Source organism: Sciurus carolinensis, chromosome X (genome assembly GCF_902686445.1).
Source record: "Sciurus carolinensis chromosome X, mSciCar1.2, whole genome shotgun sequence".
NCBI classification, from domain to species: Eukaryota; Metazoa; Chordata; class Mammalia; order Rodentia; family Sciuridae; genus Sciurus; species Sciurus carolinensis.
The window spans coordinates 126,498,229-126,570,317 of record NC_062232.1 but is presented as its reverse complement, the minus strand read 5'-3'; the positions used below and the strand labels follow the sequence as shown (position 1 = coordinate 126,570,317).

Genomic DNA, 72,089 nt, shown 5'->3' with positions numbered 1-72,089 from the left:
GAATTCAGTAAAGTAGCGGGATATAAGATCAATGCACATAAATCTAAGGCATTTTTATACATAAGTGATGAATCTTCAGAAAGAGAAATTAGGAAAACTACCCCATTCACGATAGCATTGAAAAAAATAAAATACTTGGGAATCAATCTCACAAAAGAGGTGAAAGACCTCTACAATGAGAACTACAGAACACTAAAGAAAGAAATTAAAGAAAACCTTAGAAGATGGAAAGATCTCCCATGTTCTTGGATAGGAAGAATTAATATTGTCAAAATGGCCATACTACCAAAAGTGCTATACAGATTCAATGCAATTCCAATTAAAATCCCAATGATGTACCTTACAGAAATAGAGCAAGCAATTATGAAATTCATCTGGAAGAATAAAAAACCCAGAATAGCTAAAGCAATCCTTGGCAGAAAGAGTGAAGCAGGGGGTATCGCAATACCAGATCTTCAACTCTACTACAGAGCAATAGTAACAAAAACGGCATGGTATTGGTACCAAAATAGAAAGGTGGATCAATGGTACAGAATAGAGGACACCGACACGAACCCAAATAAATACAATTTTCTCATACTAGACAAAGGGGCCAAAAATATGCAATGGAGAAAAGATAGCCTCTTCAACAAATGGTGCTGGGAGAATTGGAAATCCATATGCAACAGAATGAAACTAAACCCATATCTCTCACCAAACACGAAACTAAACTCAAAATGGATTAAGGACCTTGGAACCAGACCAGAGACTTTGCATCTTATAGAAGAAAAAGTAGGTCCAGAGCTTCAACATGTCGGCTTAGGACCAGACTTCCTCAACAGGACTCCCATAGCACAAGAAATAAAAGCAAGAATCAATAACTGGGATAGATTCAAACTAAATAGCTTTCTCTCAGCAAAGGAAATTATCAGTAATGCAAAGAAAGAGCCTACAGAGTGGGAGAAAATCTTTGCCAATCATACTTCAGATAGAGCACTAATCTCCAGAATCTATAAAGAACTCAAAAAACTCAACACCAAGAATGCAAATAATCCAATCGACAAATGGGCTAAGGAAATGAATAGACACTTCACAGAAGAAGATCTACAAGCAATCAACAAACATATGGAAAAATGTTCAACATCTCTAGTAATAAGAGAAATGCAAATCAAAACCACCCTAAGATTCCATCTCACCCCAATTAGAATGGCGATTATCAAGAATACAAGCAACAACAGGTGTTGGCGAGGATGTGGGGAGAAAGGTACACTCATACATTGCTGGTGGGGCTGCAAACTAGTGCAGCCACTCTGGAAAGCAGTGTGGAGACTCCTTAGAAAACTTGGAATGGAACCACCATTTGACCCAGCCATCCCACTCCTTGGCCTATACCCAAAGGACTTAAAATCAGCATATTTCAAAGATACAGCCACATCAATGTTCATAGCTGCTCAGTTCACAATAGCCAGACTGTGGAACCAACCTAGATGTCCTTCAATTGATGTATGGATAAAGAAACTGTGGTATATATATACAATGGAATATTACTCAGCCATAAAGAATGATAAAATTATGGCATTTGCAGGCAGATGGACGAAATTGGAGAATATCATGCTAAGTGAGATAAGCCAATCTCGAAAAACCAAAGGACAAATGATATCGCTAATAAGTGGATGATGACACATAATGGGGGGTGGGAGGGGTTAGTGTTAGAGTTAGAGTTAGGGTTAGGGAGGGGGGCAAGAATGGAGGAAGGAAGGACTGTATAGAGGGAAAAGAGGGGTGGGAGGGGTGGGAGGGAAGGGAAAAAATAACAGAATGAATCAAACAACATTACCCTATGTAAATTTATGATTACACAAATGGTATGCCTTTACGCCATGTACAAACAGAGAAACAACATGTATCCCATTTGTTTACAATAAATAAAATGTACTGGAAAATAAAATAGTGAGTTTACAAGTGATTTATACATATGAAGAATAAATGTTATTTAATCAAGTAACTATAAATAGCCCACATGCATGAATATAGGTAACAAATTTTTAAAATACCCACTCACCATGCATATGAAATGCATGCATGTTTAAATTGTATGTATGTTTATGTAACTGCAAATAAACATAAGTGTACTCTACAAATACATTTTCTGTATATATATATATATATACCTATATGTAAAATTTACACACGCATATGGTAGAGATGAAAAATATATTTCACATGCTAAATGACAGTTTAAAAATGAAAATGCATGAACTATGAAATGTTAGATAACTTCAAAAAAAGCAAGATTTAGTCAAGCTCTGATACAACCCTATAATCTCTGCTACTCCAGGAAAGAAGATTGAAATTGAATTGTCAGTCTGGGCAATTTTGTGATATTCTATCTCTAAAACAAAAGTAAAAACCATAAAAGAACAGACTGGGACAAGTAGCTCAGTGTGAGATCCAGGATTCAGTCCCTAGCAACTCAGAAAAAACCAGCCTAGGCCAAAGCACTTGCTTCTGCTTACAATTATAATTATGGTATTAGTAAATCTCTGTGAAGTCAGGTTTGGGGAGTGCTTGGTGGCTGAAGGAGAGACCCCTAGGAAGGAGAGGCTCTCTAGGAATAGGCCATTGCAGACAGGGAACAGGGGCTCCGCTCCTACTCTCAGACCTGGGAAATCCAGGGCAGGCCGAGCTGTCAGTCTGACACTCCCCACTGTCACTGTCACTACGGGAGACTGTCAGTGGAACAAGGACATGCTCCACGCTCTGTCAAGAACCAAGTGAAAAGCCTGAGGAAGGAAGGTGGGCCCCAAAGAATCAGGTTGTGCCCCTGCTGTTCACCCTGGTAGGACCCAGGCAGGTGGTCCTAAGTGACATCCACTGAGTTCCATCATGGGGGGTCAGAAGGAGGCGAGGACATTTTTCTGTCACAGAGTCAGAAGAGGGGACATGGCCCCGACAGTAGGTGAGGGCTGAAGGTGGACTAAGGAGGCCTGATCAGAAAGGAGGATCCCCAAGTCATCCAGACTGACTCTATCACCAGGCCCACCCGGAAACTGGGGGGTAGAAGTCTAGGGTGAAACTGTCTGCCGCAAGGGACCCTGCAAGTTACACCTGATGCCAGAGTCATGCAATACATTTCACCTGAGTGCACAGGGCCTGGAGTCTCTTTGGGGTCAATGTGAGAGCTGGGGTGGAGTGAGGAGGCCCCACCATAGAGTGTCACCGAACTTCCTGGCGACTTCTTTTGTCAGTTTTGCACCCTGAGTGTGGGTGGGGGTGGATTTCCTGGTGATACTTTCCACTGCAGTGCACCCTGAGTGTTACAGCCTTGGCATGAAGTCAACAAGGAACAGAGACAGGGACTGGGGTCCGTTTGTGTCACGGTGATAGCTGAGGGTGAACGGAAGAAGTCCCATCCCGGAAGGAGGGTGGCCAAACAATCCACACTGCCTCTGTGCCCAACCTAGAGGTGGGGGGAAGTATTCCAGGGTGACTCCTTCCCCCACAGGAGACCTTCAGGGTTACACTGGCCTGAGGCCCATGGGGAGCCCCCTGGGAATAATCAGGATCAAGGTAAGACCTAAGGGTGGACTGAGGAAGCCCCACCCCAGGAGGAGAGTCCCCAAACCATCCTGAAAAGCCCTCTGGAAAGTCCTGCAAAGGAAGTGGCAGGGCAGAATTCCAGGGTGCCCCTTGTGCAGCAGAAGATGATGGGAGTTACAGCAATTGCCAGAGACCCACAGAGGGCTGACAGGGCCAGAGCACTGTGGGAGCCAAGGTGGGAGCTGAGTGTCGACTGAGGAGGCTGCTCCCTGGCGGAGAGGGCTCCCAAACCATGCAAGCTGTCTCTGTGGAGAGCACTGACCAGGGGGTGGTGATGGAAAAATGCCAGAGTAAACACCTTTTGCCTCAGGAGACCATGGGAGTTACCATCTTGATCTGGAGTTAGCAGGAAGTGGAAAGAGCCTGGGCTCTACTGGGGTCATGTTGAAAGCTGAGAGTGGACTGAACAGACCCTACCCAAGGAGATGGTGCCCAAACCATCCTGTCCTGCATGGGTGGGAGAGTGGGGAAAGAATTCCAGGGTGTCCCTTCTGCCACAGGGAACACTGGGAGTTATAGAGGTTGGCTGAGGTCAGCAGTGAGCTTACAGGACTAAGGCAGTGGGTGTCAAGGTGAGCGCTGGGGTGGACTGAGGATGGCCATCCTGGGAGGAGGGCCCTAAACCACGCCCACTACCTCTTGTGGCCAGGCATTCATGAGGTGGAGGTGCAGAATTCCAGGGCGCACCTTCCACCGCAGGGGATGCTGGGAGTTAGAGCAGTTGGTGAGTAAACAGACAGGGACAGGGCACTGTGGGTGTCAAGGTGAGCACCTGGGGTGGACGGAGGAGGGTCACCCTGGGGGAGGGTCCTACACCACCCCCACTACCTCTGTGGCCAGTCCTGCGCTGGGTGCAGGGACAGAATTCGTTGGTGCCCCCTTCTGTCACAGGGTTGGGGGACAGAATTGGAGGGTGCCCCCTTTTGCCGCAGGGGATGCTGGGAGTTAGAGCCATTGGCTGAGTGAGCAGGTAGAACCAGGGCACTGTGGGTGTCAAGGTGAGCACTGGGGTGGACTGAGGGGTGATCATCCTGGGGGAGGGTCTTAAACGACCCACTGTACGTGCATGGCCAGTATTTAAGGGGTAGGGAGTCAGAATTCCAGGGTGCACCTTCCGCCGCAGGGGATGCTGGGAGTTAGAGCCGTTGGTGAGTGAGCAGACAGGGACAGGGCACTGTGGGTGTCAAGGTGAGGACCTGGGGTGGACTGAGGAGGGTCACCCTGGGGGAGGGTCATAAACCACCCCCACTATCGCAGCCCTTCATGTGGTGGGGGGCAGAATTCCAGGGTGCCCCGTCTGCTGCAGGGCATGCTGGGAGTTAGAGCCATTGGCTGAGTGAGCACACAGGGACAGGGCACTGTGGGTGTCAAGGTGAGGACCTGGGGTGGGCTGAGGGGTGACCATCCTAAGGGAGGGTCCTAAACCACCCCCACTACCTCTGTGGTCAATCTTTAAGGAGTAGGGGTGCAGAACTCCAGGGTGCCTCGTCTGCTGCAGGGGATGCTGGGAGTTAGAGCCGTTGGCTGAGTGAGCAGACAGGGACAGGGCACTGTGGGTGTCAAGGTGAGAACCTGGGGTGGACGGGGGAGGGTCACCCTGGGGGAGGGTCCTAAACCACCCCCACTATCACAGCCCTTCATGTGGTGGGGGGCAGAATTCCAGGGTGCCTGGGCTGCCACAAGGGATGCTGGGAGTTAGAGCCATTGGCTGAGTGAGGAGGTAGGACCAGCAGTGTGGGTGTCAAGGTGAGGACCTGGGGTGGGCTGAGGGGTGACCATCCTGGGGGAGGATCCTAAACCACCCCCACTACCTCTGTGGCCAGCCGTTCACAGGGCGGGGGAGCAGAATTCCAGGGTGCACCTTCCACCGCAGGGCATGCTGGGAGTTAGAGCCGTTGGCTGAGTGAGCAGACAGGACCAGGGCACTGTGGGTGTCAACGTGAGCACTGGGGTGGACTGAGGGGTGACCATCCTACAGGAGGGTCCTAAACCACCCCCACTACCTCTGTGACCAATCTTTAAGGAGTAGGGGTGCAGAACTCCAGGGTACCCCATCTGCTGCAGGGGATGCTGGGAGTTAGAGCCGTTGGCTGAGTGAGCAGACAGGGCCAGGGCACTGTGGGTGTCAAGGTGAGCACTGGGGTGGACTGAGGAGGGTCATCCTGGGGAAGCGTCTAAAACCGCCCTCAGTACCTCTGGGGCCAGTACTGCAGGGGGTGGTGGGGACAGAATTCCAGGTTGCCGCTTACGCCACGGGGCGGGGGGGGGGGCGACTGGGATTTAGCATCCTTTGCTGAATGAAAACATGGGGCCAGGGCACTGTGGGTGTCAGAGTGAAAGGTGGGGTGCTCTGAGAAGACCCATCATGGGAGAGGGCCTAAACCACCTACAGTACCTCTGTTACCAGCTTTGATGGCATGGGGGACAGAATTCGAGGGTGCCACTTCCGTTGCAGGGGACGCTGGGAGTTAAAGCGGTTGGCTGAATGAGTGGAGAGGGCCGAGGCACTGTGGGTGTCAAGGTGAGCACTGGGGTGGACTGAGGGGTGACCATCCTGGGGGAGTGTCCTAAAGCACCCCCACTACCTCTGTGGTCAATCTTTAAGGAGTAGGGGTGCAGAACTCCAGGGTGCCCCGTCTGCCGCAGGGGATGCTGGGAGTTAGAGCCATTGGCTGAGTGAGCAGACAGGGACAGGGCGCTGTGGGTGTCAAGGTGAGGACCTGGGGTGGACTGAGGGGTGACCATCCTGGGAGAGTGTCCTAAACCACCCCCACTACCTCTGTGGTCAATCTTTAAGGAGTAGGAGGTGCAGAACTCCAGGGTGCCTCGTCTGCTGCAGGGGATGCTGGGAGTTAGAGCCGTTGGCTGAGTGAGCAGACAGGGACAGGGCTCTGTGGGTGTCAAGGTGAGCACTGGGGTGGACTGAGGGGTGACCATCCTGGGGGAGGGTCCTAAACCACCCCCACTACCTCTGTGGTCAATCTTTAAGGAGTAGGGGTGCAGAACTCCAGGGTGCCCCGTCTGCCGCAGGGGATGCTGGGAGTTAGAGCCGTTGGCTGAGTGAGCAGACAGGGCCAGGGCACTGTGGGTGTCAAGGTGAGGACCTGGGGTGGACTGAGAAGACCCAACGAGGAGGAGGATGCAAAACCACCCACACTACCTCTCAGGCCAGCCCTGTGTGGGGTTGGGGTGCAGAATTCCAGGGTGCCCCCATCTGCCGCAGGGAATGGTGGAAGTTAGAGCCGTTGGCTGAGTGAGCAGGTAGGACCAGCAGTGTGGGTGTCAAGGTGAGAACTGAGGTGGACTGAGGAGGCCCCAGCCGGCAGGAGGGGAGGGTCCTAAACTACCCCACTACCTCGGAGGCCAGCCCTGTGTGGAGTGGTGGGGGCAGAATTCCAGGGTGCCCCCTTTTCCCACAGGGGATGCTGGGAGTTAGAGCCATTGACTGTGTGAACAGGGACAGGGCACTGTGGGTGTGAGGGTGAGCACCTGGGGTGGACGGAGGAGGGTCACCCTGAGGGAGGGTCCTAAACCACCCCCACTACCTCTGTGGTCAGCCTTTAAGGGGTATAGAGGCAGAATTCCAGGGTGCACCTTCCGCCGCAGGGGATTCTGGGAGTTAGAGTCGTTGGCTGTGTGAGCAGACAGGGCCAGGGCACTGTGGGTGTCAAGGTGAGCACTGGGGTGAACTGAGGTGGGCCATCCTGGGGTAGGGTCCTAAACCACCCCCACTACCTCTGTGGTCAGCCCATCACATGATGGGCTGACCGAATTGCAGGTTTCCTCTCTGCCGCAGGGCATGCTGGGAGTTAGAGTCGTTGGCTTAGTGCACAGACAGGGCCAGGAAACTGTGGGTGTCCAGGTGAGTGGTGGGGTGGACTGAGGAGGCCCCATCCTGAGGGAGGGTCCTAAACCACCTACACTACCTCTGTGGCCAGCCCTGCATAGGGTGTTGGGGCCAGAATTCCAGGGTGCCCCTCTGCCACAGGGATTCTGGGTGTTAGAGCCATTGTTTAAATGAGCAGATGGTGCCAGGGCACTGTGGGTGTCAAGGTGAGTGCTGATGGTTGATTGAGGAGGCTCCTACTGCGTTAGAATCCTGAACTACCCACTACCTCTGTGACCAGCCCTCCTGGGATGGGGACACAGAATTCCAGGGTGCTTTTTCTCTGTAGGTGACGCTGGGTGTTCGAGCGGTTTTCTGAGTAAGCAGACAGAGCCATGACATTGTGGGTTTCAAAGTGAGAGCTGAGGGTGGACTGAGACAGCCCCGCCCTGGGGGCAGGGTCCTATTGGACCCACACTACCTGGTGACCAGCCCTTCATGTGGTGTGGAAGGAGAATTCCAGGGTACCCCTACTACAGTGGAGGAAGCTGGGTGTTAAAGCCATTATCTGAGGCCCACAGGAAGCAAACAGGGCCAAGGCACTCTGGGTGTCAGGATGAGTGGTTCGAATGGGTGGGGATGCCCCACCCCAGGAGGAGGGTTCCCAAACTACCCAGGCTACTTCTGTGGCCAGCCCTGCCCAGGGTGCTGGGGGTGTTGCAGAATGCTGGTGTGATTCTCTTCCACCACAGGAGACCATGGAGGTTACAGGATGGTCCTAAGGACAGCAGGGAGTGGACAGGGGTCAAGGTGAGAACTAAGAGTTGGCTGAATCCCCACCTGAGTAAGTGGGTCCCCAAACCACCCAGGCTTCTTTGATGACCAACCCTGTACACCAGGAAGCAGAATTCCATGGCCACCTGTTCTGCCTCAGTTATGGCTTTTGCCTGAGGTCCTCACTCCAGTTCTGCAGAATGAATAGGGTCCAGGCTTTGTTGGTGTTAATGTGAGAGGTGAGGGTGAACTGAAGCCATATCTCAGGAAAAGAGACCCTCACAATATCCAGGCTCATTTTGTGTGCCCTGAACCCCAGAGAACAGAATTCCTTGACAAAATCCTGTATTATAAGGGTTCCTGGGAATTTATAAATGTTGTCTGAGGTCCACAAAGAGTGGACAGGGCCCAGGTCTCTCCTGGATGAGGTGAGAACTGAAGGTGGAATGAGGAGGCTCCATCCCATAAGGAGGGTTTCCAGATATCTTGATGCCTTTGTGGTTAGAGTTCCCAGACTAACCCCACTCATCCCTGGCTGGTATATAGGCTCCATCAAGGGGCAGTCCCAGGTAAATAGAGCACAGAGTTCCAGGTTTTGCTAGGAAACAGGGCCAGGAACCCAAGGGAAGACACTGGAACCCCCAGAGAATTTCCTTCCATTCCTATTTTCCATCCTGTGAAATCTTGGGTAGGTGGCTAGATGTGACATCTATTGAGTTCTGAATTGGAAGGACAGAGAGAGGACCCTTGTTCTGACGCAGGTGCTTCTCAGCACACCCACAGGGCCCAGGCTCTGTTGGGGTTTAAGGGTCAAGGTTTGGGTTAGAGGTCTCAAGCAGTGGTACAGTACTTACCTGGCCTACTAGAGGCTGAGGATTTGATCCCCAGCATGTGTGTGTGTGCATGTGTGTGCACGGGTGAACATGCACACACACACACACACACACACACACACACACACACATAAAATAAATAAATCAACAAATAAAAGAAAATGAAAAGACAATGTGAAATGTTAGGGATGAAGTGAAGAAGCTCCATCCATTTAGAAGGTGCCCACATTATCCAGGTCAAGGTAAGTGCAGTGGCACCCACCTTTAATCCCAATTATTTGGGTGGCTCAGGCAGTAGGGTTGCTCAGGCAGTAGGGTGGCAAATTCCAGGCCATCTAGGGCAAAACAATACAAAGGGCTGACAATGTAGCTCCATAGCAGAGGGCCTATGTGTTCAATCCCAAGTACTGCAAAAGAAAGAAAAAAACAGTAATAATACAGGTCATCCTCTTTGGACAGATTTGAAGCACAGAGGGTCATATTTTGTGGATGACACTCTCCCCCAAATCTCAGAGGATACTGAGTGCAAGAGCCTTTGTCCAAAGGGCACACTCAGGCTAACAGAGGATGGGGTCCAGACTATAGCAGAAACCAAGTACCTAGAGTGAAGAATGAGGGGACACACAGAATCCAACTCTGCACCTGCTGTTAGACATTAGAAACTATAGGCATGAAAGGTACATGTGTAGTCCCTTAATGGCTAAGATAGGTGAGGTCCTTGGTCAGGGTAGAAAGACCTTAGACTCCAGAACATCCAGGACTCCCTAGAAATCTGCCCTTATGGTCAGCCTGGTGAGGCTCCATGCTGGGTGAAGAGAAAGGTGGTTCCTAAATTTTACCTGTGGGTCTCTGAGAGGTAGGATGTGTTAGAAGAAGCATAGCCTCAGGTGAGCAGAGGGAGGTACCCAGGCCTACTGGGAGTCAAAGTGAGGACTGAGTAAGGACTGAAGTGACCTTGAATCAGGCCCAGCCTGCTCTCAACCAGTGGAGGCCTGTGCACGTTTACATGCACTATGATTTCTGACTTTGGTATCTGGGACCAAGGGAGCTTAGTGGCTTGGTACAAGGAGGAGGGCCTGTTGGCAGTCAGGGTTAGAAATGAGGGAGGACTGATTGGCCTAGGACACAGGATAGGTCACACCCAGCCCTACCCCTGATTCAGAGTGAGCCTATCCTTCATTCTGACTCTGGAATCTGAGGGAGGAGGACTCATCTTAGGAGAGGAGTGGGCTACTGCCAGGAGTCAAGGAGAGGACTCAGGGAGGAATGAGGGGAGCCTGTACTCCAGATCAGAGGGGGACCTCCACCCTGACATCAACCCTGGGAGACCCTGAGTGGGGTCGCCAGAGGCAATGCATTTCACTTCTGCCTCCAGACTGCCAGGAATGAGTGAGCATGGTTGAGATGTGTGTTTTCGGGTCAGCAGATGGAGGAATCTCAGGTTCTTCTGGAAAGAGTAAATTAAGAGCCCAGATTAAAGACATGGGAATGTTTCTTTTACTGAAAGCCCAGGATAAATCCATGCAGGGCTGTTGGGAATGGGTGACACCCCCCCAACACACTTCCTTCTCTGGGCCCTCAGGGAGATAATGGCCTTGACCTCCAAAATGTACCTACAGGTCAGCAGAGGGGAAAGGGCCCAGACCCTGTCAGGAGTGAGTGTGAATACATTGAGAACACTCCAAGGAGGCCCCTGGAACCTGCTCCTTCTGCCAATCTAGGGAAAACCCATGCAGCCTTGTCCAAATGTGCTGTCCTCATTTCTATCCCCTCTAAATTAGGGAAGTGAGACCTTGATGTGAAAGGGTTCATCAGGACAGCAGAGGAGTCACACCTGGCCATCAGAGTGAGGATTCCAGCACCTTCTGGGAACAAGGTGAGGGACTTTGGTGACAAGGACTGAATGTCATACCTCCCAACGAAGGGTTTTCACAGAGCCTGGCTTCCCCTGTAACATACCCTGTGGGGCCCCATGCAGGGTCACTGAAAGAAACTTCCTCTCATTTCTGCCTGATGGTTTGGCTAAAAGGTTTTATGTAGGTAAGGACCTTGGTCCAACAGGTGATGACAGGTCAGCGCAGAGAGTGTCATGTGGTTAGCAGAAGAATCAATCCCAGGATTCAAAATGTGGACCCTATTTGAGAGCTGAATCAGTCATTCCCAACTCTGAAACAAAGAATCCCACATAGTAAGCCTGTCCTATGTGGTCAACCATGTGAGGCCCCAGGTGGCACAGTCACTTCTACCATGGGCAAAAAGGTGGGGAATATTCAGGGAAATGGGCTCTTTGTCTAAAGAGGAGGTGTCAGTTTATCTCAGATGGTGTGGATATAAGGAAGGTCAGGTGTGTAGGCAACAGTAAGAAGAATAAACTACAGGATGTAGGGAACTCCCCAGACAAGAATACATGGGGCCTATGTCCAGCCATTAGCACTGGAGAGCCCAAATAAGGTGATCGAATGTGGCATCTTCTCACTTCTCAGAGTTCTGGGAGTTTCACGGTGCTGTGTGACTTGATGTGACAGAGTAATGTCAGGTCAGCAAGGAAAACCCCACCTGGTCATCAGACACAAAGGTCCTAGGTTATCCCGAGAGTCAAGGTGAGAACCATAATTGGAGTATCAAAGGCAACTCCAGCCTAGAACATGGAAAGGTGTCCCTCAGAAATATGTTCTGTGCCTGTTGTCAGTCCAGGAAGGACCCCTCTCTAATATGTATGTCTTTGGCCCCTGGGAGGTGAGCGCCTTTATAAGGGGAGGCTGGACTCAGTTCAGCAGAGATGGGATCACAGACCCAGCCAGGAGTCAAGTGAGGACATGGGGAACCCCTCACCTGAACACATGGAAACGCAGTCCCCAACTGCTGCTTCTTTCAGCCCAGAAATCCCAGGGAACATGGTTAGCTTCCCCTCACTTTGTCCTCTGGTGTCTCGGAGATGGGTCCTTTGTTTAAAGATGGCCTCAGGTCATCAGAGAGAGGATCTTAGAACTTGCCTTTCATCTATGTGAGGACACATTCAACCCCAGTGAATTTGGCCACCTTTTACAAACCCTGGGCAGTTGTGACTATATGTAAGGCCATCTCACTGCCTTTTGTTCCATTTCTGGGAGATAAGCACTCATTGACGAGTTCACCTCAGGACAGCTGAGGTGTGGTTTTCGGATCTTCCAGGGGTAAGTTGAGGGCCAAGAGTGAGCACAGAGGTGCGCCTCCACCCCAGAACAAAGGGGAATCTCAGAGTTTAGCCCACTCCACCTGTCAGATCTGGGAGTTACAGGGTTTTGCTTGCAGTCTGCAGTCTGAGGGCCCCTCAGATCCTCTTACAAGAGCTGTGGGAACCAGGAGATCAAGGTCTTGTTTTGAAGCAGCATCCTCAGATCACAGAGAAAAGGAGGCTCCAGGTGATATGGAAAGTCTTGTGAGGTGCACACCATGAAAGTGTACCAAGGGCCCTTACAAACCCAATACTAAGAGAACCCAGTAGTCTACAACCCCACATGTCTGACCATCAACCCCACTTCCTCATACTCTGCAGTCTGGTAGGCCCTTGAAGAGCAGTCTCACTTCAGTTTCTCAAGATACAGTCCTGCTAGGAGAGTAGGAGCATCCCTGATCCTAGAGCATTGCCCACTCAGTAGACCTACGATTGGGCTTTATGTGAACCACCAAGGGTGCTGTTTTCAGCTGAGACCACTGACATGCTTCTTTCTCTCCAGGCCTGTGAGTCCCCCTCACCAAAATTCTGCCCATCCTCCTGCCTGCTGTCCCCAGAGAAAGTCATGATGTCTCATTTTCAGTGGAATCAGTGCTCCAAGTCAGGAGACCATCAGGCCAAAAGAGAGTCACTAGACCTGATGGGTTTGCAGGTTCCTGCAGATGAGGAGAAGGAGGCTACTGTCACTGCCTCCTTCTCTACTCTGATCCCCACCACACCAAGAGAGGTGCCTGCTGCTGGACCACTAATTTGTCCACAGAGTCCTCAGAGAGCCTCCTCTCCCCCTATTGCCATGGCTCCCAATTCATGGAGCCAACCCATTGAAGGCTCCAGCAGCCAAAGAGAGGAGGATCCATTCCCCTGGCATCACCTGGAAGAGCGTGAGTCCTTGCTGCGAAATGCACTGGATGAGAAGATGGCTGATTTGGTGCAGTTCCTGCTCCTCAAGTATCGAATGAGGGAGCTGACCACCAAGGCAGAAATGCTAAATAGTGTCATCAAAAATTATGGGGAGCACTTCTCTGTGATCTTTGGTGTAGCCACTGAGTGTATGCAGCTGGTATTTGGCATTGATGTAAAGGAAGTGGACCCCTCTGGCCACACCTATGCCATTGTCAATGCTTTGGACCTCACCTATGATGGGATGCTGGGTGATGACCAGAGCATGCCCAAGACGGGCCTTCTGATAATCATTTTGTTTGTAATCTTCATGGAGGGCAACAGTGCCAATGAGGAGATTGTCTGGGAAGCACTAAGTGTGATGGGGGTGTATGCTGGGAGGGAACATTTCATCTATGGGAATCCTAGGAAGCTTGTCCTTGAAGATTTGGTGCAGGAACAGTACCTGGAGTATCGCCAGGTGCCTGGCAGTGATCCTGCTTGCTATGAGTTCTTGTGGGGTCCAAGGGCCCATGCTGAAACAAGCAAGATGAAAGTCCTGGAGTATTTGGCCAGAATCAGTGGGAGTGAGCCCAGGTCCTATCCATCCCTGTATGAAGAGGCTTTGAGAGATGAGGAAAATGGTGTCCATGTGTGATTTGTAGTTTGGGCCACTAAGTGGGGGGAGCACATGTCAGGGTACATTCTAATCTACATCCATAAGCTTCTCTCACCCGGTGCAGTGAGGTCCACTATTCACACTGTGTTTGAATAGAGAAGTCCCCCTCCTTCGTATATACCATCTTGGTTTTTCTGTTCTTTTTGGGTTGCTTAGAATTTGATCTTTGTTTTCCATTTGAAATTTTTGAAATATTATTCCTTCAAATGGAATATTTAATTAGTTTCAGTATCTGCTTTGATGAATGATATTGATCACACATATATACATTTTTCTTTTCCATTACAACTATAAGAGTTTTCTGTTTTGTAAATGAACTGGGGAATCTTCTATTTTATTTCATGATGTGGAAGAAGATACCATGGCATCAAATGAAATTTCCATGGAAATGTGTCATAATTTGCATTAAAATAGATGGTCAATAAATAAAAAAATAATGAAAGACAATTCTTGATTTCTTTTCTTTTTTCTCATGTTCTGTAAAATTATAACATATATGTAAGCCTGAATTTGCTTTGGTTCTTCAAGCATGTTGGAGAAATTTATTTTAATAAATAATATCCATTGCTCACGGTTGCATTTGAGCCCTAAACTTTCACTGAGCATCTGCTCTTTGGAAGAGCCTATTAGTGATAGAGATATTACTAGATTAGGATAAGCTAGATCCACCCTTTCTAGTAGGATGGTCAGGTCTAGGAATAGCAACCATATCAAGAACGTGGTGAAACTTAAAAAAAAAATGTGAAGGAGGGCGAGGAGTTAGGGCTCCAGGGTACAGAAGTTGAATGTCAATGCCCAAATGCCAAGACAAGTCAGTTTGGGAGTTGGTAGACTTGACTTTAATGAAACTGCATGGAGACTGATGTCAGATCTCAGATGGTGTGCCTTAGCAATGAGAGAATGGAAGACTGCTCTGAGCAGTTCCTTTTGGATGGTGGATGAAGCAGAAAAGAATCTCCACCTGGGGCACTTAGGAAAGGCATGGTGTGGTTAAACTAGATAATGAGTATGCATCACCTACAAGGATTTCCTGATAAGGTTGAATCTCATGTAGTGAGGCCGTGAAGCCCTTGGCAAGGTATTATTCTGTTTTTCTTGAAGAGTGTCACCTTTGGGAGAGTCTTGGTATTGTCCTATTTGACGATCTTCCCTGGGTGATTTCTCCCTGTCAGTTCAACGGGCATCAAAGATGAGTCATACATCCCTCATGTGCAGGCAGTTGATTCTGTCAGTATTCTTATAAGATGGATACCAGGATCAGGCCAGTGGCATGGGCCAGGTTCACCTGGAAGTCATAGGAATGCCTAATCAAGAAGTCTTTGTCCAAAGACCATTCTCAGAATTTTGGGGAGTCTTCCCCCTGTTTAATACTATACTCAGACTGGGTCAATTACCAATTGTTTCTTTCATAAAGGGGAATGTAAGCTATTCTTGTAAGAATAATCTTTTTTTAAAGTTTATGAATTTACATCTCTGCTGAGGTGGTATTTCTGGGAAACGGTTTTTAGTTCCTGTTTTCAAAGAAATCAGATAATTCCCCTGGCTAGACTTTTGGTGGAGAGTGTGTGAATGATATGAATGAAAATAGTGGTTTGAATGGAAGAGAAGCTGCATGGAGGAAAAGAATTGTTCTTGACCCAAATTCTAGGAGCTTTGTGTTAGTTGCACCTATTGAGAAGACTCCCTAATAACCTAATCAAATAATACATCCTCTTGGAAGAAACATTTACTGAGCAGCATTATTGGCTAATTTCCTATGAAACTTCTTATTTAGCTTTGACATCCTTAAGATGTCCTGGGAAACAAATTCCCAGAGGAGAACATGGTAGCATCTGGGATCAAAATAACTGAAAATAGTGACCAATCACTAAATATCAAATATATGCCAGGCACCCTTCCAAGTGTTTTAATACATTTCCTATTTTCTACCAGTCATACAAGAATTTTTTTCTATGAAATTCACTTTACAGATGAAGCTTTTGCATATAGGGCTTGGGAATTTCCCCAACTCTCTGACTAGTAAATGACAAGGCCAGGACTATACTCCCTGGTGTGAGTTGATTTAGAGGCCACACTGTTTCTAATCCTTTCAGTCAGAGGCAGACCTCTCTCTCTTAATTTATTTCTCTACTCAGTACTGTATAATGTCTCATGGATGACGGACCCTGAGTCCAAGGTACTAAAAGTTGACTTGAAGTTATAAGGTGAAAATGATAATCTAATGGTTGCCCCCTACTCCCAATAAAACAACTCAGAATCACCCACCTTCCTCCTGACATAGAACATGGCTACTTCATGGAGAAGTCACTTGGCTGTGATATTGCTCTCCCTGTAACCCCTCTAATAGCACAAGAACTTTTTATATAAATTAACTTTGAATGGTGCTGTTTAAACATTTGGTTATATACCTGAGAGTCAATGCATGCTCATACTTTAACAAATGTGTGACAAGCAGTCTGATTTGGCCCATAATATACTGCTTGTTCTTGAGATGTAAACTAGGATAGTTTTTGAAACCATCCTGACATTTTGGTAGGATTTTAATGGAGTGTGTTACTAGAAACTGTCCACTTTGCACATACACAGATGACTGAGCTTATGTATGTGGTCAAAAACCAAAGGGTCTTCATAAGCTATAGAAGGACCATGAAAATCACTATAGAGAAAACATCTAGCAGAGTTGAGTTTCTAAAAAATACGTGGAGTCCTCCAAGGAGGCGAAAAATGCTTCCTTTTTGGACATGCTAACACTGATTTTAAGAAGAAAAAATCATCCTTCCATTGTCACCTGTCTGTATATTTCTCTATAGGAAAATCCCAGTTTGTATATTCCTCTTAGTCCTTGTACTTGCTTAGGCAAGTTCAGTCATATGGACTGTAAAATAACTCACAGATTAAGATACTAACCCTTAAACAAATTAGGGGTAAAATTCTCAGTCTATCAAAATTAGATGTTATTGCAAAGAGAAATAGACAAATATGTTACTAAGTAAAGAAAATGAATCCTGCTATTTTTAGAATAATTTAAAAATTAGATGTGTTCTTGTGTTTGAAGCATAGTAGTCACTGTCACATAGTAGATTGTCTCTTTGAAATTACCTCAGAAAATCCTGTAAGAAAGGAAGGTGTTGTTATCTTAACAAAAAGCCTATTAGTTGCTTATGAGAGACATTACAAGTCCTTATCCACAACTTGCCTTTCCATCCTACATGGACACATGGGAGCACTAAAGTCCTCTTGTAATTAGAAAAGATCATGAGATGACCTTTTGCATATTAAAATATGTATTTTGCAACTTAAATAATTATTTGTCACTGACATTTCAACCCTGGCAATCAATGGGGTGACAGATGTTGCAACCAGATCATCCACACATCTATTTTTCAGCCATTTCTATAGGATGTGCTACAGGAACCATGGATAAATCCTCAAGCCATAACCACACATAAAAAGACCTTTCTGTTTTCACACTTAAGATATTAAGTTATACATATTTTCTCCCTGGGATGTGAAAAAGTAGATTCTGTGCCTTTAAGGTCCTGAGCAGGAGCCAGCCACAGGTACTGAATGTGGGAATTTCATTTTACCACTTGTACGCTTCAGGCTCCTAAGGCACAACCAACAATTCCCTGAGAGCTGGGATGTCCTCTCCAGTACAAATGGGAAGCAGTGTCTAAAATAGCCAAATTCTATGTTTACATGGGAGAGTTCCTTCTCCTGTTGCTATGCTCACATTTTCCCACTCTCTCTTGAACCTGACCTCAGTCTACCTCCTCAGTTTGGAGGATTATCCTATTTCCCCACAAAGATAAAATAAGTCCAAAACGGGATGTTGTGTTGATGTTTGCATGTAAATATCTCTTTTTGAAATTCCTTAGTCAAGAAACTCCTTTTGGGGATGGGGATGTATACTCAGTGGTAGAGTTCTTGCCTGGTATGTACAGGACCTTCGATTCAATCCCCAACACCACACAAATAATTCCCTTCTGAGCAAGTTGTGGTTTACGTAGAACTGGCAGAAGATGATACAGATGGTTGGTAAATAATGGTCATTCTGTGAATGAGCATGAGTAACAACTCAGTATGATTATGAGTTATTATTCGGCTGATCCTCCACATAATTACCAAGCTCTGATGAACTGATCGCCCTACCTGAGTGATTATGAGGTTGATCCAGAAAGGTAAGGCAGGGATGTCCTCCTGTCAGCCACCACAGGGCCAGCTAGGACCATGGTGTCTCCAGGCAGGAAGTTTGTGCAGACTAAAGGCCATGTGTATACAATGAAGCAGCTGTCACTAGGACACTCCCCAGTCCCCAGAACACACCCAGACCCAATTTAGGATTTGGAAAGGAGCTGGGCAGGAGAGGGCTTTGGGGTTCTGAGACAGTGGTGATGAGGATCAGCAGCCCCAGGAGAGGCAGGAGGAGGAGCCCCCACTGGATCCATGTGAACTTCTGTGTACTGGCCCGGGGAGAGACATGGGAGCAGAATGGAACTGGATGTGAGCTGGAGTCCTGGACCACATCATGAGTCAAGTGATCCTGAGAAAGGCCAGGAGGAAACAGGACACTACCTGGCAGTTCTTGGAGGGAGATGACGTGTGTAGAGAATGCTTGTCAATCACCTTTCCTGGGGACACTTCCAGTGTCCAGTGTCTGTTGCATCAGATTCTTGTATGGACAAACACCAACCAGGGACTGGGCTAATGCTAACACCTGAAGAGGGCAGAGCACATGGGAGCCTCCTCGTGCCCACCATGGGAAGGTGCTGAGGTTCTCTGGATGCCCTGAATCTGCCTTCCAAGGGACTGCTGTGAGGATTCTCAGCCATGATACTGTTCCACTGACAAGTGCCCCTGTCCATCCGGCCATGTTTACAGGCCTCTCTGAGCTCCAGCCTCCTTGGCAAGGGGTTGACCCCTGCTTGTTTTTTTTCCAGCCTTTTCCTGTGGCAGAAATATTGGCAGGTGTCATTAAGGCTCCTCCTGAGCAAGGAAGGGGTCCCAGATATCCCTTGTTCTTTGTCCTAGAGATGGAACTGGGACTCAGGATTGCAGGAGCTGGTGGCAGGAAGCATGGTGTACAGCCAAGTGAAATCTTCAAGACAGCATTAGGGGCAAAGCCAAAGTTGAATGGCACCTACATTGAGGATACATTCAAAAAAGTCCTGTAGACATTGATGTCTGAATTAATGCAAAATATGCCCTGTGGAACTATGGTCTGGTCTTCTCTTCCCACCATATCATTGATGGTTAATGTTCCCAGTGAATTGGCATACAGGAGATGGTTACACCACCCAATTGGTTGGGAGAGATAGTGGATGAGGCTGACAGGTATATTGCAGTGCAGGGCCTCTACTCTGGACATTAATACAGATTCCAATGGGCCAGAACTCCAATACCCATGTCCAGGTGGCAGCTGTGGCCTCCCCAGGACATTCATGATTTGGCTCTGAGCTGCAAGAGAGCCCCCGAGGTCAAAACAGGCCTTCCTCGAGGCTGAACTTCCATCTCATATTTGGAGTATTACAGCTACTGCAGGTTCCACCCTCCACCCTTCTCACTTTTTAATTATCCTGTGCTTCCCTTGTGTTATTTTTGTGCAAAGTATTTTGTCTTGTCATATTGCATATTTCTTTGTAACCTATGAACATCTCCTTTCTGAATGAACTGTGAGTGAAAGTGTGAGTCAGGAAAGCAGTGAGTATGGGCCTGTCTTATTCACACTCAAATCCTTAAAGTACTCTCACCCAATATACATGCACCTCTTGTCCCCTTGGATTCTGTTAATGGGGCCACACCTCACTGCGTTGTTTCTGAACCATAACCCATCAGGAGCTTCCAATGCAAAAGCTTCCCTACCCACACTCCCTCAGTGCTAGGCACCAGTTTTTCTCCAGGACCCTTTTTTCCATTTCACAAAAGCTTGTGACAATGTGAGGCCAACATATCATGTTGATTATTTTTTCATACTCTTACTTGCCATCTGTATATCTTCTTTGGTGGGGTGTGCATGCAGATCTTTTGTGAATTTTTAAAATTTAGCTGTTAATGTTATTGTTGAGTTTTTAAGAGGTTTTTACTTTTATATATTTAGGGTGCCAGTCCTTTATAAGATATGTGTTTTGCTAAGATTTTCTCCCAGTCTGTTGCTTGTCTTTTCATTCCGTTAACAGCCATGAGTATTTTCTTTATTTGAATGAATTCCAACTTGTCATTTTTTTTCTTTGTAGATTATGCTGTTTGTGTTATATCTAAAAAGTCATCACCAAACCCAAGGTCACATAGATTTTCTCCTATGTCATCTCCTAATAGTCTTATAGCTTTGTATTTTACACTTTGATCTATAATCCATCTTGAGTTAACTTTGGTAAAAGGTAATTAATTTTGTGAAATTTTTTGTAAAAGTCGTTAAAATCTGTTAATTTTGTGTAAGGTTAGAGTATTTTTTACACAGGGATGTCCAGTTGTTCCATTTGTTGAAAAGACTATCTTTGCTCTATTGAACAGCCTTTGTGTTTGCCCCTTTGTCAAAGAGCATTTGACTATATTACAGTTCATTGAGTTCTCTATTTGGTTCCATTGTTCTATTGTCTGTTCTTTGCCAGTACTACATAGTCTTGATGCATATAATTTTACAGTAATTCTTGAAGTCATGTAATGTCAGTTTTCTGACTTTGTTCTTCTTTAATATTGTGTTGCCTATTCTGGGTATTTTGCTTTTGAATATGAACTTAATCAATTTGTTATGGTTTGAATATGAAGGGTCCCTGCAAAAGCTCATGTGTTGGAATCATGCTATCCAATGTAGAAATGCTCAGAGGTGAGATGATTAGATTATAAGGGCTGTGAACTCACCAGTGGATTAATCCATTTTATGGGTTAATATTTTTTGTATACTATTTACAGATGGACACAATATCTTTATTTATTTATATGTGGTGCTGAGGATGGAACCCAGTGCCTCACATAGTCTAGGCAAGTGCTCTACCACTGAGCCACAATTCTAGCCCTGGGTTAAAAATTTTGAATCGGCTACTGGTAACCACAGGCAAGTGGAGCATGGCTACAGGAAATGTGGCACTGGGAGCATGCCCTTGGGGATTTAATTTTGTGTATGGCTCCTCACACTTGCTCTGCTTCCCAGCTGTCAGAAACTGACAGCTTTCCTCCACTATGCACTTTCACCAGCATGTTTGAGTTCCACCTTTCTGCATCCAACCCATACCCAAAACCTCTGTGATCGACAGTCCCCCTTTGTGAATACCCTTGATGCCAAGGGAGTGCCCTTCTCCCAGACTCCCATGTTCATGTTTCTCTGGAGTGCTAGAGGGACATTCCAAATAATTGTTGTGAAAGCTTGGAATTGCAGGACAGTCCTCTATATGGTTACTTATAAACCTTTCTTGCTCACGTAATTTTCAAGGTTTGAAAAGCCTACAGTTGCCTAATTGTCAACTGAAAATCCTCTCTTTTGTCTATATTTCCAATTTCCTTTTTTAACATTTCATCCCAGATAGTAGCCAAAATATGAGTTATGTACCCAGGACACAATTATGTGCTTAAAATCAGCTGGAATCTACCACTAGTTTGGGAAATAATCCATAAGTTTAATTTACCTGGCTACACATTTCCCATGCTTGATCTCTAGTGATTTTCCAGTTTCCTCATCTGTAAAATGTGGATAATAACAGTAAAGCATCACAGTCTTGATTTGACATTGCATTAGTTACCTGAGTCTACTGTAATAAAGTACCACAAACTGGTTGACTTAAAACAATATAAATTTATTCTCTCATAGTTCTGGGGATTTGAAATCCAAAATTGAGGTGTTATAAGGGCTTTGATCTCTTTGGAGACTCTAGAGGAGAATCCTTCTTTGCCTTTATTCAGTTTTTTGTAGCCCCAGGTATTCCTTGGATTTTGGGAGCAGCACTCACATCTCTGCCTTCATATTTATGTGACTGTTTTTCCTATGTGGTTATGTACAAATTTTTCTTTTCCCATAAGGACATCATCATATTGGATTAAGGGCCCTCTCTAATTAACTCATCTTAAATTTATTACATCTACAAATTCTCTATTACCCAATACAGTCATCTCCATAGGTAATTGGGATTAGGGATTCAACATATCTTTTTTGGAGGTCACAATTCAGCCCATAGAAAATATTATCCAAGTTCACCCAAAGTAGGTGGCCAGCACAAAGGAAACTATTATCACTGAACATCAAAGATGCACCTCCTTTCTTAGAGTTCAGTATTTCAAAATCAGTATGTATCTGACAATTCACATGTACATTAATTGACCCAGTTTACCTTTTCCACTTGAAGATTTGTTATGAAATGTATGAACCACATCACATCTTACAACTGTGTAAACATGGTATAAGTTGTTCTATAGTAAGACAAAAAAAGCCTCAGTGTGTCAATGACCAGAAAATTATCTGGTAGGAAAATGGGTGTATAGGTGCCTACAGATAATGTCTGCAAGCCACCAGGAACTTAGAAAGAAAGGGTAATTATTCCAGCAGACAGGGGATACAAATTCATTTCATAACACCCCAGGAGCATCTGTTGTATGCTAAGTTCCAGGGATGAAAGGAGGTGGCAGAGCTGAGACTACCTGAGTAGTAGTCTTCAAGAGCCAGAAATCTTTGGCAGGACATGCATGACTGCATAAGGGCCAGGGTGTGGCACAGAGGGCTGCTTAAGGGGTTGAAAAAAATAGTTTAGGAGATTACAGGATCCCATTAGGGATAGAATGGAAACTGTAACCAAACAATCTACCTGCTTGCTAAAGCCTGTGGGCTTGTGTTTTTCTAGCAAGGCTTGGTTGAGAACTGTCTTATTAAAAGGGTAAGGCCAGAGAAAATAATTTTGTAATGAGCTCTTAATGCCTAGACTAGATGACCTCCCTGAAAGCAGGGTGTTTCAGAGACTCCAGAGAAATTTTCCTTAGGCCATTTGGGAGCTGTTCAGACCTGTGACTAGAGTCTGGGGTGCAATCAAATGACCCTGGCAGTGTGGTTGACATTGGGCAAGTACTGCTCAGTCTGGACAAAAGATCTCATCCTCTGATCCAGAAGAAATGGAGAATCTGAGGATAGTGGCAGCCATTTGTCTCCTAAAAGGTCCACTTGCCTTCATTAATTGACTTCTGTGCCTTTAAAAGTGTTGTTGACTTCACCCGGAAATTCCTTTCCTCTCTTCCCAGTCTGGAATCTTATTTGTCCTTTCAGATTCAGCTCAGTGGTTTCCAAGTCCAGGAAGCTTATCACATGCAATGCTGTGTTCTTATTATTCATTTCTGTGTGTTCCCAGTGCCTCCCACAGTGCCTGGTACAAAGCAGACACTTCTGAAAACACGTGTTTGATGAAAGAAACCAAAGGATTAAAGGTTATAGGCTGCCCCAACAGAAAACATGTTTTAGGGGAAGGTAAGGTAAGAAGGTATCTGAGTTAGGGCAGGGGATTCCAGAGGAATGTCAGAAAGCCAATGCAGACACACAAAGGGGGAAAGATCTGCAGAGTGGAGACTCTGAAATGAGAGCAAAGTGAGGATAAGAACAAGAGAGTTGCATGGGCAGCTGGTTGGTGACCTCTGACAGGCACATTATCTTCTGATTTCCCATGTGCCTGGTCACATGCATTTGACATGGGCTTTGCAAGCACAAATCACTAGATAAGTGAAACCCAGGAGCCTCCTCTTCTGCATGGAAAGCCTTCCTGGAACCTCTGTCAGGAGGAGAGCTTCTGACGGGAAGGATAGGGACACTGTGGGGCTCTGCAGGCCCAGGCACAGTCTCTCTATTCTGCCTTCCAACAGAAAATGGTCTCTTCTCCCTTCAGTGGGAAGTTATCGCCATGAGGGGTAATGATCCACATTCTCCCAGGACCTGCTGAGTGACAGGAGAACCACTGGGGCCTTAGCACTGTCATCCTTTCCTTCTCTCTCAGCAATGCAGTTTGCAAGTTCCAAGAGAAGCTTCCTTGAGGAAGTAGCTCTGGAAGACTAAGATACAGTTGCAGATCCAAACAGAACCATAGGTATTGCCTCTTCTATCTTTTCCACTGGCCTCCAAACTCTAACTCCAGATCCCTAAATCCCCTAATCCAGACATACATTTGACCAAACTCTTGGCCAGACTCCAGATCCAAATACCTGCCAGGAAGAGCTCAGCACCAGAAAACCCACACGTTTGTTCAAATTGGGCTATACTTACCAGTTACAAAGGGTTCTTTTGAGAAAAGGTAAGTTTCATATAGCAAGTGGAGAAAGTCATGGGGTCTCCAGCAATTCTCTAATTGGTAGCATTCAGGGTGTGGACTTTAGAGAAGTTAGAGTAGGGAATTTCAAGGGTGGGAGAGGGTCAGCCTCAGGAACCGGCACCTCTTTGTTTCCTGGCTGAAGAATTTGTCTATCTGACCACCAGGAGTTCTTTAGTAGGCCCAGTGACCTTGCCCAGGATTGGATGCCAGCTCTCTTTTTCCCCACTGGAGCAGTGGCAAAACTGGTGTTGAGTGCAAGTTTTCTAATTTCAGTCTCTGCACTTTACTGCCCAGGTTTCTCCCCTGGTGAAACTACTGGCTCACCATCCTTTTGAAGTTTTAATAATGAATCTTACACTCATCAGGTTTTGGTTATTATTAGTTAGATTATCAAGTTTACTAGGTATATATTCTATTCTATATGTTACCACAGAAGTGCGTTACTGGATTTCTGCTACTATAGTAACAGAGACTCCCTTCCCTTCAGCTTTCTCAGGGGAGAAACCTGGGCAGTAAATGTGGAGAGCTGGACCACAGTCACTTTCCTCCTCTAACCAGTACCCCTAATCCTGAGAGTTGGAAGTCACCAGTATTTTCTCCTTCAGGGCTCTTCTCTTCAGAAGTCAGTCTTCCAAGGACTGGGGATTATAGATCAGTAGTAGAGTGCTTGCCTAGCAAACACTAGACCCTGGTTTCAATCCTTACTGCCACAAAAGAAAAATCTACAGATGATCAAATTGCTGAATGTGAATATTGGACTGAACAAGCCACTATCTTATCAGAAGGGTAACATAAATCCAAGGTAATCTTTAAAACCATGGTCCAGATATACACTGATGCATCTAGAATATTATGTGTCCACCCTAAAGTCACATGGATATACATTTTTGCTTATTTGGGGATATGTTTTTTAAATGCATTCCAGAGTCATTTCTTGTCCTTGGGTACAGAATGTGTGGAGCCTCTCAGAAGATGGCCCTGGAATATGGTGGCAAGTCAAGGGAAAGAAAAATCAAAGAAAAGTCAAATGTCGATTTGAAAAGAAAATGTTGTGGGTATCATCAGCATACAGCCCAGAGTCTGTACTCGATTTTGAGGTCATTTATGGGTATATCCACACAATCCAGTAAAGCTTTGAGCCCCCATCCAGAGTGGGACACCAAATTAAGGAACTGAGGTAGGCAGCAGATTAGCAGAAGGGTTTTTGCACTTGCTGGAGAGAGGACACTGGGAATTTCTGGCTTTTGTTTCCATGTAAGAACTGGTAGTGTATAGTATTGGACTTTTGTTGTATTTGAGGTAAGGTAATCCACCTCTTGGAGACTGGGAATCCGAGGCCTTGAGGGAATCCATTTCTTTCCGTATGTCTTCACAGACAGGTTCATATAGTTCCCTTGGCAATTTTGCTTGAAAAACAATACATTGCTCACTAGTCTCTGTTACCCAGGCTAGGTATTGCCCGTGGCCTAATCATCTCTTGGAAAATAACAGAATTGAATTTTGGGTCTGCAGAGCAATGGTTCAGCTCTAGGACTCCTTGGAACCTCAACAAAAGAAGTGTCTGCATTCTGAGCTGCAAGCTCTTGAGAGAGCCATGGTGCCTGTCATTTACATTTCTGAACTGACAAGCTGTCTCCCTCTTGATGCCTTCTGGTAGTTAAGATGGTGCTGGCCACTCTGGCCCCTGGCAGATACCCGTTTCTAGCAGTGTGGCCTACAGGTCTGACCGGACCTCAAATTATATATTTGCTCCTCCATCTCCACTAGATAGGTGGCCCAGGGCATGTTATATAAATCCCTCTGTGCCTTAGTTCCCCTTCTCTATTTCAGGGTTCACTGGGATCCTCCTCAAGGCTAGACACTAGACACCATTGGAGGATGGGTACGGGAGCTGAATCAAAATTTCTGGGACAGGGTGCCCATGCTTCCACAGTTGAACACTTGATCCAGGTTACTCATACTTAAAACCAGCTCATATAATAATATCCATTCCTCAGTGGTTGTTGGGAAGCCTAATTACCACTTGTGAAATGTTTTCAAATTCTCAGAAGAAAGCTGATACATCATGGCAAAGTATGACTCTCACAATTGTGATGCTCTTAAGCTTTCCCTGGGGCTAACCAGTATAAAATTGCCATTCATGAAACTCTGCTATTGTAACAAAGTATGATGATTATCCATAATAGATAGACTAATGTTTAAGGTATTGCTGTGCTCATGAGAAACTCTTCAACTGACTGCAAATGAAGACGGTAGACTAGGTCACCTGCTACGAGGTTGTCCTGCCTTAGATTCAAAAACAAAACAGAATCTCTGAGGTCAGCACTTACAAGAGTACTAACTTGCAATAACATTCTTTAAGCACCTAACATGTACTAGGCAGTGTGTTATTTATGCTTTCATTTAATTTTCCCAACAAGCTGTGTAAAGAAGGTTTTATTATTTCCATTTTGCAGAGGAGAAAAACTGAGGATAAAATGTTGACTTGCCCAAGAAAGTTGAAACTGGCACTTTTAAGTAATATGGCTGGGAGTGGAGGATGAGGATGAGGTCAGGTCTGAGATGACCACAAAGTCTAGGAAGGAGTCAAGGAGTATCTGAAGTAGGTTAGGAAATTGAGGATGAATTGCACATCTCCAGTTTGGGCATTCCCTGAATAGGCCTGCTGCCAATGGAGAGAGGGAATCCAGGAGGGGAAGACATCTGGGAAGGGAGATGACTTTGGTACTGGGTAACATGATTTGAGACAGCCAGCATATCTTGACATGCTAGCCTGGGGCTTGGAAGGGAAGTTGATATGCATACTGCGGATTCATTGACAGATCTGACAGGTGAAGCCTGGGATACGATCGTCAAAATGCAAAGTCTTACTAGTTGCCACTAGCTTCCCCCACCCCAGCTGAGGCGTCACTGGGGGACATCTCCAGAAGGCAGCAAGGGCCTAGGGGACAGGTGTCTACGAAGACCTCACCGCGGGACTCCTGGATGGTGTGCTCCCACCCCGCAGGCCTTCACCCAGTCAGCATTCCCATGCGTTTCTCCGCCCCTTCCCTCGAGGCCGCCTCTACTTCAGCCTCCAGAAACCGCAGTCTACTCCATTGGCTGCTTGGGTACCGAGGACTAGGGGCCGCCAGGACGCGGCGAACTCAGGGCGGGGCTCGGAGCGCATGCGCAGCCGTCATACGGAAGCCCGGAAGGAGGGGTGGGGGGCGGTGGCTCAGGTTTCTCAGGGCGGTGGCGGGGACGCAGCTGGCGCTGGCACCATGAACCCGCTGTAACGCGCAGGCTGCGCGGCGCGGGGGGAGGGGGGAAGAGGAGGACGCGGCGGTGTAGTTCTTCGCCATGAACCTGAGGGGCCTCTTCCAGGACTTCAACCCGAGGTGAGGCGGCGGCGGCGTCGGTGGCGCCAGCGGCGCCTCGGGCGCCTCCGGGAGTCCGCGCCAGGGGTTAGGCGCGAGCTGGGGCTCCGGCTTCCCGGAGGCGCGGCGGCCGTGATGCTGCAGCCTGAGGACCCAGGAGACTGCCGGAGTGCCCCTGCCGGTGCCAGCGGTTCTCTGGGAAAGCAGTGGGCCTACGCACCCATCTGCCCTCACCTCCTCCTGTGCCAACTAGAACCACCAGGCCATGGCCCAAGGCGCCCGGCCCTATCCCCCTGTCCTCTCCAAGGGAACCCCATTTCTCTCCGCTTGCCCTTCCTTATTGGTATCCCAACTTCCCCTTCTCGGTTCCGTGTTCTCCCATCCCACCGCCTGCCCTCCATTCTCTGCCAGGACCATTTCACTTGACCCAACACCCCACCCCCCAACCACAGCTGTTTCCTCCAGTTCCTGTCAACCCTTGAGGTTTTCCTGGGATTTATGCCCATCCCTCATTTGTTTGCTGCTTTGTTGATCCGACATCTGAAACATGATTGAATCCTTGGAGTCCGTGTCCGGGTATGGCAATACCTTACATAATGCCTTTGGGGGCGAGCCTGATTTTCCATACGCGTTTTCTCATCGGTCTTCGCTATAAGTTTATTTGCCGGAAGTAGATTTGCTGTTCTTAGTTCCCAGATGGGGAACACCCAGTGAACAGTGTGGAGGAAACACTGGCCAAGGAATCAAGTGTCCGTCCTTGCACTTGTCCAACTGTTCGGTAACTCTCTCTTCCCTCCCCCAGGCTGTGTGCTCTCTGAAGCAGAGACTACCTCCTGCTTTCCTCCCTTCCCCAGCACTTCCCACCCCAGGCACATAGTAGGCACATATGAAATGTCTGTAGAACTAAACTGAACTAAAAGTCCTGAATTGGAGACCAGGCCATATGTAACCATGTGATTCTCTGCACTTCTTTGACTCATCTGTTAACTTAAGGGGTTAGCCTAACTGATCTCTTAATTTCACTACTCTGCAGATACTTCACAGATACTGTAAAGTACCTGTTTCCTCTGTTTGCAAATGGGAAGTCATGCACTTAACAAACCATTTGTATGCTAGGTTGTCTTCTATGTACTTCCAATGCTGGACTGTCCCAGCTTGGGGGTGAAGGAGGGCATGTAAACAGGTGACTTCATACTGTGCAGTACTGAACTGTGGGAGCCCAGTGGAAATGATTATCTTGGCTGCTTGTTGGGGATGAAAGGAAGTCTTGGGGAAGTGTGTCTCTGTGTGATGGGGTTGCAGTCTCCTTACGGATGGTGAAAATTTTAAGTCATAAACCATCATGGCTTCCTAGGGACTCTTATTCTTTGAGTTCACATTCTGATTGTGAGTGCCAATGTCACAATCACAGTGTAGTCATTATCATTGTTGGCCTTGAAGGCACTCTGCATAGAGGAGCTTATTTAGAGTAGATAACAAAAGTAACTGCAGTGCCTTCACTTGCTGCTTCTAGGAGTTGTCACTGGTCTGCAGGGCAACAGGGTTGGTGCTGGAGCTGGACATGCTTTGTGTGTCTTCATTGTTTGGAAAGGGTGATAAGAAAGATAAGTAAAAGCTGAATTGTTTCGTGTCCTTGAGCAACCCATTTATCTGTCTGTTTAATCTGTAGAATGTGTATAATCTCTCCACAGGATGGGGAGGCTGAATTAATGATTGATTGCAAAGCACTTCACAAATAGAAAGTTCCAAGACTTGTTTGCAATGTGACAGATAATCCAGAAACCACAAAGAACTGCCTCAAGTGATGTAACAGGCTAACAGAGTTGCCAAAGCAAAACAGTGCTACACTGAAAATACCCATAACCATTTTTCCTTTAGCTTTGTTTTTTTCTCAAAATACTAACATTTGGGAATTATCATGAAATACTCTATATCTGTACAGATTTATGCTAATCATCAACTTTTATCAGTACCTTAATTCTACCTGGATTAAAATGCATCTCTGTCTGAAAAGTTTGAAGGTCTTTTTTACTGCACTATTTTCCTGATTCAGTGTTTTTAGCAGAAAATAGTAGTATTACCTTACAGAAATTTCAATAAGACATTGATCAGGTAATATTGGCAAGTTGTTTGTTTTTAAGCTGGTGGTATTTCATATACTCTGGGCACACCTAGTTTCTGACATCTTTCTTTAGTCTTGTTCTAGACAATCAGAGAGGAAACTGAGGGTGTAGACAGGAATATGTCTTTTGTTGGATCCTCAGATCTTGGTGCTGCTGCCTTGCTCCCTGCCTCTCATTCTGAGCCAATTTAATCTCTCCCTCCCACCACAGGACCTTGACACACACTCTTTAGTTTGCCAGAAATATTTCCCTCTCCTCCTCTTTTACTTAATTGCTATTTATCCTTCAGATCTTCAGTCACATGGTTCTTGCTGAGGATAGCCTTCCTGACTTCCCAACCAGGTCCACTGCTCCCTGTTTGTATAGTCTCTGTATAGTCTCTGCTCCCTGTTTGTATAGTAGTGTGTCACACTCCTACATCATAGTACTTATTTGTGCTCTTGTATTTATTTGTCTATGAGCTCTTTGATTGCTACTACTCTCTCCAAGTAAACTAAGCTCTGTGGGGTCAAGGTCATGACTCCACCATTATTATAGCTTGGGATAATAATTGCCTCAATATTTGTGGATTGAATGAGTGAATTAACTCTCCAGAACCTATAAGACGTGTCTAGAGTGGCTGTTCCAATCACTGCTTTCATGATGCCTGATTGTCCTTTCTCTTACCCTCTTCCTGCCTGCACAGTGTAGCTATTCCATTGGAGAGATAGGAAAGACCATGACAGTAAAGCAGAATGTGGCTGCCTTTCTTTGCATATTATGTATGTGTCACAGAAATATTTACTAGCATGGTTTGGTGGTTTCCAAGACATGGACTGTGGCTCCAGATCTCTGTTCTACCTTGTAGATCTTGGTGAATCTGAAACCAGTGTAGTATTGCTGAGTCTCTGGAAACTGCAGTGACAGAGAATTATTCAGAAGTGTTAACAGTTGTGCAGGGCTGCCAGCTGACCCTCTGCCTATTTCCATCTGGCACAAAATGGTTGATCATGAACTTTTTTTTATAATTGCTTTTTAAAAAGTTACATAGGTTAAGACTTGATGAAAGAGACATATTGTACTACCAAGAAGTTCTTCCTTTGAATGTCTTACACTTCCTAGAGATAGGGAGCCTATTCATAGAACAAATTAACTATTAGAACTCTGCAAAATTGGCAAACCCTAGTTCTGGGACATTCCCAGGGGGTGGGGGTCTGGGATTAGGTGGAATTAGATGGGTACCCTGCCAAGACCATGAGGCTTTGAGACTTTCTACCTCCTTTGTAGAGTTGGTGACTCAGAAAAGACCCTTAATTCCTGGTACCCAGGCAACTATGGAAGAGTGTGAGAACTCTGAAAGGCTTTGAAGTTGTCCACAGCAAGCTCCTGGTGGAAATGTTGTGCATCCCTCATGTGTGCTACACTGTAAAAAAAAAAAAAAAAAAAAAAAAGACTGAGAAATGCCTCTCTGGGGGTTCTGTCATGTGGGTATAGAGTACTAATGAGATCAGTAGTGTTTGGAAACTTCTGTGTGCCACACCTTCTAAAGTCCTCCCATCTCTTACTTGAAGTCAGAAAAAAATGAATATAATTGTTGGTAACATAGTTCACTAAAGGCCTGACCTTTATGTGCTGCTTGCAAAGCCTAAAGTATGAATACATGGAACATCTACCAAGTTCCTACCATGTGCCAACAGATGTGCCAGGTGCTTTAAGTACAAGAATAAATGGAACATAGTCCCTCTCTTAGTGCTCAAGCCTAGCGAAAGAAACAAATGGAAAAAGAAATTTAAAAGTCAGTGAAGTATGAGGCATTACAGAGATAGGAGCCAAATGCCATGGGAGTACAAAGGGTGAAGCCATTGTGTAGAGCAGGCAGGGAATATTGCACAGTGAAAGTGACTTTTAAGGTAGATTTTGAAGTATAATTGTTGGGTTTTTTCAGACCAGAGGCCAGGAATGGTATCTTAGAAAGGACAAAGTATACAAAGACACAGGGTCTTGAGAGGGCTGAGAAAGTTCAGACAGAAGAGAGGTCATTGTGGTGGGAGTATTACAGACAACACATGTCCTGAATTACAAAAAATATGTACATACTGTCAGTCACTGCAAATATTCTCTACAAATTGTATTTTAAATGCAGGTTCCTAATCCATCAGCATGAGTGCAATGTCAGTACTCTCGGTGAACTTACTACTCATCAACCAGATGACTGTTCTCCTGTCATATAAAGCCATCTTAGTCAGAAAATTGTCTTGAGTTTACTGAGGTTATGAACAATAGCTGTGACTTATTGAGTTTTAGATAGCAGGCTCATTTTAGAGTCTTAAAGAGTTCGTGCCTTCCCTAAAGTTGCACTGGCAGTAAGGGGCCAGGTGGAATTCTGTTCTAAGAGTTTCCTCCTGAAGCCTATGCTCTTCCCTGCATGCTAAGCTCTCTAATTTATTGACAGCCCTTTCCCCCATGATATGTTAGTTCCAATATACTAAGGAACCTTCTGTTTATGAGTTACAAGTGATTAATCAAAGCAAACTTTATATTTGAAATTATATATCCAAATGAGTATTATTATTCAAAGAAGTTACTGGGGAACAGAAAAGATATATGTATCTTCCATTGCTCATGCTACTTGCTACTTGTCTGGAATTTCCTTTAGAGTCAGTTTTACAAATCATATAAGAAAATCTGTCTTATTGCATTATAATCATTTATCATTTTGAATCAAAATAGTGCCACCTAGTTTGATCACACATCATATTCTCTAAACTTGGCTCTGGCTGACTTTTGGCAGTTTCCAAAAATCAAATTCATTCTGGGTGAGGATTTGGCACCACGTAGGATATTCAAAAGAACAGACTGTAGGCTCTCAGGGTGCTTCCAAAAGGAAAGCTCCAAAGACAGTTTGAGCAATGACATATTGCTTTGCCTCCCAAGGGGGCTGGTTAAAGGAGACAAGTCTCATTTATAGTGTATAATTTCTGGTTCATTCCCTTTACTTGATAACTACCCACATATTTTTCTTAGCTGTGAGTTCTTTGAGGGCCAAAATTTTGAGACACTAAATACATGTATTAATGAGTGGATGTTGATTTCACATGTATCATTGGAAAATTTTTGTAGGAGAGAGAGTGGATTGGAGGAGTGTTAGTGTTCTAGGACTCCAGGAGATAAGTTTTATAATATTGAACTGGGGATTTCTGATTGTTCTGCTTAGTGATCAGTCATGCCTGTACAAGGTGACTAGATTCCCAATTGAAAGCCTTGAATTGAACTTTGCAGATAGGTGATTTCTAACTATGATTCATACTTCATAGCTCTAACCTAATGGAAAAATGAAATTGTTACATCAACATGGCAGAACTTTTCTCTTTCATTATACTACTAGAACTACAGTAGTTAAATGCATTATTTGCACAGGACTTTTATATACCTTTATCTTAGGAGCAATCAGATGAGGAGACAGACTTGGGCAGGGGAGGAACTCACCCAAGACCACACTGCTGATGAATGGCAGCTAAGGAACTTGAATGTAGATCTTTCCAATGACCTGTGCTCTTTCTAGTCCTCCTTAGGAGTTGTTTTTATTTGGATTTTGTACTTTCTTATAGCTATTGGTTAGGTGCTCTTAAAATTCTTTTCATCTTAATAAAACCAGATAAAATCTTCAGCAAAAGATTTTAAACTTGGATGATATAGTACTGCTCATTGTAAGAAGTTCAGTCCCTTTAAAGTCTATGAGACTACAGTTAGCGGTTTGTCAATTGCAGCCATTCTCTCAAGCCATATTCATGCACGTGACATCCAGGGTGAGTGAGTGTGTGTGTGTGTGTGTGTGTGTGTGTGTGTGTGTGTGAGAGAGAGAGAGAGAGAGAGAGAGAGAGAGAGAGGGAATATGTAAGAGAGGCATGGATGAATACATGCTTCTGTTAAGTCAGCAACTTCTACTGGAGAAAACTGTTGGGTCTGAAGAGAGTCCAGTTACATTCTTTTGATTGAATAAAACAGATACTAGAGCTTTCATACTCAAAACATCCTTTTGCTGTGTATATTCCCTCTCTTTCCTCCTCCTTTCTTTTCTCCACCACAAAGTTGACAAAAGGAATTCAAACCTGAGTAGAAAAAAGCCCTGTATAAATTTCAGAGAGGACACTTGCTCTGTGGTGTGGCCCATGTGGCACTACTTTAGTGATCATGCTCTAAAATTTCAGATTCAGATGAGAAAGGAATATTTTTTTTCCTACTGAGGAATGAAACCAGGGTGTGTGCATGTAAGGCAGGTACTCTACCACTGAGTTACATCCCCAACCCTAGGAATAATCTATTTTAAAGGCATTGCTATGATTCGAATGTGTACTTCAAAAATTCATGTTTTGGAAATATAATCCCTAAATTCATAAGGTAATAGTATTTGGAGGTAGAGCCTTTGGGAGGTAATAGAATTTGATGAAATCAGAAGGTTTGGGTTCCCACGATGGCATTGATATTTTAAAAGAAGAGGAAGAGAGACCCAAGCTTGCATATTTGCTGTATCTTGTTATGTTATACCTTCTTCATATTATGATGCAGCAAGAAGAATCGTAGCAGTTGTTGGGGTCATGCCCTTAGACTTTGCAACCTCTGGAACTATAAGAAATCAGTTTCTTTTCTTTATAAATTACCCAGTCTCTTTATAAATTTCCCAGTTACTATGTTATAACCATAGGAAACAGAATAAGACAGAAAATTGGTGCCAGGAATGGGTCTGTTGTTAAACAAATACCTGAAAATGTGGAAGTGGCTTTGTTTTTGTTTCTTTGTTTGTTTTTTGTCTTTCCACAATGACAGAATTTATTGAATAACAATAAATTCACAGGCTACACCACCTTCACTAGTTGCAGTTCGCTGAATACTTGTGGGTCACCTGGTAGTCATAAACTAGGCAATCACAGGTTTTTTTAATTCCAATGTTAATGTCTAATATCTAAGCACTCAAGGCACACACAACACTTCACATGACTATACATATCAGTTACAGAAAGGCCAAGAAAAGGTTAAGTAAGGCAGGCACAGAGACTCAGGAGCTGAACTGAGAGCAAAGGCAGCGTGCACAGATGGATGCAAAGAGTAACTAACTGTAGGTGATCAGAAAATTTCACCACCTGGAACCAGCAGAACTTACTTAGGGTGCAGAGCTGTGAAACTGCAGGAACTTACACTAGGCCAAGGTCTAGACAGTGGCAGTTTCACAGTGTCAGTGTGGAGGGGGACTTACGTGATCAACACAGGCAAGAGAAACTACACTCCACTAAAGTCTGAGGACAGAGATTCAGAGGTTTGTTACTGTGGTGATTTTCCTGGGCAAGGCTCATGACAAGTGACCAGGTGATGGGGTCAAGATGCTGCTGTGTCCAGTTTTGAGGTGCCCTCTCCTTTTATGGGTCTGGAGTGAGGGGGCTTCATCAATTGGTATCCTGCTGTGTTCAGTGCTCATGGGCCTAATTTTTTTTCAATATGAGTTTGATATGGCCATGTATTCATGTGCTTCTGATTAATTTGATAAGTTCGGGGGGTCATTCTTTTTTTGTTTTGTTTTGTTTTGGTACTAGGGATTGTATCCAGGGTAGCTTAACCACTTAGCCACATCCCTAACCCTTTTAATTTTTTGAAGCACAGTCTCACTAAGTTTCTTAGGGTTTCTTAGAGCCTTGCTAGGTTGCTGAGGCTGCCTTTAAAATTGGTATCCTCCTGCCTCAGCCTCTGAGCTGCTAGGATTACAGGTGTGCACCATCGCCTGGCCATGGGTGGTCATTCTTATTAGCACAATTAATATATTTAGCAGTTTATGCCTTATGGTTGTGCCAGGCAGATGACGGTTGTTTACATGTACAAACAAGATAGAGTCATTTCACGTCAGCCCTTAAACACAAAATGGAGTAGCTTATGACAAGCTACTGCTTTACAAAACAGAGTAACAAAGGTTTAGGTGCAGCCTAAAACCTGCTGTTCTATACATTGTGGACTAACTTGAAGAGGACACAGCTGCTCTCTATAGTTTCACTAAATTGCCGAGAACTTGGTCTTGAACTTGCAATCCTCTGGCCTCAGCCTCCCAAATTGCTAGAATTACAGGTGTACGCCACAGCACTGTCTCCTATGTCATTTTTTACAAGGAATATTAACGCGAGGATTTTTATGTCTTTGGGGATCCTGGAACCAATTCTTCATTGATACCAAGGATGGATTGTTGTGTGGTCTTCACTCCATTTTCTGGCATTCAACTCCTAAAACCCTTGGAATCTCCAAAGTGGTCAAGGTCATTTTGTGTGCTAGATGCCTGAGTTCTCCAGGGTAGCTTCAGGACAAGGGATAGTCTTCTCAGCAGCAGCTACTCAAGGCCCATGGGATGCTGCCTCAGGCCCAGATCCCTCACTATGCAACAGGAATTCAGGGGTGTGGTGCAGGTGGAAAAGGATCCCAACCATTAGGCTGTCCCACTGGACCAATGGGGCTCAAGCACTTCTAGCACAACCCAAAGGAGGGTGTGTGGGGGGGGGGGGGAGTGATGTTACAAACTGGTGGCTGGCCTGGAAGTGGCTTTGGAGCTGGGTAATGGCTATAAACTGAAGTGACTTTGAACTGAATGCTAGAAAAATTCTTTATTGCTATAAATGGAGAGTGAAGAGCAATGCTGGTGAAGGCTCAGAAGAAGATAAAACTAGGGAAATTCTGGAACTTTTCGGAGATTATCTAGGTGATCATGATTAGTGTGCTGATAAAGGTGTGGGCAGGAAAAACCATTCTACTGAGTTCTCAAATAAAACTGAAGAACAGGTATTGCCATCCTTGTTATAAGGTTGCAGAGAGCTTGACTGCATTGTGTCCATGCCCTGGGATTTATGTAATGCAGAATTTAGGAGTGATGAACTAGGATGTCTGTCAGAAGCAATTACTAAGCAACAAAGCATTCAGGCTGTTGCATGACTGCTTTTAACTGCTTACAGGGAAAGGAGAGAGCAAAGAGATGGCTAAAAGATAGAATTTATAATTAAAGTGAAACAATATATTTTGAAAATTCTCAGCCTGATCATGTAGTAGAGAATGAAAGAACATTTACAAGAGAGAAAACCAAGGGTGTGACTGAACAACTGTTTACTAAAGAGATTAGTACACATACAGGGGATCATTGAGACAGTGGGAGAAAAACCCCAGTGTCATTTCATAGATCGTCAAGGCTGCTCCTCCCATTATAGGAGGACAGAATAATTTGGGGGAATGCACCTGGGGCACTCTCCACAGGTTCCCTGACTAGGACTACCTTGAGGTTTTGCTCTTCAAATTCCGGTATAGTACTCTTCTGTCACTCCAGCCATGGTTCAGACAGCCCCAGGTGTGACTCAGGCTGCTGCTCCAGAGGGCACAAATCATAAATAGAGTGTGCATGTGGTGTTAATTCTGCAAGCCTGCAGAACACAAGAGCTCCAGGGGCATGGCTTCTTCCGCCTAGATTTCAAAGGATGAATCAGTTTGCCTGTGGGCCCATGCAGAAATCTGCCACTGGGATGGATTCTCTGCTGAAAGCATTCACTAGAGAAGTACTGAGTGGAAATTTGGGGTCGGGGTAGATCTTCCACGGAGAGTCCCCAATAGGCCCATGCCTAGGGGGCCATGGGAACAGGACCAGTGCCAGCACCCCAGAACTGCAAGGCTACCAGTGTGCAGTACCATCCTGAGAGAACTAAAGGCATGGAACTCCAGACTATGAGAACTACTGAGAAGACTGAGCCCAGCAAAGCCAAAAGGATCGGGCTACCTGAGGCCATGGGGGCCCAGTATTCACAGCAGCGTGTCCAGGAGGTGATGCACGTAGTGAAGGATTATTTTGGAGTTTTTAATTTAATATCTTCCCTGTTGGGTTTTGCACTTGGTACCTATTAGTCTTCTTGCCTAATTTCTCCTTTTTGGAATGGGAACCTCTGTCCTATGCTTGTCTTACCATTGTTCTTTGGAAGTAGGTAATTTGTTTTGATTGCATAGATTCACAACTGGAAGGTGAATCATGGCTTGAGTCTCACCCATGTCTAATTTAGATGAGACTCTGGACTTTTGAGTTAATGCTGAAATAAGTTAAATTTTTTGAGACTATTGGAATGGATCGAATGCATTTTGCATTCTGAAAAGTACATGGATTGTGAAGGTCAAGGGGCACAATGGTATAATTTGAATGTGTCCTTCAAAAGTTCAGGTGTCAAAAAATTTGTTGCCACATTCATAGGTTAATGTATTTGGATGTGGTGCCTTTAATAAGTAATTAGGATTAGATGACATCAGGACATGATGGCATTAGTGGTTTTGTAAGAAGATGAAGAAAGACCCAAGCTATCAGCTTGCCCTGTCTTATCCTGTGATGCCTTCCACCATGTTAAGCTGTAGCGAGAATGCTCTCACCAGATGCCAAGCTGATCCTGGCTCCATGCTCTTCAACTTTGCAGCCTCTAGATCCATGAGCCAAATAAACTTCTATTCTTCATCAGTTACCAAATGTATGGTATCCAATGGTAGCAGCAGAAAACAGGCTGACAGGTGTAATTGGAAAAGTAAAATTTAGGAAGTAATGCTTAATATTAAAATATCCAGTAGCACCTCCTTTTGCTAGTTTGCAGAAAATTAAGCAAAGTCTATTTTTATACCTGTACTCTGGTCTGAATATTTCTTGAAGAGTAAAGCAAAGTTTAGGCTTTATGAATTTTTGAATTAAATTTTCTTGTTACTGTGTTATTGCAAGATCATTCTCTTGTCAGTCAGTCTTGGTATTTCCTATTTGCTAATGCAGTCTTCTTTTGGATTGGTTTCAGTGTTTTGGTGGACTTGAGATGCTATAATTTCTTTTCCCCCCAAATAAAAGAATATATGAACTATGTCTTTTAAATTTTCCTATTATATTAATTTGTTTTATTTGCTCAATTTTTCATTTTTTCAAAGAATCAATTGCTAGTATTATCAGTTCTGTTTTTATATCTATATTTCTACTTTTAGGGTTTTTCAATTTCCATATTTTGGTTTCCTCCCATAAATTTCCTTGCTAGAAACCCAGTTCATTAGTTTTTCCCTTTTGCATCTTTTTTCTTTCTTTTTTGCTTTTATTTAAACTTTGGAATGGATACATTTTTTTTCTTAGAGTTTTGTTTTGACAGCAGCCTGGGCATTTTGATGTTTTAGTAGTATTTTAAATATTCTGTAATAGAATTATGTTTCAACCTTAATTTAGTCATCATCTAAGGAAGGAAACTAACATTCATTGAGTATTACCTGCACAGTGCCATGCCTTGCAATAATTCCTTTCTAATATGCTGTTTAATCCTTGCCTCAGCACTGTCTAATAGAGAGTATTTGCCACGATTTGCTCAAGAGGAACATGAGACTTAAGTTTACACAAATAATCTTGTCAAGTCTACTGCACTGCTTAACAAGTCAGTACTGAAAATGATCCATGTGGTTTGGTAATTTTCATTGTTTTTTTTTTCAGTTTATTGTGAATTGTGTAGAATTTCTACCTCCAGTCTCTACAGAGTAAAATTGTATACCTTCTGTCACACTGTTGCTGAGAAAATCATCAGTGATTCCCTATTGCCAATTGATAAATTATAAGAACTTTTACCTTGTATTCAAATTTGGCTAGCATCTTACCCCAGCCAGCCTCTTGCTTGTTCCCTCCAATGGCCTTTCTTCTGCCTCTCCATCATCCCACTCACCATGATGTACAGAACATACTTTGTGTTCCAGTCTACTGAGATATCAAATCCTGTCTCCAACTTTTAAAAATCTTATTCCTTTTTACTGGAATTCACCATTACCAGTTTGCTTCCCAGACCACACATCTCTTTCTAGCTGTCCCAGGGTAATGAATCTCCCAAGTCTCCAGTTTGCCATAAGATGGGGTTGCTTATTTATACATCATCCCCCACTTCTGTTCTTCTTTGAGCATCATGAGGAAAGAGACTATTGCACCTCTTTATATATCCCACACATTTCAGATACTCAATCTCCTTGGAAAAAAATCTGTATGCAAGTAAAGAAAGTGAGTTTTCTTTTCCTATTAATTAATTATTAATGTAGCCATGCTATTTTTATCTAATTTTAGTATTCATTTCCATAATTACTTGAGGAACTTGCTGTACTTTATCTGTTATGATTTAATAGCAGCATGTACAAGCCACAATGGAAATATTTATAATTATGAAAAGAAAATTATCATATTAATTCCATATTCTGAAGCCACACAGTTAGGGTTTTGTTATTTAGTATTTTCTTAGAAGTACTTTTAGTCTTCCGTGGAGGGGGGCTGCTTTGAAATCTACTTTATCAAATTACTGTGATAATAACCTGCTTCTCCCATCCTCACCTAGGTATGATAAACTTTGCCATCTCATATCTTTCTTTTTTTTAGTATTTTTTAATTGTCAATGGACCTTTATTTTATTTATTTATATGCAGTGCTGAGAATGAAACCCAGTGCCTCCCACATGCTGGGCAAGTGCTCTACCACTGAGCCACAACCCCCTCCGTCATATCTTTCTTGTTGTTGGCTTGACCTCTGACTGCTGAATGCAACAAATTTAGAATTAGTTTTTTAGTCCATTAAGTGACCTTTTTTAAAAAATATACCTCTGATAGGTAGTATAATGACCTCTCCCATGTACACCCACATATATTTTGCTTCATGGCAAAAGGGAATTAAAGTAGTAGATGAAACTAAATTAGCTAATCAGTTGACCCTAAAATAGAGATATTATTTTGGTTTCTCTGATTGGACTCCATATAATTACTGGCTCCTTAAATGTAGAAGATGGAGACAGAATAAGAGGCCAGGGTGATTCAATGCGAGAAGGCCCAAACTCTCCATTGCTGACTTTGAAGGTGGAGGAAGGGGCCATGTGCAAACTAACGGAGTGGCTTCTAGAAGCTGGAAGAGGCAAGGAAACATTCTCTCCTCGAGCCTCCAGAAAGAATGCAACGTTGATGACACATTTAGGTTAGCCAAGTGAGACTTGTATTGGACTGCTGACCTCCAGAACTATAAGATAATATGTTTGTGCTTTTAAGCCTCTAGGTTTGTAGTAATTTTGTATGGCAGCAGCAGGCATGTAACATAAGGGCATTCAAGCAATTTATATTTTCTAACTCTAGCAATTGAATCATAAATTGTATTTTATAATATTATTTGACTTCCTATAAATTAAACTTATTTTAATTCCTTTCCATTTTTCTTTTTTCATGTAACAGACATAAAGCTCCTAGTTTATTTTACAGAAACCATAAAATAATCACTTGTCTAGTACTTAAAACATTTCAGTACTTATAGTTTCATTAATTTCATTACTCTTTTTAGAAAATGTTTTTAGTCGTCAATGGAGCTTTACTTTTATTTTATTTCTTTATGTGCGGTGCTGAGAATTGAACCCAGTGGCTCACACATGCTAGGCAAGTGCTCTACCACTGAGCTACAACCCAGCCCCAATTCCACTACTCTTATTAGGTAAGAGAACTCTTTTACAGAAGATAATGAGTTTAGCTTACAGCATACACCCTCCATCTATTTTTTTGTTTATAGTCCTTTAGAAAAAAAAAAGCCTCTACATATTATCTGATTTACCTGTGAATCCTATGTCTGTCATTATCCTTTCATTTGTTAACATTCCAATTCCCTGATTTGTTTTAAATATTTTTTCAAAGCCACTGTTTCTACTAATACTATTTGTAGCCACAGCTTTGGTTGACAAATTGGTTTTGATTTTACAAGTTTACCTGTGCTCTATTATATTTGTGATGACTGTTATATTAGCTTGTGAATCTCCTACACCACCATCCACCACAGGCCTTTTTCTTCTCCAAAGTCTAGGGGACAGTCATTCTTACTTTGACTTCTTTCAGTGTTAGCTCTCATTTGCTTTGTAATATCTGATAAAATCCTGTCTTTGGTTTTGAGTATTAATAATAATATGTACTTAATACAGAGTTATTAAACTTTTCCACAGATGTCCAGAGGACCCTGAGACCCTTTTCATCAGGTCTGCAAGGTTAAAATTATTTTCATAATAAAGATATTGTTTGCCTTTTTTCTTTGGTCAAAAACTGGCACTGGTGGTATGTAAGCAGTGGTGGGCAAACAGCAAATACTTGGGTATGAATCAGGGTAGTGCTACCAGCTGCATTAGTCATGGGATTCTTCGCTGCCACACATTTTCAATTTAAAATGCCAGTCAAAAGCAGGAAAAAAAAAGTTAATCTTCGTTAAACTTGACCCCTGAGTATACATCTAGTTGAACATTCCATGTGATGAAATGGGGAGAATCCATAAAGACTTTCTGCTGTAGACTAACACCCAACAATTGACTCAAGGAAAAACACTTTGCATGAGTTGCAAGCTGCTCTTTTCATGGAACACCATTTTTATTTGGACCTTGAGAGCTTGTTTGGAGGTTCTAGCAGGGGAGCGCAGCTACTCGTATACCCTTGACCGAAGAACGGTCCTCCTCTATCAGGGAAGGTCATCCTCTTCGACCGAGCGCGCAGCTTCGGGAGGGACGCACATGGAGCGGTGAGGGAGGAAGAGGACACCCGCCTAGCCAGCCAGATCAGCCGAATCAACCCTGGCGATCAATGGGGTGACAGATGTCGCAGCCAGATCGCCCTCACATCCCATTTTTATTTGGAAGGACAAAAACAGAGCCTATGATTATGTGTATTTGGGTATTTAGCAGATATTCTCTCAAAAATGCCAGAAGTGAACCTGCCACTTCAAGGAAAGCAACTCACAATATTTTTGCAAATGTTAAAATTTGAACATTCTTGGGAAAATCAGATTTTTCAAAAACTTATTCGTCAACATGAGCTTGACACCCTTCCAGGACTTAAAAACACTTGATGAAGTAGTTGATGATAATAACAAATGTGAACTTTTTTATTTTTGCTATTGTGCAGTGAAATGTGTGACCATTTGAAAGATTTTCATCAGTGAACCAATATTTTCCAGTTGACCTACATGTAATATACAATCACACAGGAATAAAAGAGTCATTCAAAATATGACAGACAAGTAGATTTTCATGCAGTAGAGTATAAAAAGACCATTGACAGAATTTCAGACTTCACATTGTTTTTAAACTTTAAGAAACTACTACATGAGTTGTGGTGCCCTATTAAAGAATATCCACCATTATCTGAGTCATTAAAATACTGTTCTGGACTGAGGATACAGCTCAGTGGGCAGAGTGCTTGCCTTGCAAGCACAAGGCCCTGGGTTCGATCCCCAGTACCCAAAAAAAAAAAAAAATACTGTTCTAACTGTATCTCCAAGAGGCTATATTTTCTTCATATGCTTGAGCCACAATAACATATTGCAACAGAATGGGTGTAAAGTTACGTATCTTATGTGAACCTAGAAATTTAAAATTTTGCAAAACTAGAAATAATGCTACTCCTCTCAGTAAGTTTTTGTTGGTTTGGAGAATGTTTTTTCCCATATATATGTTATTCATTTTTATATGTAATGTGCCCACTCTTGTTACTTTTAAATAATATTTTAAAGTAGCCATTTTAAGATCTGATGAATAGCAGTAGATATAACCCATATCAATAAAGCTCTTTGGGGTCCCAGTAATATTTAGGAGTATAAAGGAGTCCTAATACTAAACATTTTAAAACCCACCAATTCTGTTCTTTACAGAAAACACTTTCATAATCTTTATCTTATGTTTAATACATTGAGGCACAATTTGCTACCCTAATTTTCCAGATGAGAATACTATGACACAGATAGACTATACATATTCTAGTTAGCAACCACTTTAAATCTAGTGGTCTTCCAGCAGTCTTGGAGATTTGCTTCTGAGTGAAATTTTGTAGGTCCCATCCCCTTACTACCTTCCTGTCTTTTTCAATTGAAGTTCCTTATGTCATTATTTATAGTACAAAAATAACATATGCTCCATGCAGAAAAATCAAATATTCCAAGCAAAAGCATGCAATTCTCCCCAGTGAAGGTAACTGTGAACTGTTCAGATGGTCTTCTGAGCATATTTAATTATCAGTATAAAATCAGTATATTCTAGTGCTCAATTAAAAAGATATTGAAGTCAAATAGATCTTAGTTTGATTTCTAACTCTGTGAGCTCTTAGACAAGTTTTTAACAACTAAGCCTCCATCTTTAAAATGAGAATAGTCTAAATGCCTATTTCATGGGGTTGCTGTGAGGCTTAAGTGAGATAATGCATGAAGAACAGCCTAGTGCCTGGCATTTCCATTAAACATTCAATAAGTGTTAGCTGCTGAAGGTATGTATGTATGTGTATATGGGTAGACAGATCATTAGATATGTCATGTTTATTGGGGCATATTTACATGTGAAATTTACTCTATTGTACAGTCCTGTGAATTTGACAGATCGATACACTTGTCTAACTGCTACCTAAAGATGGATATAGAACAGTCTCGTGACTGCAGAAAATTCCTTCATGTCCCTTTGTAGACAACCTTTCCCCCCACACAACCACTGGTAACCACACTGATGTGTTAACTATGTCTAGTAGTTTTGCCTTTTCCAGAATGTCAAATAAACAGAGTTGCACAGTGTGTTGTTTTCACTGTGAAATATTTTATTCAGCATAATGCAGTTTGAGGTTCATTCATGTTGTATGCATCCATAGTTTGTTTCTTTTTACTTCTGGCTACTATTCCATTGAAAAGATGTAGGAGGATTGGCTAACCACTCACATAGACATTTGTTTTGATTTCAGTGGCTGTTAAGTATAAACCTGCTGTGAATATTTGAATATAAGCCTTTGTGTCTTCATCTTCCCTTATTCTTGGATAAATACCTAGATGTGAGATTCCTGGGCCCTGGAGTTCCAGCTGTTCCATATCCTTACCAGCAGTCATCAATCATATTAATGTTAGCCCTTCTTAATAAGTGTAATTTTATCTCATTGTGGTTACCATTTGCATTTTTAATGACTGAAAATACTGGTCATATTTTCAAGTGCTTATTTGCCTTTCATATATTTTCTGTGATAGTGTGTTTTTGTTCATTTTTAATCAGTATGTTGTCTTAACTTTTACTTGTAAAAGTCTTTTTATAAACTGGATACAGACACTTTGTCAGATATATGTTTTGAGAGTATATTCTCTCATTTTGTGACTTAGCTTGTTGTTTGTTTAATTTTGTCTTTTGGAGAGTAAGAGTTTTTAATTTTTTTTTTTTTTTTTTTTTTTTTTTTTGGTGCTGGGTATCCAACCCAGGGCCTTGAGCTTACAAGGCAAGCACTCTACCGACTGAGCTATCTCCCCAGCCCAAGAGTTTTTAATTTTGAAGAAATTCAATTTTGTCCCATCAAAGAAATATTTGCCTAACCATAGGTTGCAAATATTTATTTTCCTATGTGTTTTAGATGTTTAATAATTTGGGGTATTACATTTAAGTCTGTGGTCCATTGCACATAAATGTTTGTATGTGCTGTGAGGTTGTTATGGCTTAAATGTGAGCTGTCCCCCAAAAGCTCATTTGTGAGAAATTGCAAGAAGATTTAGAGGTGGAATGATTGGGTTATGAGAGCCTTAACCCAATTAGTGAATTGATCCCCTGATGGAATTAAGTGAGTTGTAACTGTAGGTAGGTAGGGTGTGACTGGAGGAGGTAGGTCATTGCCTTTAGATATATATTTTGTGAGCTGAACTTAGTCTCTCTCTGCTTCCTGATGTGAAGTCCCAAGCCACTTTCCTCTGCCACACTCTTCCACGACAGTATTCTGTCTCCTTTTGAGCTCCAAGCAATGGAACTGAACTTCTGTGGATTGAGACCTTAGAAACTGTGAGACTCAAAATAAACTTTTCCTTCTCTAAAATTGTTCTTGTTTGGTCTTTTGGTCACAGCAGTGAAAAAAGATCACTAAAACAAAAGTTAAAAATCAAGGTGCATTTTTTTCATCTATCCAATTGTTCCAGCACTGTTTATTGAACTACATACCTTTCTCTATTTAACTGCCTTGACACTGCCTTTCTTTCTAGAAATTTACTGAAATAAAGTAGTTCATAATATCTCTTAATTCTTATCCCTTTAATGTTTATAGGACTTTTTAGTATATACCTGCTTTCATCTTTGATATTGATAATTTGTGTCTACTCATTTTTTTCCTGATCACTCTGGCTACAGATTTACCAAATTTTATTATTTTTTTCAAAGAAAGAGCTTTTAGTTTCATTGACTTTTTCTCATGTACTGCTTGTGTATTTCATTGATTTATGTGCTTATATTATTTCTCTCTGGTTTATTTATAAAATGTTGTTTCTATTCCTAATTCCTTAAGGTGGAATCTTAGATCATTGACTTGAGAACTTCTTTTTTAAAACTTAATTGTTTTATTTAAATTTAATTTATTTTTAAATGATACATAACAACTTAAAGATCATACATTTATTAAAAGGGGTGCCATGCTGGATGCAGTGGCACACACATAATCCCAGTGACTCAAGAGGCTAAGACAGTAGGATCATAAGTTTGAGGCCAGCTTTCACAACTTATTGATATCCTGTCTCAAAATAAAATATAAAAAAGACCTAGGGATATAACTCAGTGGTAAAGCACTCAGTACCACCACCAATAAAAAGGAGGGTACAATGGTTATCTATCTTCACAATAGTGTGCAATAACACACCAGACCTTCTTGCTCTTTTCTAACTGTAAACTTAAGTGTCCATTGATCAAAACCTCTCCCAATTCCTCCCTTTCTCTTACTGTCCCCAGTCTCTAGTAACCACCATTCCACTCACAACTTCTATGAGATCAATTTTTTACATTCTACATATGAGTGAGATCATATAATACTTGTCTCTCTGTGCCTGGCTTATGTCATTTAATAAGGTGATCTCCAGTTCCATGTGTATTGCTGCAAACAACAGGAATGTATTCTCTTTATGACAGATTAGTATTACATTGTGTATAGGTACCACATTATCTTTATCCATTCATACTTTGATGGGCACTTAGGTTGATTCTCTATCTTGGCTAATGTGAGTAGTGCTACAATAAATATAGGAGATGTTTATTGCAAGTGACATACTGAGTTAATTTCCCTTGTATATACAATTAAGAGTGGGATTGCTGGATTACAGGTTAGCTGTTTTTAATTTTTTAAAAAATTGCCATACTGATTTCTATAATGACATACGAATTTAGAGAACTTCTTTTCTAATACAAGCATTTTGTGATAGTTTCCCTTAAGTACTACTTTAGCTGTATTTCACAAATTTGGGATATATATATATATATATATGTTTTGTGTGGTGTTGGGGATTGAACCCAGGGCCTTGTGCATGCAAGGCAAGCACTCTACCAGCTGAGCTATATCCCCAGCTCCAACAAATTTGGTATATTTGCTTTTCCCTTTCATTTAGTCCAAAATGCATTCCAATTTTTCTTTTTAATTTTGCCTATGGATTATTTAGAAGTGTGGTGTTTAATTTTAAAGTATTTTGAGAATTTTCCAGATACCTTTCTGTCATTGATTTCTAGTTTAATTTCATTGTATTTCAACACTTTTTAAATGCAATTTCAGTGCTTCTAAATTTGGTGAGTTATGTTTTATGTCTGAAAATTTAATCTCCTTTGCTGAATGTTTCACGTGGACTTGAAAGGAATTTGTATTTTGCTTTTAGCAGGAACTCTTTTATCAATATCAGGTCAAGTTGGTTCAGTGTTGTTATAATCCTGTATATCTTTTGTAATTTTTATCTGTATGTTCTATCAGTACTGATAGAAAAGTATGAATTTCCATTTATAACTGAAGATTTTTCTATTTTCTTTTTGTTTGCTTGTATTTTCAATATGTAATTTGACATTTTGTTTTATTTGATACATAAATGCATATTATTGTTAGATCCTCTTGAAAACGTGCTCACTTTGCCATTATGAACTGCCTATATTTGTCCCTGATAATATTCCTTGTTCAGAAATATACTTTCTTATATTGTGGTAGGCAGAATGGTTCCCAGCAAAGATATCTATGCCCTAAACTCTGGAACCTGTGAACATGTTATGTCATGTGGCAAAAGGGAATTTGCAAATGTATTTAAGCTTATAGTATCAGTTTTTATTGTATTGTGACAAATTGCCATAGATGTAGTGGTTTAAAACTACACAAACTTATTAACTCAGAATTCTTTAAGTCAGCATTCTAGGTACAGCATAGCTTAGTTGGCTTTTCTGCTTAGAGCCTCACAAAGTTGAAATCATAGTGTTAGCAAGGCTGCATTCCTTTCTGGAGGCTCTGGGGATTAATCCACTTCCAAGGTCATTTGGGCTGTTATGAAAATTTAGTTCCATGGAATTGTAGGACTGAGATTCCCCCTTTCCTGCTTGCTATCAGCCAAGAATCTCAGCTTCTGGAGGCTGCTTACCAATTCTTTAGTCCATGGTTCCTTTCCTTCCATCTTCAAAGCTAGCAATGGCAGGTTGAATCCTAATCTGGAATCTCTCTGATTTCTACTTTTGCTACATATCTCTGACATACACTTCTCCCTTCCTGTTCTTCTTCAGAGGACTCCTGTGATTATTCTGGCTCCCGCTGGATAATCTGGGATAATCTCCCTATTTTAAGGTTAGCTGATTAAGATCCCTAATTCCATCTGCAGAGTTCATTCACAGTAGAACTTAGGTTAGTGTTTGAGTTAATAACCAGAAAACAGGAATCTTTTAAAACATCTTTAGATTTTGCTTACCACAGTTATAATAGGGAAATTAGCCCAGTTTATCTAGGTGGACCCAGTCTAATCACATGAACTCTTAAAAGTAGAGAACTTTCTTTTCCAGGAAGCAGGAGAGATATTGTAGGAGAATTCAAAAAATTCCAAGTAATAGAAAGATTCAATAAGCGGCTTTGAGATGTAGAGGCCTATAGTATGTAATGGTGACCCCTAACTGACAGTAAATGAACAGGGATATCAGTCCTACAATAACAAGAAGCTCAATTCTTCAAACAACCTGAAATGAGCTTGGAAGCAGAGTCTGCTCAGAGTCTTCTATTAAGAGCTCCACCAACAGACATCTTCATTTTGGCCTCTGTTGTGAGACTCTTAAGCAGAGAAAATGAACACACCCACTTGGCTTTCTGCCATACAGGTCAGTAAGACAATAAATTCACATTGTTTTAAGATGCTAAGTTTGTGGTAATTTATTTTGGCAGCAGTAGAAGATTGAAACAGATACTATCATAATCACTCTAGCTTTTTTTTGGTCAGTATTTTTTTGTACAACTTTTCCCGTCCTTTTGCTTTCAATCTATCTGACTTTACAAAGTGGAATTCTTTTAAATAGCATATAGTTTTATTGCTTATTTATCCAATATAATAATCTTTGTCTTTAAATTGGTATTTAGATCATCTATATTTAATGTAGCTATTGTCAGGGTTAGATTTTCAGTACCTTCTAGCTTGAGCCTAGAAATTGCCTCCAGTCCATAAACTGGAGAATACTAGTGTTTATTCTGTTTGTTTCCTACTCTCCCTCCTTTCTTCCTCCTTCCTTGTTCTTTACTGCTTGTCACCCAGTGTCTGAAAACTGGGATTTTATTTATTTTGTTCAGTTTCTTTTTTAACATGGGGTGGTAAATCCTATTCTTGCTATTACATCTAGGCTGGGAATAGAAATCTTCAACAGTGCAATTTCTAATTAATATTTCAGAACCTCCTTTATAGCAATTCCTTTTCATGTGAGATGTGAGTGACTATGTGTGTGTGTGTGTGTTTATTCAGCCCTGGGAAATATACTACATTTGCCAAAAGTGTGTATGCCATATGAACATGGCAGATGGCTGCCTTTTTTTACAAATAAACTAAAAAATAGTGCTAGAATTTGGCTGTATTCTGAACATGACAACCTTTTACAGTCTTCATGTCTTAGTGTAAATAGTTCCTTCTGCCTAGAATTCTTCCTCATCTTACTTCCTTTCCTGCATGGCAGCTTTCCAAGTATCTTCCAGAAACAGCTCCATAGTCAACACTTCTCTGTTTCTCAGAGGCTCAGAGAGAACTTGTATTTCCTCTTCTCAACTGTTTTCACACTCTGCCTGTGGCATCAGTTCAGCAAAGGTCATTCTGTGTTTTAATTATGTGTTTCTGTGTGGACTTCCTCCTACCAGGAAGCCCTAGAAGACAGGGGACTTATATTAGTCTTCTTTATGTTTCTCTTATCCCCAACACAATATATTTGCTACCTGAAACTTTTCAATAAACAATTGTTGAGTTCATGACATTTTATGTACTGAAAGTGTTGCTGTTAGTCCTTCCCATTTCAGTATCACCTGTTTGTGAAAGTGAATCCTCTTTAATCATTTTACTTTTTCTCCTAGTAAATTCCTCATCTATGCCTGTCTACTGCTGTTCTCTGTGCTGCTGGCCCTTCGCCTGGATGGCATCATTCAGTGGAGTTACTGGGCTGTCTTTGCACCAATATGGCTGTGGAAGTTGATGGTAATTGTTGGAGCCTCAGTTGGAACTGGAGTCTGGGCACGAAATCCTCAGTATCGGTAATACTGCTTTACAAATCTCATTGGTCTCTATCCTGAGAAAGTGATATCTTGGTTTTCCTCACTTTTTTTCTTATTGTGAAATAAATAACATTTTTTAAATTTTTTATTTGTTCTGTTTTCCTCACTTTTGATAAAATAAGAACCATTGCCTTTTCTAGCTATTTTGGGTTTTATAAGAACTGTAGTACAGGCAAACTGAGATCCCTTCAGTGTTTTTTTTTAATTCAGTGTTTTGTATATATTTTCTTACAAAAGCAGTGTTCCTTTAGGTGGCCAAGTGCCACGCCAGCCCACAAATGCCTAAATAATCCAAAAGGCACCCAAAATACAGAACTTTTATGCCATAGAAGACTAAACATAGTTCTAGCTTTGATCATCAGGGATCTGAATTTCTCGAGTTAACTTTTGGAACTATGCCTTCCCTTGTCCTACTCTCTTAGCACTGGGGTGGCTTGGTTGAAAGATCATGAGTCCTTCAGATGGGAGCTGGGGAATGAGGAAAGTTAAGAGTCATGTTGAGAAGGAAGGCAGAGATTTTGGGGTCACTGGAACAGAGTACAGCTCAGTGTTGCTTTATTCTGTGGGAGTATTTTTCTTCTCTTTAATGGAGACTAGAACTACTTAAAGAAAAAGAGGGGCCACTGGAGTGTAGGGGCTATTTGGGGAGTGAAGCAATGCCCAGTAAGGAAGTAGGGAGGGGAGGAGGTACAGGCTACTGCTTCTGGTCGAAGAGTATAGAAATTGGGGCCCCTTCAATAATTCTTGGTTATGAACTATAACAAGAAGATTTAGATGGTGTCTCATATGGTCTCCTATGTATCTAGGAACTTTAAAATAGCTACACAAAGAGCCTTGGCAGGTTAGGGCCATCGATGTGTAGCTATTTTAAAGTCCTTATATCTTTTAAAAAAGGATTGATTACCTATGTGACTGTACATTGTTTTCCTTTTTATGAGCTAGTTTTAGTTATTTAATGTTTATTCCTAAAATACTGAAAAGGTGATTAATATTTTAGCTTTCACCAGTTGATATTTAGAAGTTATTTGAACTTTTATCTGTTGTTTTAGGAATTTTTGAGCAAGGAAAAGAATTGTGTGTTTAGTTAAATGTATGGAATATATAGACATGGTCATTCCAGTGTTAATATTAACCAGTGGAATTCTATTGGGTCTAAGGGAATGACCTTTGACCTCATTTTCTCTGTGTTCTAAACTCAGGTGTATTTACCACTGACAAGACATGTATATCAGAAATGTTCATGTGTATTTTGACTAAACAGTCTAGGTCTTTTAAATGCATAATAAAACATTTCCTGATTTGTGGGCCTTACCATTTTCTGTTAATCTATTAAGTTTGTGCTTGAATTTAAGTAACTAATTGAACTGATTTTGAGAACAGTTTTTCATCTGCGGGTTTTAATATATCCTAATGGAAGAGAAAGGAAAATAAAAAGGCATTTATACTTTAAATTTGCATTTTAAAGTAGCACCTAACTATTATCATATCTTGTTAACTATAAACCACACTTGTTCATAAAGCTAGATTTATTTTCATAGTATTGCATGAAATGTGATTTATATGGTTTTTAATTCAATGACAGATGAAAATCATAGACTGAAGAGATGTTTGTCATTTTTTAACAATATAAGCAATCAGTATGAATAATCTTGGAAATAATTCTCGTAGTTGAATTTTAAAAGTTATGAACAAAAATGTTTATATATGTTGTCTAAGAAATGACTGGCTATTACTTTGGAGAATATCCTATTAAAGACTAGATTCAACTTAGCTTTCTACTTGATTTTCATTTTCTTTTTGACAAATTTATAAGTAAAGTTCAAAGTGTCAACATAAGTTGGTATTTGCCAAGAACTGCTTGCTTATAATGGAGATTCTGAACTGAAGGTCTTTTGTCTTTGTCTTCTTCTCTCCCTTTTTAGAGCAGAAGGAGAAACTTGTGTGGAGTTTAAAGCCATGTTGATTGCCGTGGGCATCCACTTGCTCCTATTGATGTTTGAAGTTCTGGTCTGTGACAGGATCGAAAGAGGAAGCCATTTCTGGCTTCTGGTCTTCATGCCACTGTTCTTTGTTTCCCCAGTGTCTGTTGCAGCTTGTGTCTGGGGCTTTCGACATGATCGGTCACTAGAGGTAAGATTTAATACATTTAAGAATGCTTTCAAAACAGTCATTTGAGTATCAGCGTCTTGCCCTTTGTTAGGAAGAGATTGATATTTAACTCTAGATCATGACATATATGGCAACAAAGGACAATGGAAATAATTGTTTCCCTTTCTTGATTCCAAAGAGTAGCTGTCCTCTGCCATGGCCATCAACCTTCTCCCAACTTCCTGTTTTCCAGTCCACTCGTATCAGCAAGGCTTCTACAGAGAAAGAGAACTGATAAGTTAGATATAGATATAAGACAATAGATTTTTAGCTGGACGTAGTGGTGCAGACCCATATTCCCAGCGAATCAGGAGGCTAAGGCAGGAGGATTGCATGTTCAAAGCCAGCCTCAGCAACTAAGCAAGACTCTCAGCAACTTAGCAAAACCCTGTCTCAAAACATTAAGAAAAAGGACTGGGATTTAGCTCCATGGTAAACCAACGCTGGATTCATTCCCCAGTACCAAAAAAAGAAAAAAAAAAGAGAGAGATAAATTTTAAGAAACTGGCACACACAATTGTGGGGTTTGCAAGTCTGAAATGTGTAGAGCAGGCAGAGTCTGGAGACTTGGTAGTGGATGACACTGCAGTCCTGAGGCAGAATTTCTTTCTCTCTGGAAAACCTCATTGTTGCACTTAAAACATTTAACTGTTTGGATGAGGCCCACCCACGTTACTGGGGGCAATCACCTATATTTGAAATCAATACCTGCACAGCAACACCTACTTTAATGTTGAATTCAATAACTGGGTACACACCTATAATCCCAGCAGCTTGGGAGATTGAGGCAGGAGGATTGCAAGTTCAAAACAGTCTCAGCAACTTAGCAAGATCCTAATCAATTTAGCAAAACCCTGTCTCTAAATAAAATATTAAAAAGGCCTGGGGATGTGACTCAGGGGTTAAGCACCCCTGGGTTCAGTCCCTGGTACCAAAAATAAAATAACTGGGTACTATAGCCCAGCCAAGTTGATGCATAAAGCTAAAAATCTTACCACCTTAGATCCCATGATCTATCAGCTAATGTGCCCATATGTTTGAGCCTGACCATTCATCAACAGGGCCATAGCACTCAGGCTCCCAAAGGATGAAGATTGGTTTGAGGTTAAAGGTGGAGAAGATCTTACTCTTTCTATTAATAAAGTGCAGGCATGCATGTGGTACATTACCTACAAAATATCTGTGGTATTAAAATTTCAGGAGGGGTACAATTAGAAAACAAGTTTCTAATGAGGCTCATTGGGGAGCAGTAATTAAAGTGAAGTTGAGCAGCATTGAGCAGGCCCTCATGGTGCCTGTGCAGCCTGGAAAAATCTGCATGTGCTTCACTTACCAGGGCCATTCACAGCCTCTTCTCTCTGACAGACCACTCAGTTCTCCACCTTCCCTCTTTGTAGACATATCCCTTCAGTATTTGCTCTGGATCTTACCACATTTGCACCAGCTTTGCATTCTCTCATCTGAAAGAGAAAAGAAAGCAGCTAGAGTGAGCCCCTCTAAGGCCTGGGCTCCGCTCTCATGCTTTGTCTTTCCGTTCAGAGAAGAGCTTCTCAGAATATGCTATTCTGCCCATTCTGTGGTGTTCCTTACTTCTGATCTCTGCTCAGCCCTGTGTTACCTGGGATCTGGCATGAGTGCCCAAGACCAAGTCCAGAGGGCACCTGGAAGTCCTTATCTTTTTGGTCCTAGAGCTTTGGCACTGCTGAGTTTCTTAACTGGCACTTCTCTGGCGTCTGGTCCTTGAACCCTCTGGCTGCCTGGAGCTTGGATTCCTTTGCTGAGTTCTTCTTCCTCCCCCTACTCCTTATGAGTTGCTATTTCTTAACATTCTGATCATGGGCATTTCTCTCTTCTCACTATTCACACTTAATTGGTATGATCTTCTTGACATGCCTGCTTCTGCTAACCCTTAGTAAGCTATTACCACCTGAATTCCTATTTCAGACCTCATCTTTGTCCATCAACTCCAGACTTCTTATTTAGCTTCACCTCATTCTGTCCTCCCTCTTGGATCCCAGAGTAGCTCAAATGTGGCTAGAGCAGAAAGATGGAAGTGTGGAATCTGGGGGAAAGGGAACCTTCACACAGGGGTGGGACCAAGCAGGGGCCACACTCTCATCACTCAAAGCATGCTCCAGGCACCTTAGTGAACTCAAGGGGTACCAATGATAATAGACCCTCTGAGGGAAACACTGATCTTTGACATCTGTTGGGATACCATACAAACCACTAGCTCAGTATTGTTTAGTTGTATAATTAGGTCACACCCATTCCTTTCGAATACTCTGTCTTTAAGGAGCTGAGTTTTGTACAGTTTCTGTGATTAGAAACTAGCACTATGGGAAAATGCAGGAAAATAATGGGTAATGAAAATGGAAGTGACATATCTAACTCTAAGATTTGGGAAATTCTGTACCACCTGGCAGGCACAAAATCCCAGGAGGCATGAGTTTTGTGTGCTTTTTTAAAATAATAAAATAAGATAATATATTTCTTTTGACTTAGGTGATTTATTTTTTTTCTCAAATGACTTAGTATGGAAATATTAAATTTATTCCTAATTCCCTAATTCAGTGGAAGTATTAGTTCTTTCTTTTGACTGAGTCTATGAATTACTGAGTCACCAAATGTCCTATGGACTGTGAAATTTGGGTACTCTCTGGACCAGGTCATAGATTTTCATTCTTTAGACAAAGACAAGGACTATCACCAGAAAGAAGAGCCACCCAGAGGCCTTTGTGAAGAGGACCATCCCAGCTGGGACTGTGAAAGTGCTTTGGGGGGTTGACATTGGAGGCCTGGGTGAGGTAGTGCTGACCAGGATAAAGAGTAGGTGGGGGAATTCAAGAGAAGTTTGGATAGGACAATAAACAGGTGCTGGTGACTAAATATGAGTGTGTGGGGAAAAACAGACAGCACTTCCCAGGTTTGCGCTTTGGGTAATCAGGATGCTATGGTGCCTTACAGGAATGGAGAAGGATGGGATTCAAAGTGCTGGAGGTAACAAGCTCAGTTGGAGACTAGCTTCATTCATAATGCCCCTAGGAAAGCCAAGTGGTATCTGTTGCTGCTGGGTCTGATGCACAGCAGGAAGGCCAGTGTGGAGATAGATTGGAGAACTGACCACTAGATGGTAATACAAGCTGGGGTGTGACTGAAACTTCTCATTGCCCAGAATGTAGTGAATGATAAGACTGAGTTTTAGGTTCTGGGTAGCATCAGAAAGAGCCTAAGAAAGAAGTGTCAGAGGACTTAGAGGTTGCCAAGACTATGTAGTGAGATCCTTGTAGTTCTGAAAGGGGTACAAAAAGAAAGGAGTAGTCAACCATAGCATATATGCAGAGACACCAGGAGGATGTCTCCTGGTATTGGTGATGGATGGAGGCAGTTTTCTGGTGGGGTGGTCATGTGGACAGAAGACAGATCACATTGAGGGGACTTAGGATGGTGGGTGAGGCGGTAGGGACTCACATAACCATTTCTCTCTCACAAAGCTGGGCTCTATTGGTAAAAGGAATTAAGGATAACAGGGGTACTGAATCATGGGAGGGGTGGGATTATTTGGAGTTGGGGTTGCTTTCTCTTTTAGTGGGAAATAGTTAACTTGTTTCTTGTTGGAAAGGATCAAAGCACATAGATTAATGATTCAGTAAAAAATCTATAATTAATAGCTTGATATGACAAGGTCCTCAAAGAGCTGAAAAGGGAGGTGTGGGATATAAGGCTGAGTCCTGGGTATGAGGAAAAAGGAAGTACAAGTGTGGTTACAAATAGAGATGACTGTAGGTAGGGGCAGGAAAGAAGCATGGGGAGTCCCCTGCTGATTGCCTTTCTTTCTCAGTACACTTAGAAACAAGGTCATCATTGGGCCAGCAATCCTCAGGCCTTTACTCACAAAAAGGCCAGGGCAGACACTAAGAGGGATGAGTTAAGAGCAAGGGGCACATTTCTTCTTGATATATAGAATTGCTGTGCTCTTCTGGTATGGAAAATCAGGAGTTTCCATGTAATGCAATAAAGTTTTACTCTATTACAGTTTGCATTGCCTTTTAGTGCATTAACCAAAAAACTGTAGTATTGAATGCAATTTGTAGTTTAACCGATTCTTCTCTTCATTTTTAGTTAGAAATCCTGTGTTCTGTCAACATTCTCCAGTTTATATTCATTGCCTTAAGACTGGACAAGATCATCCACTGGCCCTGGCTTGTATGTAACTTTTTAAATCCTTAAATAAACTTTTTAATTATAAAAGTAATTCATGTTCATTGTAGGAAACTTGGAGAAGACAGACAAGTATAGGTTATAAACTAAAAATCACCTATAATACCATCACTGGGAATCCTATGGTTAGTATTTTATATTCCCTGGTTTTATATAAATAAAATTATACTGCATGCTACGTTTTGTGTCCTGCTCTTTTGTCTAAATTCAGTTGATGCATTCTGCAATTGCATTTATCAGACTGTCACTCATTTATAAATAATTCTGTTGTTGCCAGTGTTTGCAATTTTAACACATGCTGCACTGGCAATATATTTGCATATATGTATACACATATATATGTATTTAAGTTTTTAAAAGTTTTATTGCCACATAATGTGCATATTTCAGGGTACAGTGTGACATTCCAATAGTGTTTATAATATGTAATGATCAGATCAGTGTATTTAGCATATCTGTTACCTTAGTCATCATTTCTTTATGTTGGGAACTGTCAAAATACTCTCTGCTAACAGGTTAAAATATTCAATTTTTGTTAACCATAGTTATCTTACTATGCTATGAACATCAGAATTTTGTATCCCCATGTAATCTGAAGTATATATTTTGATGCATAAAAATCCTTGTCTTGATACGTTTACTGTTTTCTTAGGAATTTCTCCAGAAACAGTATTACAGGGCTATAGGGTTGGAGCATTTTAAGATTCTTAAATACAAATACTATGCTGCCAACTTGCTTTGTTAAAAAAAAAATCCTGGGACTGGGGAGATAGCTCAGTCAGTAGCGTGCTTGCCTTGTAAGCACAAGGCCCTGGGTTCAATCCCCAGCACCCAAAAAAAAAATTCCTGTACCAATTTACACTATTGCTAGGGGTGGGATCATAACCCAAGCTTCTAAACTGTGGTTTCAGTTAAAGGGTGTCAGGTTAAAATTGACTGTGAATGAAGGTGTGGATGTGTGGATGGAGAGAAGGATACATAGGTAAATTGGAAGCTAAAATTAGAGAATGCAGTGTTATTTCAACTAGTGAGACATAGAAAGAAGATTAGGAGCAAAGACAGAAGTATTACATGGCTCCTGGGACATGCTTCTATTTTTCCTGCTGCTTCATACACATTTTTGCATACAATACTAAATAAAAACTATAGTTAAAAAAAGAAAAGTATTCATATAGGTGCAGGGAAGAAAATAAGGATGCATGGACTCCAAAATGTAAGAAAATATGAAATTTATGCCTTTCTCCAAAGTCTTTGATAAAACAATGAAAAATGCTGCTTAGCCTCCATCCTACATCTTCAGGGTGATACATATGGAGAATGGTAATTTGATTGAAAAATGCTTCCAGACAAGACAAAGCTCTTAGTATCAGGTTCATTTAGGAAAAAATAGATTTGGAAATTTGAATATATTTGCACAAGTGAACAAAGGGATTTTCCACCCTCAATCCTGTATAGATTCTAGTGGATGAAGCAGTCTGATTACATATTTCCCATAATGAGGAAAAGAAAACAAATGAGGATGATACGATCCCTATTATGTCACCCATGAAAAGAAATCCAATAAATTAAGTCATCACAGTTGTGCTTTAGAAGGAGAAAGACAGACTACATATAGCTTGTAGCAAAACTTGCAACCTATAACTCCAAGCTGATCAGGAAGAAGAAAAAAATCACCTATCAACTAAAATGATAGATCTAAAATTAAAATGTACAGCTATAGAACTATTAGAAAAAAAGGACAAAAGTTTGAGGGCCCACAGTTGTGAAGGGTTCATAGGAATTGCACAAATGAAAAGAAAGAAAGAGAAATTTAGACTTCCTAAAATGAAAGTGAAATAAAAGACAAATCATAGATTGGGAGAAAATATTTTTTAACTATCAAAACTTTGACTTGTATCCAAAACATACCAAGATTACTAAAAAACTCAAAAATAAGCAAACAAATACCTGATTTAAAAATTGACAAACTTGTGATTGGAACAGATAATTCACAAAGAAGATACACAGATGATGACTAAGCATAAGGAAAATGCTCATTATCTTTCATGGAAAGGGAAAATAAAACCATGGTAAGGCCCTTCCACACATTTATCAGTATGGTTAAAACTAAAAAAACAAACAAAAAGAAAACAAAACAAAAAACTGGCAATAGAAAGAGCTGGAAAGACTGCAGAGAAACTGGCATATTCCTGTGTTATTGCAGGAAAGCAGAACTGTTTGTGCACTCTGAAAAATAGTTTGGCAATTTTTATATAGTAAAACGTGTACTTACCATATGACCTAACAGTTCACTTCTAAGTATTTACACTAGAAAAATAGAAAAATAAAACCACACAAAAATGCAGATGTAAAGTTTTGTAGTGGCAACGATTGTGATACCCAACAGTAAGAAAGCAACTTCAGTGAGTAGTGTCATCCATACAATGGAATGTCATTAATAATGAAAGAACACAACCTATGGCTATATGAACAGGTTTGATGAATTTCAAAGACATTCTGATTGAAAGATGCTAGTCTTAAATACTTGCTGTACAATCCCATCTGTATAACATTCTTGTAAAAAAAAAAATTACAGAAACAAAAAACAAATCACTAATAGTCAGGGGTTATGATGAGGTGATAAGGTGACAATGAATGAGCATGAGGAAGTTTTATTGGGTGACAGTACAATTATATGTGCTACCTACAGCTATACCTACCTATGTTCATTAGAACTCATTTAGTCTACGCCCCAAACCAATCAGTCTTCCTGTATGACCCCTAAGTAAAGAAAAGGGACAGGGAAAAGAAGTCTGAGGGGTCAGGATGGGAGGGTGGCCAGGCGATGCCCCCAGGGCTCCCGGGAGTGTGGGTGAGGCCCTGTCATTGTGCTGGGACCAATACCTGTGGACACAGAGCAGGCCTGCCATGGTGGCAAGGTTGGAGGAGTGGGACACACTCCTCCAGTGTGAATCTGCCAAGGTCGCTAACTTGGAGGGGCAGAGGATCTCTAGAAGCCCAGGCAGTAAGGTTGCTCAGGGACGGGGTCCCAAATGTGTTGACAAGTTCTTCCAGCAGGTTGCGGGTATTTGGTGTGCACAAAGGGCCCAAGCAGCCCTGTTCCCTGCGGCACCTGTGATGCCAGCGGGGGCAGTCAGGTGGGGCCCAGTGCATGTGTGAGGAGGGAGGAGTGGGGGTGAGTGTGAACCAGGGCCTGGCAGACTGAGCGCGTGAGTCCTGAGTGAGGGAGTGGGGACTGTGAGTGAGGACCTTAGGAAACTCAGAGGCCAAGGCCCAGAAGCAACACCTTCCCCCGAGGAAGAGGTGCCGGTGACCGGCGTTGCCCACGGCAGGCCCCGTGGGGAACGTGCTGCAGGTTTCTTTCCCGTGCTGTCCTCATGGCAGTGCTGGGCAAGGACTGTCCTGAGTCAGGCTTGCACTGTCTTAACTGAGAGACCCAGCAAGGTGATGACAGTGGCACCCACGGGAGGATGGGGCAGAGGCTCTCATGACATCTCCTGTCTGCTCCTCCCCGCAGGTGGTGTGTGTCCCCCTGTGGATCCTCATGTCCTTCCTGTGCCTGGTGGTCCTCTATTACATCGTGTGGTCTGTCTTGTTCCTGCGCTCCATGGATGTGATTGCAGAACAGCGCAGGACGCACATAACCATGGCACTGAGCTGGATGACCATTGTCGTGCCTCTCCTTACTTTCGAGGTAAGCATCTGGGGAAATGTCTCCAGCCCCGCGCCCACCCTTCCCCACGACAACATCCTGCCTACCTGGAAAGAGAGCCTGCCAGCCCTTGACATCACGGTGCGCCCTGTGGAGAAGGCCTGCAGAGAAGGGCAGGGACACGGGCACATCCTCTTTCTCCTAGGCATGGGGCCAAGAGCAGTGCACCTCTCCAGCCACCATGCGCGTGTAGGAGTGCACCTTTGGCTTTTGCAAAGGGAGAGTTGGATGCCGTCACTTTGGTTTGGGGTCCTGTAGAGAATTCTACAGTGGACACAGTTGGCTCCTTGCCACCAACAACAGGAGTTTCCCATGAAACCCCTGGTGGTGGCAGTTTTCCAAGTGGATGGACTTATGTTTGGTCCTGAAGAGGGAGGCCAGCGGGCACCTGGTTCCTCCCCACAGGATGCATGCTGTTCTGCCCTTGCTATGTGACTTTCCCTCTTCTGACACCTAATAAGGGAGGAGCCACCTAGGGAGGCAGCTTCAGAGTTTGTCCCCTTCCATGTGACACATTGGCAGGACCCTGACTATGTCTCTTTCTCTAGATCCTGCTGGTTCATAAACTGGACGGCCACAATGCTTTCTCTTGCATTCCAATATTTGTGCCCCTGTGGCTGTCATTGATCACACTGATGGCAACTACATTCGGACAGAAGGGCGGAAACCACTGTAGGTACTCAGTGCCTGAGAAGCACTGCAAGGGGTGCGTGTGTGCGTGTGTGCGTGTGTGTGCGTGTGTGTGCGTGTGTGTGTGTGTGAGAGAGAGAGAGAGGATGGGGAGGGGCTCTGCTCCATCGAAGGATGAGTTTGTGGGTTCCGATTTAGGAGTTGCCATGGGGTCATTAGGGCTGAAGAAGGTCAGGGACCACTCAAGGCAAGGACCAGCTGTCACCTTGCTTCGTATGGGCCTGGACCGCAACTCTCCTCCAGGCCACGCATGCCTCGATTAGAGGCAGGACCAACAGGGAGGCTGGCTCTCCGAGCTCCTGTTCCCTCCTCTGCAATATGGGGCTCAAGATCCCCCACACCAGGGCCTGTGAGGATGGATGTAAAGTCTGCGTCTCCCCACAGAACCTGGACAATCATCACAGATCTCTTTTTGCCCCTCCCCTCCCCAATGTCAGTCTTGACATCACAGATTCTGTCAGTTGTACCAGGCCAGAGCACTCTGCTCTTGCAGATGGATTCAAAATCATCTTTGCAGAGGGTCCTTCCTCACGTGGCAGTGAGTACAAGTGCATGGAACCCAGAGCACTGCCCTTGCAGAAGCCTGGGGCACTGCCACGTGCAGCCCAAGCCATGCTTGCCGCTCAAGTCCCTGGAGAGCCAGCACTGAGCCAAATCTCCTGAGATGCAGAGAGGAGGAGCTGACCTCAGGGAGGTCACTTTGTGGGGGTCCCCTGAGCTCAGGCTGCAATCTGGCCTGGACCGACAGGTGCCAGCCTCCGTCTAGATTCCAGAGGGTGAAACAAATACTATGCTTAGATGACACTGCCCGTCTTCCACAAGTTTACCCTAGGTGGGGAAGCTCAGAGGAAGGCAGCATGGCCACAGCACCCCAGGTTTCTGAGAAACACTGGAGCAGTAGTTCCTGTGATCCAGGACCCAGCCGAATCCCTGGAGGGCCAGCTCATGTGGCGCTCCAGCCCAACCCTGCCTCAGCCCACCCGACCACCGCTTGTGAATCAGGAAGGCTGACCCCGGGCTGGAGAATCACATCCTAACAGCGCCCTGGGGATGTCCTTGTCAAGAATCTAGATCCCCACTTGGAGAACCTTGGAGCTGGAAGGCTTACTTCTTTCCCAATCTGGTCCTGCAGAACCCAGCCAGCCATCTTCTCTGAGGAATCTGGGGAAGCTTTATGTAGTGAGAGTAAAGCTTCCTGTTGAGTGAAGAAAACAACATGGAAATCCAGGGAGCCTTGCATTTGAAAAGGAAAATTCTTCTTTTTCAGGGTGGTTCGGTATCCGCAAAGATTTCTGCCAGTTTCTGCTTGAAGTCTTCCCATTTCTGAGAGAATACGGAAACATTTCATACGATCTCCACCATGAAGACAACGATGAAGCGGAGGAAACCCCAGCTCCAGAGCCTCCAAAAATTGCCCCTATGTTTCGCAAGAAGGCCAGGGTGGTTATTACCCAGAGCCCTGGAAAATACGTCCTCCCCCCTCCCAAGTTAAATATCGAAATGCCAGACTAAAGGGCACTGGCAGGGCCAGAGCGTGAGTGGACTGGGATGCACGCTCTCTCCCTCCCTCCGCCTCTCCTTCACCCTCCTTCCCCAAGACCCGGAGTGGAGCTGGGCCTCCAGGGACGTCCATCTCATGCCTAGTTTGCATTCAGTGCCAATCAGCCACTCACCACGACGGGATTCAGAGGCGCAGGGGACTGGGGGTGTCCGTGGATATGATGCCAAGGGTTGTGGGGGAGAGAGAAGGACCCAATTCCTTGAGGGCAGGTGCCCAAGGCACCTGCTCATCCCCACAGTACCACCTGGGAATGGCGGCTCCAGAGACCCACGGGCAGCGGGGAGCAACTTTCCGCAGGGCAGTTTTTCAGAGTGCTGAAATTCCCATGGAAAGTGTTGTTGGGAGTGGTTTACGACAGGGTCTCCTCCCTGGACAGCTCTGAGCTGTCCTGCTGCAGGTAGCCAGTGGGGACTGTAACTGGGTCTGAGTGTACCTGGTGTTTCTACGCAGCCCAGCCATGCTTAGCCCTGTCCCTGCTGTGGAGGGGTTTCCCTTTGGGCATGCTGACAGCGGTTTCCATGGCCTCCTCAGTGAGCCTTTCCCAATGGAGTGACTCCATGCCTGTATAGTATTTATACGAATATTTTAGCATTGTAATATACAGTGTCAAATCCTAGTTCTGTACAGCATACCCTGTTAAAGTATTTTTTTACAAGCTTGTGCCCAAGACGGACGTGTTCTGCTGCAGAAGTAGAAGTCGGTGACAGTTCTCCCCACCCCGGAGGGGTGTCAGGCCTTCACGGGACATCACCACTTACACCTGGAATTCTGTCACGTGCATAGTCCCGCTCCTGCCAGCACAGCGGTGGCAAGCAGGAAATGGTCTGTGTGCTTCCTCACGTTGGGGATAAAGGGCTGGAAGAACCTGGAAAGCACTGTTTGAGGCCAGGACACGAGGGAAGGTAGCTGAGAGCAGAGACACCACAGACGCCTGTGGGTGTTGGAGGGTGGAGCTTTCTGCGTGCTGCTGAGGAGAGCTCTATGTATACACCTGGCCAGAGCTGTCACTGTGAGCACAGTTTCTCCGTCTGCTGCTACGGCCTGGAACACATCCGATCCTGCCAGCGGAGGAACCTTCTGCCCAGAGTCAAGTAGGTCACTGATGAAGGTGTGTGAAGGGGACTGTTGACGAGCCCACTCAGGAGGCCAGTGCTGGTCTTCACGTGGGCAACTGCTAAATGACCTCAAGCAGGCCTAATTGAAGTTCACCACGTCCCCAGCTCTGCCGCTGGCACTGGCCTGCAGACAGGCTGCTTTGTTTCAGGGGAAAGGAGGGTGGAATGGTGTACCTTTCCTGCTCAGTGTGTAAATAAATGTAGCTACGTCCACTATTTTTGCTCCCTGTAGTTGTTCAATAAACCGGTTGGTTCCTCGTTTTACATGTGCACTGTGTACATCGTGTTTTGTAGGTGGCCGGGAAGCTGGAATTATTTTGCTCAACCAGTGGCAAGGGCAGTCAAGGCTGGCAGGGGTGTGGTGACGTGCTTCACAAGGAGTCTGTCCACAAGGGACGGTGCCCAGGTTGTACAGAGGGAAAGGGGGAGTCATCGAGATTCTGCGGTTGACTGGGTGATGCCACGCTGCCATTGTTAGATCTCAGGAGGTTTTACACATGGTCCCTGGGCTGGCAGTCAGTGGACAAGTGGAATTGCCTTTGAAGTGGCCCTGGAGTCCTCACTTTGTTCACATCAGTAGCAGAGAGTTCCTTACCTCCCAGGAGCACTGTTTCTGTCTCGCCCCAACTGCCCCTCCAGTTCAGTGGCAACTGAACTTGGGTGGCCTTCCGGACAAGGAAAGCCACAGTTGTTGCTGCCTGAAGGATTTCATACAGGCAACATAGGTCACCTGTGGAGGTGCCTCTGTGTGGATCCTTCCTTGAGCACATTGGATTTCAGACTCGCTGTGAAAGAAATGCCTTATGAATTAACATCAGGGGCTGTGACTCAACTCCCAGGTGCCATGCTGCTCCCACGTGCCCCTTGAATCCTCGACCCTGGGAGTCAGGTGCCATTACTCTTCTCACTAGGAGGAAATGGAGGCTCAGAGAGATTGATTAATGCGGCCAGGCACACATCCAGGTAATGACTGGGCAGACATGCTGACATGGGCTGTCTGCTTTCACATCCCAGGCCCTTACCCACTGTGCCATGTGCCTCAGGCCCTGGAGTCAGAAGGTCTCAGGTGTGGGAGCCTAATCAGTTCATGGAAATCTCTGGAAGACCATGGATCACCATGCCCACAATGGAGTGGGGGCAATCTGTGGGAGGCAGCCTTGCATGCGTGGCCAATGTGATTTGGAGGTTGCTTCAGGTGGGACATCTTCCTCTGGACTCCCTGACACTACACTGCACAGAAATGACTGCAGAGATGTAATGCTGGACACAAACCAACACTTGTCCATGTGGATATGTGTCTTGGTCAGGGGTAATGAAGCCTGTGTGTCAAGGACAAAGGGCAGATGACCCAGCCCACTATGACTGCAAAGACCCACAAGGTCTGTGTGGTCGGGTACAGGTACAGGCTAAGGAGAGGCGGGCAGCAGGACACCTACTCCTCTGTGGACTGTGACACTGACAAGCCATCCACTTGCTGATGTAGTGACCTGCCTGCCATTTGTCTCCTCCTGACCAACATGTGGCATGGCTGTGTTAACAGGGTCTCCATGGCTAGGGGTGTCAAAAGATGGCGGGGCTGCTGCCAGAAGAATGGACGCCACCCTAGAATTGGCTGTGTGTTACAAACATCAAGCCCCTCAAGGAACCTGCGGACGGGGCTTATGGAAAGCAGCCCCCAACTTGTTTAGTAGTTTTCTGGACTCTGTTGGCCCCAGGAGCTTGAGGAAATGGGGGTCTTCCCTGGCTCATCCCTAAGGTTTGTTAGGATACCTTGAACACTAATGGGTACTGCTGCCATCTCTCTTGTGGAGATGCCTCTGTGTGGACCAGAGTGTTGACATGGTTGTTGGTCTGGCTGGGCCATTTAGGAGATCACTGGCCAGGCAGGATGTGATGTCACCCCAAGGAACCCAAGACCCATTTGATGTTATGGGGTGGCATTATGATCAGATTGGACCAAGTATGACCAGGTTTGAAGAACATCATCTGAGAGGCCAGGGTTCGGGCCAGACCCAGAAGTGTGCTTTCTCCTTAAGTCCCTGTCATGGCCACTGGGCCTGCTGCCCCAGTGGTCCCTGTGCCCTTATCCCTCCACTTCACTACACTGCTGTCCCAGCTACTGCTGTGTCTAAGAATACATGCCAGGCACCAGCAGGTGTGTGATGTACCCCACTTGGTGGACCAACAGAGCTGAAAGCAAGCAGAACACACGCTGGTCAATAAAAAGCAATAAAAAACCTCCAGAAACCCACGAGTTTTCCGTGTGCACACATGTGCCCTGGTCTCTGTCATGTCTTTGTTTGCAGTCAAGCGACACCCTGGGCTGTCTTTGGCTGTCATAGTAAAGACTTTGGAATCACAGTGCTCCCTGGAGTACTGCAGGGACCAAGACAAGACACAAATGGGTTACAGTTTCAGTTAAGTTCCCCAGACAGCCTGTTTCCACTCATGAAAAATACCCTGTGTCCAGTGAGGAGAAAACCAGAGAGGGTAGGGTAGAAGCAACAGCAAGTGCAATTTGGGAATAGCATATCCTTGGGAAGAGCCGAGCCACGGCAGGAATTCATGGACCACAATAAACTGTGTATTCCGAGAGTGAGATCAGACAATGGACGTTCTCATTGACAAAGAGGATTAGGCATGGTAACCAGAGATGACAATGTCTTTCCACAGTGACCAGTAGCAAGGGGAAAGTTGTCCTGTGGTTGCGCAGATGTCCTTGCGCAAAAAGTGCCTTTTGTAGGAGGTTGTGGTCGCCCTTGAGCCAGCCCGATGTTCTGGGAGAGTCTTTTGCTTTTGCAATAGTTACTTTCTGGCCATCGTGGTAAGAACCCATCCTGCATTCCCTCCCACTTTTTGGGGTGGACACAGGTGACCCCATTTTGATTTTGAAAACTTTCACACTTTAAATACTTGGCAAGTATTTATGTGGGTTTGTCTTTTTCTCTTCTATTGTGTACCTTTGGTCTACATGTCTATTTGGGTGCCAATACCATGCCGTTTTTGTTTCTATAGCTCTGTAGTATAGTTTAAGGCCTGGTATTGTGATGCATCCTGCTTCACTCTTCTTGCTAAGGTTTCCTTTGGCTATTCGGGGCCTCTTGTTCCAAAGGAATTTCATGATTGCTTTTTCTAGTTCTATGTAGAACGTCATTGGGATTCTTAAAGGAATTGCATTAGATCTGTATAGCACTTGTGGTAGTATGGCCATTCTGACAATATAAATTCTGACTAACCAAGAACATGGGAGAACTTTCCATCTTCTAAGTTTTTCTTCAATTTCTTTCTCTTGTGTTCTGTTGTTTTCATTGAAGAGGTCTTATTATACTAGACAAATGTGCCAAAAACATACATAGGAGAAAGGATAGCCTCTTCAAGAAATGGTGCTGAGAAAACTGGAAATCCATGAAATTAAACCTCTATCTCCCACACTGCACAAAATCAACTCAAAGTGGATCAAAGGTTTAGGCCCTGGAACGGAGACCCTGTGCCATATAAAAGAAAAAGTAGGCCCAAATCTTCATCATGTCAACTTAGGACCTGACTTCCTTAACAAGACTCCTAACGAGCAAGAAGTAAAATCAAGAATCATTAAATTGGATGGATTCAAACAAAAAAGCTTCCTCTCAAACAGGAAGCGATCAGTAATGTGAAGAGAGAGCCTACAGAATGGGAGAAAATCTTTACCACATGCAACTCAGATAGAGCACAAATGTCAAGGATATATAAAGAACTCAAAAAACACCAACCCTCCCCAAAATAACCCAATCAATACATGGGCTAAGGAACTGAACAGAAATATGTTCAATCAACAAATATATGAAAAAATGTTTGACATCTCTAGCAATAAGAGAAATGCAAATCAAAACTACTCGTAGATTCCTTCTCACCCCAGTCAGAATGGCTATTATCAAGAATACAAGCAACAATGGGTGGTGTTGGCGAGGATGTGGGGAAAAGGTACACTCATACATTGCTGGTGGGGTTGCAAATTGGTGCTGCCACTCTGGAAAGCAGTATGGAGATTCCTTAGAAAACTTGGAATGGACCCACTGTTTGACCCAGCTATCCCACTCCTCGGTTTAAACCCAAAGGGCTTAACATCAGCATACTATAGCGACGCAGCCACATCTAAGTTTATGGCCACTCAAGTCACGATAGCTAAACTATGGAACCAAAGTAGGTGGACCCAGGCAACTCCATTTTGATTTTGACGACTTTCACACTTTAAATATTTGGCAAGCATAAAAACATGAAATCAGTGGCCCAGCGTTCACAATGATGCTTGGTTCCCAGCTATGCAGACACCATTCCCTTGGTGGTGTTTTGCTTCGTATGATGGGTTCTTCATCAAAGATTTGAGAGGAGGTCAAGTCTCCTTTTGAGTTGGTCCGAACCGCACCCTTATCATTACAGGTGGAGGTGAGAGACTCGAGGGATCCTGCAGGTTTCCATTACAGGGTGCCCAGTTGTGTCTGGCCTACAGGATTGATGTTGGGCTTTTATGTCAGCTGCTGGATCTGGTGACTTTTCTTTCTTTTCTGTCATTTCCCCCACCCTGTCTTTTGGCACAGACGTCTTGGGATCCACCTGGGAGGAAACTGTCGTTCACCCGGGGGCTTTCAATCTTCAAACCCATGCGGTGCTCAGTGAGTCTATGCCAAGTGTGATTTCTCTTAATGATTACAGGAAAAGAGCACACACATTCTCAGCATAGACAAACATGGGTTCAGACATCAAAATGCAGTGAACTCATGTGGGGAGAGCCAGCATGCCAACACCCCAGGACCCAGTGGTTTCCTTGACATTTCCTTTGAACTCCACAGCAGGCAGGAGAAGGCCAGTGAGAGGCAGGAAGAGTGGCTAAGAGAAAGGAAGCATGGGAACAGATAAGACCAGACTTTGTAACCCCAAGCCTGGTGGTCTGCAGGTAGATCCCACCTCCAGCCGCTCCCTCATCACCTGGCACTCATGGGCACATAGCTGCCTGTCACCTGTCTAGGATGCACTCCCTGTGAACTCCTCCCCTTTACCAAGGTACCCTTTGCCCATCTCCACCTGCATGTCACATGCTCACTGATCTTGATGTCGTGGAGAGGCTGGCACTTGAAAGCCTCTTTCCTAAAACCCATGGGCTCCTTGCTTAGGGACAGCTCTCTATAAAAACATGCCAGTCTGCAAGATGCCATATCCTGACCCTTGCCCTTAAAAACAGTCTGGAGGAATTTGTGGTTGTCCCGGCTGGGCATGCGCTCCTGCCAACTACTAGGTAGAAAGAAGCCAGGGCTGCTGCTAGATCCCTTCCAAGGCCTGGGACAGACTCTGTAAGACAGTGAGTCAGCCCCAAATGTCAGCCATGCCTTCCTTGGGAGGGAGACCTGCCCTCCCAAGATCATAACCCATACCCGCTCCCCTCTCTGCTCCTTTCCCCATCCTTCCTCAAGACACTGTTCATGAAGACTCCATGTTCAAGGTAGACTCCAGAGGTAAAGGTGAGGATGGAATGGGGGGCAGCCATAGTGCAGACAACCCTGAGGACGGAATCAGAGCCACTCATGGGAACTGTTTCAGAGCAGTACTTAGGCCCTTGATGGTACAAGGCTCCAGACGTGGAAGCTGTGAAAGGCTCAACAGCTCTCCTGATGCAGGTCGGTCACAGGTACCACAGTCATTTGAGTTTCTTGGTTCCGAACTACATTTCTTAACTTTAGGTCTATAGCCTCTTCTCTTAAACTCTTATGCTCCTATTTCTATATTTCAAAATCAAAACCAATCATACATTAAAAAAAAAGTAATGTGGATCATTTTGACCCAACCTGCTTCACCTGTAGCTGTAACTGAGGTTCCGAACTGAGATCGTGAGGGAGTTCCCTGTACAGGGAGGAGCACCAGTCTGGCTGCTGCGGACCTTCCTGAGCAAAGGCCCTGCAGAGGACCAAATCTCTATCCACTGACTGGCAGGCTGGGCTGACGGCAGGCCAAGCCTGGAACGTTTCCAGACACAGCCCTCTGCCCCCAACACAGCCAGGTTCTCTGGGCTGAGGATAAGGTGCAGACCGGTCCCAGGTTCACAGAATTGAGGCTGGGAACTTAGGCCAGGGAAGGGCAGGCCACACAGCGCCAGCCAGAGATCACCAGGACGGGCCCCGTACAAAGCCTGGCCGTCCACCCCTGCAGCCCTGCAGTTCTGAGCTGCTGTCCTCGAGCACCACAGCTTCTCAAGCCTCCCTGGCTTCCCTGATGCCCCTGAGGTCCTGCAAGGGCGGCTCAGGACCAGACCATCCCAGAGAGAGGCTGGCAGAAGGGCACCTCGGACCTGAGTGAGACTGTTCCTAGGCTGTTCCTGGAACCTCTGCGTGCAGGCCCCCTGCCCCCACTCCCCACCTCCACCACCCTCTCAGGTGAACAGGTGGGAGGAACTGGGACTGCGAACATGGACACTCACTCGCCCTCGCCTTCCTGTGCGTCCACCTCATGGCATCCGCTGGAAAGGGACGTACGGGAAAGGAAACTGGGCTCCTCAGACGACTCAGCAGGGGCGCGCTCCTGGGGCCTTGGCCTTTCCATTTCCTAACTGCAGTTCTGCCCAGAGACAGGAGCCTGCTGTTGTCAGTGGCTTAGGCTCCTGCCTGCCACCTGCCAGGTCCCCCAGCTTCTCACCCACGCTACCCACCAGCTTCCTAACTACTAGGGACGCCCGCTTCCTCCTGATCAGCATGGTGGTGACAGCGGCACCTCCTTCTACACGCGGGAGGAAGCTCTGTGCAGTCTTCCCCTCTGCTGGCTTACACTCGCAGACCAGCAGAGGAAGGGGACCCTGGAGGGATGGGAGGGAAAGCAGAAGCACTGGGGAATGAAGTAGAGAAGGTGAGGTCTGCAGCCTGTAGGAAGCTGTCAGAAGGAACCCCACTCGGAGAGTAATTATAATGCACTAATCAAAACATAACCAAAAAGGAGTCTGAATTTAATAGGGCCATGCGCCATCCTCATGGAGGGCTATGGACTAATGTAAACGTCCCAGTTTTCCTTAAATTCTTTACAGTGTTGTGCCTTACCTGGAGTTGCCCAAAGGACAATCTAGTGTGGACTACTTACTGCCTCGTGCTTCCAAACTCAACCCTGGAAAACTGTGTGTGCGGGGGGAGACAGATTGATAGTTGGATAGACATTAAAGAACATTTAAGAAATAAACATGCAACAGCCCTGGAGGAGAATGAAGAATGTGGGTTTGTGTTTGGAGTTGGGCTTCCAGCAGGGAGGATGCAGAGGGCCTGTGACCTACAGAGGTGGCACATGACAGGATGGGGGTTTCAAAGCTACTGCTCCAAGTTCCCTGCAAAATCTGAGGCAGCACATCACACCACAGATGCAGAGAACTGGGACAGCAGGAGAACTGAGAGAGTATCTGCTAATAACCACCGGAAACCTCCTTAGTGGAGGAGGACCGGTGCTATGGTTTAGATGTGACCTGTCCCCCAAAAGCTCACGAGTGACATGATGCAAGAAGGTTCAGAGGTGAAATGAATGGGTGAAGGGAGCCTTAACTCACTCAGTGAATTAATCCCCGGGAGGAATAAACTGAGTGATAACTGTGGGCAGGTAGGGGGTTGTCTAAGAGGCAAGTCACTGGGGATGTGTCTTTGGGGCTTATATTTTGTCATGGTGAGCAGAACTCTCTGTGCTTCCTGATCATCATGTCTGAGCTGCTTTCCTCCACCACACACTTTGACCGGGATGGTCTGCCTCACCTTGAGCCCCAAGGAATGGAGTCAGCCACCTATAGAGTGAGACCTCTGAAACCATGAGTCCCAAAACAAACTATTCCTCCTCTAATTGTTCTTGTCAGGTCTCTTGGTCACAGCCTATAAAAAGGTGATGAAAACTTGTGGCATTTCAAAACATTTATTGTATTAACAGAATAGAAAGAATGCACTAGAAATAGAATAATGAGCCAATCGTTAATATAAAGAGAACTCTTGGGTTTTGTTGTTTTTTTATTTGGCGGGGTACTGCAGATTAAACCCAAGGGTGCTTAACCACTGAATCATGCCCCTAGCCCTTTTTACTATTTTAAAATTTGAGACAGGGTTTCACTAATTTGCTTGAGGCCTCAGTTGCTGAGACAGGCCTATAAATTGGGATCCTCCTGCCTCAACCTCCCAAGTTGCTGGAATTACAGATGTGAGTCACACACCATGCTATAAAGAATATTCTTTAATCAGAGACACATGTAGTTATATATAGTCCACATACATGCATAAATATGTATATATGTGTACACATAAAAGGTATATCTTATACATAGATAATGCGTAGACATAGGTACCTGTATACATGTTTAGGTATCAATACATAAATATAATGATGATCTACATAAATGCATGAAGTATTTATAAGGTCCTCTCCTCATGTATTTGGAAGTGATGCCATATATATTCTTGGATTCTAACTGACAGAGTAAAAACGAAAACTAGCTGCATGAACTATGAATTGATACATAACTTCAAAATAATGAAGACGTAGCAGGCCCCAGGGATACAACCCTATAATCC

At 43.9% G+C, this 72,089-nt stretch overlaps 2 protein-coding genes across 3 annotated transcripts; both read left to right on the top strand.

Moving 5' to 3' along the window:
• The first annotated feature begins 12,794 nt into the window (after positions 1-12,794).
• LOC124971687 (melanoma-associated antigen 4-like) lies at positions 12,795-13,763 on the top strand. The gene has a single exon (XM_047535339.1). It carries the CDS (start codon positions 12,795-12,797, stop codon positions 13,761-13,763), a length of 969 nt encoding a protein of 322 aa, XP_047391295.1.
• A 13,532-nt stretch (positions 13,764-27,295) lies between these two features.
• On the top strand, positions 27,296-63,801 carry Tmem185a (transmembrane protein 185A). Of its 2 annotated transcripts, XM_047537157.1 has the most exons (7): positions 27,296-27,435; positions 49,893-50,069; positions 52,013-52,220; positions 56,361-56,444; positions 59,977-60,153; positions 60,720-60,843; positions 62,129-63,801. In XM_047537157.1, the coding sequence occupies exons 1-7, from the start codon at positions 27,398-27,400 to the stop codon at positions 62,371-62,373; spliced, it is 1,053 nt and encodes a 350-aa protein (XP_047393113.1). In that variant the 5' UTR covers positions 27,296-27,397; the 3' UTR covers positions 62,374-63,801. The 2 variants fall into 2 exon arrangements, with proteins under 2 accessions (XP_047393113.1, XP_047393114.1); XM_047537158.1 differs by lacking the exon at positions 56,361-56,444.
• Positions 63,802-72,089: the final 8,288 nt, after the last annotated feature.

What these genes read in the sequence shown, in the direction of transcription:
- LOC124971687 (XM_047535339.1), top strand. Translation starts at nt 12,795, where the DNA reads ATGTCTCATTTTCAGTGGAATCAGTGCTCCAAGTCAGGAGACCATCAG.
- Tmem185a (XM_047537157.1), top strand. Translation starts at nt 27,398, where the DNA reads ATGAACCTGAGGGGCCTCTTCCAGGACTTCAACCCGAG. An exon ending in TTCCAGGACTTCAACCCGAG is followed by an intron (nt 27,436 to 49,892) that starts GTGAGGCGGCGG and finishes TTTTTCTCCTAG; the next exon opens with TAAATTCCTCATCTATGCCT. An exon ending in ACAGAAGGGCGGAAACCACT is followed by an intron (nt 60,844 to 62,128) that starts GTAGGTACTCAG and finishes CTTCTTTTTCAG; the next exon opens with GGTGGTTCGGTATCCGCAAA.